General features: G+C 35.2%; 1 protein-coding gene across 1 annotated transcript; it reads right to left on the bottom strand.

The window, feature by feature from the left end:
- Nucleotides 1-11461: 11461 nt before the first annotated feature.
- On the bottom strand, nt 11462-50665 carry LOC148830630 (relaxin receptor 2-like). The gene is made up of 18 exons (XM_088921084.1): nt 50289-50665; nt 39976-40122; nt 38880-38957; nt 37195-37300; nt 36679-36750; nt 33572-33643; nt 28565-28636; nt 27159-27230; nt 25042-25116; nt 22298-22369; nt 20596-20667; nt 20058-20129; nt 19356-19427; nt 18776-18847; nt 17962-18191; nt 16448-16858; nt 14943-15161; nt 11462-12396 (listed from the first exon to the last, which is right to left on the bottom strand). Exons 1-18 carry the CDS (start codon nt 50392-50394, stop codon nt 12131-12133), a joined length of 2286 nt encoding a protein of 761 aa, XP_088777210.1. The 5' UTR covers nt 50395-50665; the 3' UTR covers nt 11462-12130.
- Between the last annotated feature and the right edge of the window lie 11287 nt (nt 50666-61952).

The raw sequence follows: 61952 nt of genomic DNA, 5'->3' as shown, positions 1-61952 counted from the left end.
GCACAGTGCGGCCTATGAAAATTTAACAAGGTTCTTATGTTACTTATCTGTGTTTGTGTTGCTCACATTTTGTGCCCAAAACTAAGTGGAGCAGAATGGCTGTTTCTATCACATTAGAGAAAATAAACTAGGCTTCCACACTTCACAAGGTAGGCAGCCTACTACACAGAGGAGGCCAACATCTAACTCTCCAAGCAGAGAAAAAATCAGCAAGCTGTTGCCATGGTAAAGATCAGTATGTCGGTTAACACAGGCAGAGCTAAGACTGCTGAATAATTGACAAGTTTCTAATATTAGGGAAGCTCATTTAAAGTTAATTTGACACCATCATCATACAGTCCATATTTTACGTATTTAATGTTTTAAAATGACAGACAAAAAAGCAGAGAAGATTAGAAAGATGTGGGGTTTCACATCTATATTCATGGGCAGAAAAGCTATGTATGACAAGTACAAAGTGGAGTAAATGACTTGAGTTACAGTAGTTTTCCACATCAGTTTTTTTTAACTCCGGTTTTACTGTGTTCACAGCTGTTACAAACGCGTCATATCTTTCCCACTACGGCCCAGAAAAACACTGTAAATGAAGTAAACCGTATGAATGAAAGACAAATTACAGCAAACATACTAAAAAATAAATAGCAGTAATTGCAGGCAATGGTAAACAGTTCGCTTGTACGGTTTTTGGTTCAGCAGTGTTTCTGGTCCCACTCCAGACATACTGTAATTAAAGTCCTTATCGAGTCGTTCAACAAGAATGGCCTTTCACTTCTTCCACTTGAGGCAAACCGCAGCTGCTGACAAGCTGAGCTCCAGGAACCCACCTACCATATGGGCACTTCCCTTCAACTCTCCCCGCTGAGCCATCTGCTCAATGCGAATAAATCTGACCTTCATCAGGACATGACAGCATCATTTCGGCAGGGAGCATCCAACAACGCGTTTGACAGAAACACAGCACTGCAAATGTGTACAAAAACAATTACAAAAAAAGGACATTGTGCCAAAAATGCGTGGGCAAACGTAGTCTAGGTCTTTACATTATCACAAGTGGTGAAACTCATGCAATCTAAACTCTACCCTGAGAGTCATTCTGAAGGCCAAAGAAATATGAAGCAGCCTTTTTTTCCCCAAAACAGCTGAAATAAGCTTGACATTGTAATTGATGCATTTTTTACAGAATACACTTAATCAGAAACACTTTCCCTGGTAATGAAATTAATTTACCAGCTGCCGGAATACATGGTAGCTTTGTTGTTTGCATTTTACAATTTTAAAGATGCACAAACTCCTGCACGTAAATGTAAATAAGACAGAGCTTTTAATATTGTTCTCTGAACACTAACACCCTTTCTTCTGGAGTATCTTAAATAAGTTTATTATACCTTCTAAAGTATATTAATTATCCAAAATGATGCACAAGCTACTTCTTTCTTAATGAAACCAATCTTTTGTTTTTTAGAAAAAGCTGACTTTGGAAAAATCTGATTTTTGTAATGGGTTTTATTAGATTTAACTGGATCCCCATAGCTCAAACAGCAAAAGTAACACAAAGAAAAAATTAACACAAAGTGTCGCATGAATGAATGAATAATGTACTGTAATGATAGTAAATTAAATTTTACACAACATATATAAATAAGATTTGTTAGCCCCAGCAGAGAGAGGCTTGATACAGTACATGTGCTAAGGTCTCTGAATAATGTTTCTCTGGCAGTTGTTCATAGCAAAGTCTTTAATTGCCCAATGTCCTCAGTGCAGCTCTAAAACAGCATCAGCCTCCCAAATCACCTTACCAGCACAAAAGAGAAACAAATGTGGTTAATGTAAATGTGCCTCACTGAGCACCGGTCCATTCCACTAGTGATGTTGCATCAGACATATTAAATTACAGAAAAGCCATTATGCTCTCTAATATAATAAGAGCATTGAACTTAAATATCGTGTGCATTATCTAAGAGTTTCAAAAGGAGCAGTCTAATAACAAAGGATACAGTCTAGGTGTTGGCTGTATCAAGTAACACAAAATGACCAATTATTATCCTAATGAGTAAACGGAAGAATACTGTATTCTTCTATGTGAGGCGTGGTATCTGAAACTCAGGTAAAGCCAGTTGTTGTTTTCAGCATTGCCTGAAGTAGAATAAAAAAATAGAGAACTTTCTTCAAAATCCTCTGCTGATAGCGTGAAGGTCTTCGGACAATTTCCCATCTCTTTATATACCCGAGTCTAACTTAAGTATATGGCATTGTGAGTAAAAAATAAGAGCAATAAAGAAAGATAAATTGATCAACACATAAACATACATTTAGCAAGTTATAGAAAAGCATATTTAACTGCAGCTAGGCACAGCTTTTTTTCAGATTGTTGATTCAGCCAATTGCAGTAACACCAACAATTTCAAGTCTGCTATCAGACACAGAAGTACTGCATTGTTTTATTTACAGTAAATACAAACCCACAAAAATAAAAACATATTGATATAAACATAAGATAACTTCATTTTAAATGAAAAAGTTTGCTGTGATTTGCTATCAGCTTTTACAGTAAATCTGTACATTGGAAATGCACTCCCAGCTTGTGATATTGTTTTAAAAAGCAGTTACTGTATGTCATATTGCCTAACTGTTGTAGTGGGATGTGTTGCCATAGAAACCAAAAAGGAGTGGTCCTTGTAACACAGCAAAGAGCTAAAAGAAAGTGTGATAAAAATGACTTACTTTTTTCTGTTTGCCAACTACCATTAAGAAATGGGTTTTACGAAACATGGCAATGACCATCTACAACATCTGCAAACAAATAAGTATAGTACAGGCCAATTCCAATTCCTACTAAAAAGTGAAAAACAAAGAGTAAAACATAACATATCTGCTGCAGAGCCTTATTTGTGTGATTGTAGGAGAGAAAGCAGGAATATGAGAAAAAGAGGTGGGTTGGAGAAAACAAAGAAACAAGAAAGATCTGTGAGATCTGGGTTGGCGGTAGACAAAAAAAACAGGATAAAGAGATGGAATTCTGGAGAGCTATATCTATGTACCACTGGAAGGTGTATGACTAAAACATAATACAGCTGGAGAACATACAGTATGAATGACATGCCACCTGTGTGAAGAGGCCACCAGTCCATTGTTCTCAGAAAAAAGATATTTCAGTTGCAGCCAGCATTCGTAGCACAATTTAGAAAACTACAGCATTTTTAGGAACATTTTTAGGAACAAGTAAAGGTTTATTCCATGCTGAAAGGAGAACAAAAGAAACACAACGTTTCGGCTGTGGAGCCTTCTTTGGGAGTGTGACCTGAAAAGGGCTCCACAGCCAAAACGTTGTGATTGTTTTCTTCTTTTTACAGCTGGGAATAAACCTTTACTTTTTCCTTTGCAGCCTACGCAATGCTGAAACAGCTACTGTACCTACTGTACGTGAACTACTGTACAACAGCATTTTTATACACAGAAGCAAAATAAAATGTTACCACTGGATTGTCTAAGATTCTCTAGACCTGCAACCTGCAAGTCAATTTATGACGCTTGTAACACTTTTACTTACTGAATAAAAAACACAATCTCTGAAAGTTTTATGACAAAGAACATAACTTTTAAATGTTTCTGATTGTTCACAGCAGACCATCCAATCTAGCATCTTTCTACAACATTACATTTATGTCTATAAAATAAAAAAAGTCTGTCAATGGACTGATATTTTAATCTTAATGGACACTCGTGTTACTAGAAACATGGCACATGATACGGACCTTCTGGTGCAGGTCATAAAATATTTAGTTGTGAGCCTTATAAATTGCCTTTTTTTGCTGATGTCAAAAGTCAGACATGCAGACAGTACAGCATACAGATAAAGGTGGGCCACCTGCTGTAGACGTTACCTTAGCATTCAGTAACTCATCAGAAGGGAAGGAACAATACTTAATAGTCAATAATTAGCACATTTTCCCATTTTTTAAAAATAAATGTAAAATATTGCTGTAGACCACAACAGTTGACAGGAGTATCATATTCTTTACACGTGACATCTACAGCTGAAGTCACGAAATAACAACTTCTCTTTTTGCCAATTTCATTCTTTAACATTTATCTAGAAATGTACTGGTTTACCACACTGCCTCTTTACAGTATTTGTAAATTTTGTTTACGGTACTAACAATTATTAGTGCCCTTGGGAGTATTTTTATAAACAACTGCCACAAGTTTGTCTCATTAACAAATACTGGTACAAATTTGAGGCTTCAAATGATTCATTGTTCACAAAGACAAATTACAAAAGCATGGATATACAGTATACTGTATACTGTACAATTTGTAAGTACTGTATAGTGTTTTAAAATACAAACAAATGCTATTGTTATGGCTTTTGCTTATATTTTAAAACAATATACTGAGTCAATAACAAATGTGTTTAGATTTTCTGTAGTTGAGCCTATGAAAATACTGCCCATTGTTTATTCACAGGTTACACATACTGGTACATTATCAACACATACTGTACATACAGTACTGTAGGACAGAATAAGATTGATACTTTGACTGTACATCTGTCTATGACGCCATGCGATTTGTACTGTATATCATATGGAAATAATACTGATTTAGAGTGTCTCCAAAGTTTACCAATAATAACTTTTCACGTTTATATTAAAATCAGTACCTTGTCTTAATTAACAAAACAATGAATTGCTTTACCGTGATCAAAGGTAAACAGGTGTGTTAAACAGGCTGTAAAAAAAAGCTGTAGTCTAGAAGTCTACAGTGTATATATAGTACGTTTCCTTAAGAGCACTAGCAGATTTTACAAGCCCAAAATAACACCCACGCAAATTTTTAGCCTTTTTTCAAAAGAGAAACATAAATTGACTTTAGTATGATAATGAATTTTCGTCTTGGTGTAATACATCAGCGCACAATTCATTCCTGTGACTGATTAAAGCTACACTGGTAGTACCAGACAAAGAATCCACCTCATTCCACGCCGAATAAAGCATCGGGTAAAATAATAATCATGCGTGGTTTTGTTTCTTCGTTAAACTGTGGATCCAGTGACCGTTTGTGTGAGTAACAGATCTGGATTATTTTGGTTCAATAAAAATGTGCTAGAGAAAAAAGAAACACGTCAATCATTCGCTGATACAAAAGCATCGCGTTTCGACTCGTTTTTCTCGAAAACCAACTCGCTTTGTGATGACTACCATTCAAATAGTGTGAATACATCTAACTGCACGCATAAAAGATGTAAATATATCTAATTTCAGATACATAAACGTGTGATATTGTCTAGCTCTTCAATTTGGTATAAATACAGTATGTTAAGAGCTAATCTGCGTAATTATGGCATACGTATTGCCGGTGACAGACTGACACACAGTACCTCTTGAAATGCAGCACATTGTTCAATACGCAAAAGGGGTATATTACCGTATATATTCTGAATTCCTTCCTAATTCTCCATCTCGTCTCAAAACATTTCTTCGAAAAGGCGTTTTTAAACAGCTCCTTTTTGTACTTGCTTTGACAAGCGGCTTTTTTTCTACAGTAAGCCTGGAGGACTCAAATCCCACCCCTAGCAACGAATCAAAAGCAGTCCACTGTAAGAAAGAGGACATATCGTTTTTCCATTCGCCAGTATCCACACCAATCACTGGAAACTAAACATCTCAGTTCAGTTTGAACACCTGATGTAAGATGCAAAACCTATTATATACTGTATAGTAAGTTCTTTAAAAAAAAGTTTTCATTATTCCAAATGTCTGTTGAGGCGCGAATTAACAAATACAAAACAAATTCTTGGCAGATTTTTGGCAACTAGCAAAATTCAATCCAGGCTCTTGGGGCCTGACACTAGTTATGCGATTTTGAACTTCACCTACAGGTGAAAACAAGCTCACAAGCAATTGACAAAATATGCAAAAACGTTATTTTTATCTCCTGGATAAATATTTAGTTCAATTAAGCAACGAAAGCATGAAAAGTAAAGATGCCGTTGCCCATAATTGACTGCGTTTCCAGTCGTATTAATAACACTTCACTGCAACCTGCGAAACACTGAGATGCATCCACGCCACATTAATACTATACTGTACGTATTTCCTGCACTTTTCACGACTAGATGATGATAAATTTATAAAAACACTTCGTGGAAATTCATGACAGGAGTTCAATCTTAAAATGAGCAGTATGTCTTATTGCAGAACATCATAGAAAAATGTTGAATTCGTCTCCCGTACAACTGTGATTTTAAATATTTAATGTAGGGTGTCCGAGCAACCAGAGCAGGGAGAGCTGTAAATATAATATCTAGAGCCGTCGTTACTATCAATTTATCCTTCGAATAGAGACCTCTATTGATTTTCTATATAAGAGAACTTTAGAACATTAAGTCGTGAGACCAATTATGTTACTACTAGTAGTACTACTGTACTGTATTTACACATTCAGAATGCGGAATTCATCAAGCAACAAGCTGGATGGCTACGCTTTCTAGTATTACGATACCACCAGCAGCCAAAAACCTTAACGTCTTTGATTATTGAGACACATGGCACAGTTCAAGTACTGTATGTCCGATTGCATTTTCTCCGTGACAGCACAAACAGCAATCTCTGTTTTTCTTCATGGTATACTTTTAGAATATTTTACTCGATTGGGATGATTTAACATTGCTGTAAAGTTTGTAAACAAAAAAATGTCCAGTTTGTCGTATTAGTTCGGAAGATCTAGAACACTATACTTTTAGCAATGGTGAACAAAAACTGGTTTTCACTCTCCTCTGTTAATGAGATGTGCCCGTGTCGCATTTTTGGCCACATTCAGAATACACGAGCGAGCATTTTCAAAGCCTCTGTGTCACTAATTCTACAGGACATGTGCTCCCTTCGAATAATGAACATAAGTTTTAAGAAATGTGAGAGGCTTTTAACACAAATCACATTATATATTATATTACGTTTGTCAGAACATTATTACAGTATATAGCAGTAAAATGCAAGAGTAAACGAAGGATTTGATGCATATTCACATAAAATTCAATTGTATTCTCAATTAAGCTAACCGAGATTCCTAATTAACAAGGACATATGGTTTACTTGTAATCATTTTTAACTTTTGCGTTTTCTTTGCTATGATTAATTGTTGGTTGTACTGTACGTAGCATCTGTCTGTTAAGTACTTGGTTTCTTACGGGAATTCCGTACAAGCGATCCGAAACACCCGAATAAAGAAGTCAAGAGGAAGTAGCCGAGATAAAGCCCCTCAAAGCTGACGCAGAAAACTGACGAGGGCGTAGGAGACTAGATGATCCGTATTGAGTCGCAGGAGACTCTAAAACCAGGGATCGACTTCAAAAATGATGTTCATTCAGTGGAACAGGTGCACAGCTACAGTACTGTATGGCGATGGCCGAATTTTGACAAAGGTCTTTTCTTACAAGAGGACACTAGTGGAAAAAAAAGCTTATTTAAAAAGTTTTCGTATTCTGGAATTCCATGTTTACGGTTCTGGAAGTTTCATCACTTATGTTTTTTTTAATGCGGAGGACGTTCCTCGGTAGAGCATTCCGTGTTTACGAAGCAGGTGCGGGGAAAGAAATGGCAGGTGCCATCGATGTTAGTACTACTAATAGTAGTGGCGTCCCACTCACACTACGCTAAAGCATAGAAGGGAGAGGGCTCAATGCCAGTGACTGGTTTTCGATAGTCTGTTAAATTAACTCTTGGTTCTGGGAATGTGCCTCTAAGAAGTAATGTACAGTATGATGAATGCATAGATAACTGTAACTAGTGACTAGTAATCTATAGCACAGATTACTGTAACAAGTGACGCTTTAAAAATATGTTCCACAAGTTGGAAGTTGTGGTACTGTATAATAATTTACCTTTTAAAAGTAACAGTCAGCGTCACCGGATATAAAACAGAGGTTTGTTATATAAATAAGGGCAGCATGGTTATATCAAAGCGCAAAACAAACAGAATATTTTGGAAACAAACACGCAAATAAAATAGTTTGAAATCACAAAGGCCCAGAAGTGCATAACGCAAGAAAAGAGTGCTCTTCTGGAAATATACAGAAGGTGGTTTTTACCATAGATGTAATTTCGGAATGTAAACGCCTGAGGGCGTAACACGCTCAGTAATGATTATGACAAGGAAAATCCTATAGGTGCTCCAATAAACACCGGATTAAATGGAAAAAAAAATCAAATTTAAAACAATCTAAATCCGTCTGATGTTGCCCAATTTTAATAGCTTTTCTTTAGAGTCGCAAGCCTTCAGAGAAATCCATGTGTTAACTGTTGGAATACTGCGATAAAAAAACATCACTGGCTAACAACTGTGGTAAACAGAACCCTTGACTCCACAGGTGGGCTTGATCAAGAGCGATAATTTAACAGTAATTCGTGGTTGGCAGTCACCAGAGGGTTAATGGACTCTAATCTCCCAGAGAGATAATACATGATGTCTTCACACGTGCTAATTCCCTATTCAAATTCCAATATCTTTTTTTTCCACGATGATGCTGCATCTGCTACAGTTATTTACCATCTTGAGAAAAATACACAGTATTGAACTAGTAGTGAACAGCAAAGCACTTATTTACTTTGCAATTTTATATGAATGCTCTAAAGCATCTCCACTGTGAATCATTAATACATATAATTAACAGAAATTGATCATGGCAGACATGTACATAACCACTTGCATTTATTCTACTTCAGTCCCAACTTAGTTTAGGTCTGCCTAAATCACTGGCTTTTTAAAGATTAGGAACACTTGAAAGTTATTGTTCAATTAAGTAAGAAATGTGTTCAATTAAGGGAACTGGTTCTTAAGAGCTGAGGGCTATCAGATTTGTGTTCTAAATGATGTCTAAATTATTTTATTTAAGCAATCAACCCTTAAATTTAGCATAATTTAAATGGCCAATATAGATCTTCAGAAATTGAGGTTACCCATAAAACCTACTGGACCAGGGCTAGAGACCTAGTCCTTTGATTTTTAAGTCAATGTTAAGGATAAATAATGAAAGACAGATAATTATTTGTATGGACAGATTTCAAAGTTCTAAAACTGAATGCACAAAGCCACGTCTTTGAGAAAACAAGACCTCAGTTCTTAAAATTTTAATTACTTGCAGTAACTGGTCACATTAACCATCTGCTGCAGATGCCCATCAGGTGACAGATTAAAGAGACCCATAAAAAAATTCTAGTCCTCCAGGACCAGATTTCTGGCAATTCCGCAGGATTAATACATTGCATTTCCAACCCATCCAATCCACCTGTTTTCTAACCAATTCAGGGTTACAGGGAAGCTGGAGCCTGTCTTGGCAAGCAAGGGGAGCAAGGCAGGGTATACCCTGGATGGGTCATCAGCCCATTGCAGGACAGACACATATATGTACAGTACACATTCACACCAGGGCCAGTTTTCTCAAAAGACAATTCACCCATCAGTATGTTTTTGGACCATGGGAGGATGTCTATGTGAACATGGAAGAACATACAAACTCCACGCAGATAGTGCCTCAGATCTGTAACTCTGGTCCTGGAATAATTTGCTTAATAATCAAAAGTGTCAGAAGGAGATTTGTGTGAGGAATGCTGTAATTGTGCTTCTTCAAAGGAACTGAAGATTTTCTACTTCATTCTGGATTTTTTCTGAGATTTCCTTTGCCAGCAACTGCTGTCACATTATTCAAGAGACCCTGGTTCAGAGGAAATAAAAAAAGCTCATATTCATATTTCACAGATATCACTAATTCCTTCCAAATCAACACTTTCTTAGAGAGGGGTTCTTCAGATGATATGCAGCTTGTGCTTGATGGCAGACCCTCATATTAGAACGAACTGTTACCAAAAAGCACTTTAGGGCACATAAAAAAGTCTCAGTTTTGACCTTAAGAAGAGATTAAAGACATGGTGTGTTCTCTTTCATGACACAATGTTCAACATTTTCATGATGTGCTGCAAAAAATGTGGAGCTTTTTTACAGGCTCCACAATGGATTTTTCATTTAGTTAATCAATAACCAGATCAATGTGAATCAATAGTAAATTATGGATTAAATATATATTTTTTAAGCAGTGAAAGATTGTCACTTTGTAGCGTGGGTGAAATAATGCAATCGAATACAATCATTTAGAGATTAGTTTTATGAATTTTCTATGAAGATCTTAACAAGAAGGCTAGTGTTCAATTTTTATGATGATATTTTTCACAGTGTTATTTTACATTTAATTATTTAGCTTTCAATGTTCATATTGGTGTTTCAGTTAGAGTTTGTAGAAGTCTCCTGCTTTCTAAAAATAGTATGAACTAATAGAAAACAATGACAAAATGGGAAAAAAAGAAAGGGTTGCAGAATACTGTAATTATAGATCACATCAAAGAATATTTTAAAAATATATTAACTCTTAGGAACACAAGTGTTCTTTCTGGAATCTGAGGTACCAGGAGCTCTAAGGAGTGGACTGCATTTAGGTCAATTTTATCATTTATTCTGAGAACACTGTAAATTCATGTTTGGAGATTTCTGTTCAGTTTATTGTAAATTTTTAATCTCTCCAACTCTAAAGAGCTGTCTGATTTTTCATTAGATAATTAATGATATAGAAAGAACATTTTGTATGATAAAAATTGTTCACATACAAAATGTAACATTTAATGTTCTGTAACATTAAATTGCATAGGTGCAAAATATATTAGACTATAATCTGCACTTGGTTTTGAGAAACAATATGTAAGTGGAAGAGGTGGAAGAGGGTACTGAAAGCATTTCCTCAGGAACTCCTTCAATGGATTACAATGCACTATACTAACAGTCTTTCACTATGGACAGAGAAAGGTGTTTATAATGAAACTTTATGAGAGAGACAGATCCCAGCTAGAGCCAATCACTGGTTCGCTAGGGGGTCTCAAATAAGTATGGGACTTTCCATCCCAGCATTCCATGCGCAGACACACCTCCACCAACCCAATGAAGGCTGCGATACGTTGCCTATTTTCTAGGGAGTTTGGGACTATCATCCTTCAAGCCAAGACTCAAGGTTAAAGCACAAATACATCTGCAAATGCCTTTTTTTCTTTTTCTCTCAGTTAGGTACTGTACATTGATTGGGGTTTCTCTAAAACTCCTGAGCTGTCGGCTGCATTTTTTAAACCCAATTACAACAAAAACTGGTCACTATTAATTCTTATTTTTTGTCATTCATTTTATAAAACAGGTTACCCGTAGGTAAATCTTCATTGTAAAAGCCTTGAAAAAAGAGAACTGTGAACTATTAATCAAAGTAAAAGAACAATGTAAACAAGAAAACACACAAAAAAAAACCTGCGTTGGGAAAATACTATTTTCATGGAAAAGCAAATATTTTGGGAGATTTTTTCAATGCTGGTGGATTGGCATGACCTAAGTTATTAGGAATTCCACTGGTAAAGGATTCCAACAAACTGCAGAATAGGCAAAGAATTTATAATTAATTTAAAAAACAAACAGAAACAACTCGGAGCCTAAATAATTCACACTTGTAAAGATGACAAGTATATCCGTCTCAGGCAATTGTTGGGCTTTCAAAACCACAGTTTGAGTCACACGACATGTTTGCTTGTACAAATGAAGCACTTTGTCTTTTATTTACATTCGTCTAGATACTGTACACATTCTAAAATGTAAAATGTTTTCAGACTGTACACATTCTGAAATAGAACAAGTTTTGGTTTTTAGATGAGAGTCCCTCACATGTGAAGAACGCTCAAGATTTTCCTTCACGGGAACACCCCCCCTTTTAAAAAACAACAACAATTCATACAAAACCTTGCTTGTAAACAATACAGTCATTAGTCTGTTGTTGAGTCTCAGAAGCACTGAAAATGAAACAATGAAATGCACCTCCTCTCCACAATTATATACATTTTCCGCACTCAGGTAATGTCTGCCTGGAGTGGACGGTATCAAATTATAATGGGAAAGGTCTTCAGCATCGATGAAATTCACACACAGAGTGTCGGGGGTGCCAGTTGAAAAGTGAGCCTGCTGTCTGTATAATTCTGCAGGCATGCAAGGAAAAGTAATCCTTGGAAAACAATATTGTTGGTTCATTCTTAAGGACTATAATTATACTCCTTACTCATAATCCATACTTGGCATTCATCTCCCCAATAGAGATCTGCTGTAGGAGTCCTTGGTGGTAGTAGGGTTGTTTGCAGGGATCCATGTATATGACAGAGGTGGTCAGGCTCTTCCTGTCCTTTTTGTGTTCGGCATTTCTCTGCCACCTGCAGAGCAACACTTCCACTTGCTCTCTGAAGAAGCTGGTGGTGAGTGTGTAGAGGATGGGATTCAGGGCGCTGTTGATGGGCAGAATGAATATCACCACCCACGAGGTTATGGTTCCTGTGAGAACACATACATAGAACTGTCACAGATAATTTATGGAAACCCAGGGCTGACATCCAATGAAATAAAAATAAAACACGCCATGATGTCACTTTAATATACAATAATTAATACCATAATGTATCTGTAATATACTGCGTCAATGCAAAGCACTAGCTATTACGTGAACTGTAGAAAGCTTTTTTTGTTTGTGTGTGAGAGGAGAAAGCTGCAGAATCATTTTAAAAGCCCTTCGAGACTGATTCTCCACTAAATAATCCTGAAACCCTTAGCCCCACAACTCGTAAATAAGCGCATTTTGCAGTATTCTCACAATGGCACCGCAGAACGAATTCAAACATTTACTGTACACTCCTACCTTCAAATGTCACATAGTTGTGGCTACAACTAGCTTGGAGAATATTGGTGTATGCTGTTGGGAATATACTGTACTGTATATAACATAAATATACGGTAGATATTAAATATACAGTAAATATAAGGTACTGTACCTTGCTTGATCAGTTAAAAAATCTAAAATTGTCTTTCATTTTGACAACTTAAATCGCTCAAAAAACATTTACAGGAGGACAAATAGTACAAAATAACTTTTCTTCCACGTTATTTTTTCCCAATTTAAATGAATTAAAACATCCTGTCATGTGGCCAGTTTTTCTTGACAGGCTAGTCTTTTTTCTAGTATTGCGCATCCTGTAATCAAACTCCAAAACAGATGTTCCATTGTGGGAAAATATCTACCAAAAAATGTGGGAATGATGTCAGGCGTCTACCAGAGGTTTTTTGTGTTTGTTTCCTAATAAATAATGGGATTAGGGAGGACATGTTCATTTTCCTTCAAGCTGAAAGAAATGTGCAAAGATGTACTATAAATGGTCTGGAAAAAATGTAAATCTTTCCACCCTCTTCTTATCTTTCTAGCTTCTTCCTGGTCTTTGAAATTGTGGGGAGCTTTCTTGTGGAACAGAAAGACCCAGTTGTCAACAGGAAGAGAAAGAGCTTTAAGCCCTGCAAGGCTTTCATCTGGAAAGGCCTGACACCAAATCGCTGTCTCTAAGAATTCCTTATATTTCAAACTGTGTGATGCTTCACATAAATCACTGCTGAGATGGGATTTTTTAACAATGGCATGATTTTAAAAATCTGCATTGATTTAGTTGTTGTTTTTCAGATAAACACTGGAGATTCTGTCTCACTATATTACATTTCAGGTGGTTCAAAATTTAAAGACAAAGTCCTGTGTGAGAAAGGATCATCTCATAAAAGATAATATAGGTGACAGGTACTGTATATACTGTACTGTAGATTTATGGTTTGTTTGTAGAGAAATTTCTTACAGAAAATGTGTTGGGGGAAAATTGTTGGACACTTTTTATACCATTTTCATGAAGCTTTGCATTACGGTGTTACTCAAAAGTGACTTTTGGGTGTAAACGGGCCAGTCCGGTTAATTTAGCAAACTGCCAGTTCAGCCTTAACGCTGGTACAGTATATGTGAAGCAGTAACTTGAATGTGTGGTATCTTAGGACAATGTCACTGTTTGCTGTTGGAAATAAAATAATGCTCTGTTTGATCAGTTCAGAAAACCTAAAATAGTCTTCCTTTCTGTCAACTTATAATCTTATAAACAATTATAGGAAATGGTTGTACATTTGTCAAGGTGAAAAAATGCAATTTAATAATTTATTTACACTACTTTGTGTACAAATTCCCAATGAGGAAAGGCTGTTGCTAGTGGGAGTCTGCTTGTACTGATACAAAGAATTGAGTACATTAATCAAACGCTTGCTATGTGATTACTAGGATTACACTTTCCCTGAGGGCATTAAGAATGACTGCTTTTAATTCACAATAATTCAGCCTTTTGACTGAATAATGGCTGCTTTCCTATACGCACTTAACTCTTTTCCAATGCTTTTGAAATCCATTATATTTAATTGAGCTGGATTCGACATGAGAAATATTATTGTGTTGACATATTTCAGGAAGACGCAGGCATTTGTACTGCACGTGCACAAGTATTTTTTTTTTGCGGCTGCTTTTTAGCATGAAGATGTAAATCACCCAATGGTACTTTATTCAGCCACATTACTCATGCTGCATACTCAGCTATATAACACATTCATGAATCCTAAGGCAAGACAAAGTGTATTGGACTCCATATTTCATAGGTCATACTGCCATATGTTTTCATTTCCTCTCAGGTACTACATTTATCACATTACTTAAGTATTAAAAAAACATTTTCTTTGGAATAACTGCCTCCCATAAAATGACTTAATTGTTTCCTAAATAGCAGAAAATTAAATGTCAGTTGTAACAGATTGAGAATATAACTAGATTCGTGTAGCTATTATACACCTAAAATGAAATAGATGGTTCTTCCTGTGAATAAATAGCACTGCATTTTATTGCTCTCTATATCAGAGCACTTCAGGCCACACTTGTGGTGAGAAATACTGCGAGCGGTTTGATTAATCGGCCAGGTTTCATCTGTACCACCTCAGAGCGCACTCTCTGAAGGAGCAGAAGGAGTTTTACTGACCTGGAATCTCCACCTTCAACAGAGACAGGAGTTTCACTAGGAAAATAGGAATCCAACAGAGGGCGTCAGAGAAAACAATGAAAAAAAATCTGTTGGCAACCGCTACGTCCTTGTGGAGGCGACTCCGTGTGTCTGTGGTGTTCAGGCCCGTCGTGTAGATGGAGTAGAACATGCTTGTGTAGGAGAAGACTATGATGAGGAAGGCAACCAGGTTGAGCCCTAAATAGACAGGAGGAAGAGCAACATGAGGTCCCTGCTGGTCTTGACTGACTTTTACTCTCTGGTTTTAAAGGAATGCAGGAACCATATATTTTACACAAAGCTCCATGTACAAAAATGAACAACAAAATTCAAACTGTTTACCCTGGTGATGGTCACAAAGTACACAAAAATACCAAAGTGCAAAATAGGACTGAAAGTTTCAAAGAAAAAAAGCAAGGCAAAGATTTTTTAACACCTGTTTATCTAACTATCAAGCTAGCTATCATATTTCTTTACATATGAAATGTCTTCATTTTAGGGCTTCATTTATTGCTTTATTCCAGCACAATGGAATTACCACATGCTGTACAGTTTCATTCAGAAAATGAAATAATAGAGGCTTTTAGTCCCAATCTGTTTTCCAGTTAAAAAGACTTCAGTAAATTAATCCTTCTGATGGCTGTTATTGACTTCTTTTTCCCCATTATACCACCCAGCAAGCAGGTAGACTATTGTTCAGTTTTGAAAATTTTCTATCATTAATATGAAAGGCAGTGTTAGGTGGTAGAAATCAACTTTAAAGACAGCTTTTGGTTTTTAATTTCTATTCTAATCAAATTGAAAAAGTTTTAAGTTCTACTTTCACCATAAAATGATTTTTTTTCTCATTTATACAGTATTCAGTATATCAAGTTTATATTATTAATTACTGTCTTTCATCTGCCCATGCACAGTCCATGCAATTTGCTTCAAACTGCAGCAGTGCTATTGTAAGTAGAATTACTTCGAATTCCATGTAAATACAGGCAAGGAAAACAATCGATTCTTTATGTAAATTAAATTAAATATACAATACTGCCCGTGACTTGGACCTGATTTCACAACACCATATTTTGCATTACTGAAAGAAAATCTGTTCAAGGACTAATTTTATTTGGGCCAGTACTTTTAATGTTGTGACACAATTGTCAGACCATACAAATCCTAGCTAGTGTTCTGCAAAAAGTATAAAACAGTACTGAAAGTTTTTGCAGTGTTTTTGCAAAATATGGTCAGAAAAAGGTGGAATTTTAAAAACGTAGTAATTTGGTTTGGTGATTCCACACATAATGCTGGTGTATTCTTTTGGCACTCATGGTGCCTGTGGGGCAAACACTTTCATTATATCATCAAAGCAATTGTAGTTAAGAACCACGAAGTCACTTTACACAACACAAAGAAACTGTGGTAGGTAAAGCACATTTAAAATATTTTTACCTGCTTCAGCTGACTTTATTTATTCACGTGTTTAGGATCATACTCACCCAGGAATATTCCTGTAGAATACCCTTTGGCTGTAGGCTTTTCCAGACTGTCTAAATGAAGAGGGAAACAGACCCCATTCCGACCATAATAGTTGCCAAACAGATCCTCATTCAGCAGAGGGACTGCAGCAATGAAAAACCCAATGAGCCATATGGATGCCAGCATGATCAGAGTCTGGCATTTTCCCGGGCGAGTGTTGTTGAAAGGGAAGACAATGACTAAGTACTTCTCCAGCGTCAGGTACGTTAGGAGCATCACAGACACCTCAGAGGAGAGCATAGCCAAAAATCCTATTGTGCGACACTCAAGGCTTTCCATCCACTGCTCAGCATTTCGATTGTACTCTCCCCTGAATTTCACGTCGAATACCCCAACAAAGAATAGATATACTCCCATCAAGCAGTCAGCACCTGCAAGTCAGTTTAAAACAATTCAGTATTTTGCTGTATGAAAAGCTAATCCAATAATATGTATTAGAAGAAGACTGTATATTGTAAGAGCTGCAAAGTATTATTTCAATTAATGTTTTTAGTATGCTCTTTTTTCTTCAATGTTCCTAACATCACTGCATACCGATTTATCAAAGAGCTGTGCAGCATTTTTTTTAGAAAGAATTTGCCAAAGAATTGTTTATATCACCAGAGAGTGGTAGCAAGTCCTATTGTCCGACGCTTATTTCCAAAATTTGTAAAGAAAATGAATCTTGAAAATAATGTGGAACTTGCAATGAGCCATTTCCTGGCTGCAATGTCAGCTGCTACGTACTTATCAGTGACCCTTAGAAATGGCAAAGAGAGAACTGTTTTTGCACAGGGTTTGCATATTAGTTATCCAATATATTCCAGCAGTGCTAGGTAATAAGCTACCGCTCACACTTTAAAAAACATTTTCTTTTCAAAGAGGTATGTTTATAGGCAACTAGTGTCACAGTTGTTTCTAATATTACTCTTGCTCACATATTAATACTTGCTTGTTTGTCTCCCTGCATGTTTTCTAGTTCCCCTTCTTCATTCTAGGTTTACTACTGCTGTCTGTCTCCCTGGTTCATTCCTTGCGAAGGGGGTTGTGACAGTGCTGATCTTCAACCAACACTGTCATTTTCTCAGCCAGATGAGTTAATGCCAATGAATTAAGTACGCCATCCTTTATATTCATCAGTTTATTTCTTCATTATTAGAATTTTACCAAACTACTTGAAATAGGTTCAGGTGGGTAGCTGCGTCAGCATGTGTAGGCTGCAAAGGAACAAGTAATAGGTTTATTCCATGCTGAAAAGAGAAGAAAGAAAACACAACGTTTCGGCCATGGAGCCTTCTTCAGGTGAGGGTGCTCACACCTGAAGAAGGCTCCACGGCTGAAATGTTGTGTTTTCTTTCTTCTCTTTTCAGCTTGGAATAAACCTATTACTTGTTACTTGAAAGAATGTTGTGCTTTGTGTATTTCATTTATTTAATTCAATTTATAGGAGTGGAACAGAAGAGACACATTTTCTATAGTAATGACCAGTACTTACAGCACAAAACCTTGATGCACATGGCATGGAGGTTGTTCTCAGCTCTTATCAGGGTCCTCATGCAGATGACAAAGACATTGCCAAAGCAGGTGATGAAAGCGATGACCCAGACAGAAACTCTGAGGATAATATTTGCTAGAAGGTCCTCAAAGGAAGAAATCCCATCAGAATTGGGCTTGCACATCCGTACATGAGGAGCTCTGGAGCAGTACTGAAACTCCTTAAAATATCTGAAACGCATATAATAATGAGAAGCAACGTAACCCTTAACTGAACTAGAAATAAATGAAGAACAATTAAAGGTGAGGTTTGTCGTTCATTCTAGCAATGTTCTTTTAGGTTAAAAACCTGACTATGTATCAGATGCAATCTGTGCCAAATAAGCTTTTATCAGGATAAATGCACAGGCTTTACTGAAAGGTAATTTTTGTTTTGGGCTCTGTTCCCTAATACCTCCACTTCAATGCATTAAACACTCTTCTGTGTATTCACAAACACAGATTTAAAGATTTTTATATTTAAGCTGCTCCTGGAGCTTTCTCAAACATATAATCTCATACTGTATATTTCTATTTAAACTGCTACTGGAGCTTTCTCAAACATATAATCTCATATATTTCGCTTAACTTGTCTGGTTAATATTTTACACTATACCTACACTGTAAAAAACCTCTGAGAAAAAAATTCTGTTTAAGGGGAACCAATTTTTAAATCTAACTATCCACTGAAATCACACTTTTAATCAATGAATTAAAAGCAACTCTCCTCATGGTCTGACATTTTCTAAAGCCCTCAGGAAGATGTCAGTACATACATGTGAGACAGGTTCCTCATGGGCTGGAACATTCTGCTGTGTATGTTTGGGATTTCTATGCCCTCCATTACTCTGAGGAATAAGCACAATTTAAAATTAATTACTTGCCATTGCATGATGGAAATTCATCACCTCCCTGCTAAGTAGTGCAATGCCTTATTGGGCACAACCGTTCTTTGCAAAAGTAAAAAAATGCAAGGACATCTTTACTCCTCTTATAAAATGTAACTTGTTTTGCTTGCAAGCAGATCTGTTGCTTTCTCCAAAAGAAAATTACATGCTACATCACATTGAATAAACACATTACACTGGAGCCTCTAGCACTTACATCACATTAACTGCTGAGACAGCCTCCAGGTTTGCTACATCATTTCTACAGATTTAAAAAAAATACGCTAATAGCATAAAATGCGCAGCTACAGCATTAAATTTTTGTTTCTTAATATACAGTACAACATAACAGTTGCATTTTGGCACCTACTGGTTATTAGTAACACCTACTGTACATTTTGTCTGAAACAAAAAATAATTACTGTCAGTAAATATGAACATATAAAGATAATGTAATTTTTTTACTTACAAGGATTTGAGCTGGTAAAGATGATCAAACTGACCAAGATGTATGTGATTGAGTGGATTATGCGACATATTTCTGTAATGTAAAAAAAATTCTTTGGGTTTTACTGCTATTACCATATTTTGCCCTTGGTTTAGAAAAAAAGACTAAGAAGCATTCCTGTTTAAAAAAAACACTAAAGCAAAAATAATTTGTAGAATAATTTGTTCAGTTATGAGGAAGTATGTAGATGTCTTTCCTGAATTCCACTAAAATTCTTTGGGCTGGTCACATAGGAGGCACCGTGTAAGGAATACTGATATGGTATTGCTTCACTGCCAAAACTGAATGGAAACTGAATTTTGCTAAGCAGATATTTTCATTGTGATAAAGATCAACATGCTGTGTTTCGCAAAACTAGTGTTGAAAAATTTGGATGAACACCTATACTTACATATTACATTTTATTCCTCTCTCTGTTAATGTTAGATGGCAATCCCCAAAAACTGGCAGTTGATTTCATTTTATTTTTGGTGTACCAACCTAAATAATGCTAATGCTAATTTGTACTGTACTTACATTGAATAAAAAGACTTAAAGAAGGTAGTTTGCTTTCTCTTTGAATATACCACACATACAGTTTATATACAGTATACACTACACACATTTCCAATTCATAAATATGTATGTAATACACAGACCTGAGTCATAGCTTATGAAACTTACAGTTTCTGTAGGGATTTTAAGTCCTTATAGATATCGTATGGTAGTTCTGTAATCCTATTGCTTGATATATCTCTGGATAATAAAGGAAAGGAGATAAACAGGAACAGCATGAGAAACACATAACAAAAAAACAAAACAAATCCTTTATGGAAGTTTCAAACACCTTTTTGGGGATTTGCAAGGGACTATTTCAAAAGTAAACGCATATTTGCTAGTTTTCCACTTCACCTGTCCAGTAAGTTTAGATGAATTGGTAGCTCTCAGAATTATTAAGTTCTGTCTAAAAGCATATGCAGTTCTGTTATGCTGATTGTTATATTATACAGTATAAGAAGAATACGAATTAAACAGAATAAACAATAACTATATATATCTCATTGAATAATAAGATAAACCTATTCCTGATTTTCTGATATAAAATAAAACAAAACAACAATTTTCAAGAATGGCAGCAGTCAAAAAACATCTTCCGTCAACAGCAGATTTTCATTCTAATACAACAGCTTTCCAATGCATTATTGAAAAAGTGAGTATTTACAGTTCTTCGAGTCTTCTGAGTGGCTGGAATGTATTTTCTTGAAGAAATTCTATTTTATTGCCATGTAGCGATCTGTAAAATAAAATCACATGAATTTGATTAATTTGACTTAGTACAGTAGTTAGTAGAAATTACATTAGGTACTAATGCTGCTTTTCAGTAAATCTTACAGAAATATTACAAACTGAAAACTTAGAAAAGTTAGTGTTTCCCAAACACTTTCAGTGCTTTCAGAAGTCATCAGGATTTTCAGAGAACCAGTAAAGAAAAAAATAAAATGGATCAGGCAATTAATTTGAGATGTCGTGAGAAACTACCGTTTCATCATACAATATTTGTTTTTTTAAGTTTATCGCATGCACATTACTGTACAGAATTTCTGCACTGTGAACTTATTTGACAGTTAACCAGCAAAGAGAAACAAACAAGACACTTGATAACCATTATACAAACAGAAAAATAGGAAAATGTTTCCTTTCATGCTTCGAAATACAAACATGTTTCAACGCTGATGCTCTGATTGACGTGTTTGAATTAGTAATGACACTATCTGTGAGGCTCATGTATTTTGGTTAATTATCTGCTTTGCTGGTAGTGGTTCAGAAAGACTGAAGTGGAACTAACATAAAACTTCTCTCCAGTCTAGTAACTCACAGGCAGCATCTGATTAATGGCAACCTACAGAAGTTCAGTGTGTTATACAGGAAAGTTTAACCTTTTAACCCCTGTTGTTTTAAAATACAGATATTTAAGTGCATTTTCACAGTACACTGAGTTGACATTCCAAAATACACTGCAGACTAGAATGAATTGCTAACCTGGTATAAAAGAAAAACTATAGCATCTGGCCTCATTTGGAAACATGATCCATCATTTAACCTCATTTCAAAACATTGCTGTTGGAAATGCTCTGTAAGTATTTTCCAAAAATATTTTTTCCTGTCATGTTACTGTACATGAAGGACACAGGGAAGAATGTGGAACAGACTAGACACTGTGAAGATTTAGTCTTTTATCACACCTCAAGTGGAGAGCTTAACTGAATCTTGTTTATAAAGTATTAACAACAATAAGACAAAATGTAGCTTTGAAGATTTTAGAAATGTGCAAAGCACAGTTTACCTAAGAGGACAGTCAAAGGGTACAGGTACTCAATTCTACAACAGCTTGCGAAGATAAATATTTTAACATTGTTATCTCCACAAGAGATCCTGGGTATCTTTTTCTGAAACTTAAAGTAACAAACTCCACATTATAAAAGCTGCCTAAAAAAATCTTAGTTTGCAGTTTGGCAAATTTTCTTCTTTTTAAAAAGATTACAACCCACCCCCTTTTTTAACTGACTGAATTCTTATTTTAAATTCATATTATGTTCAAAATAAAACATAATACCACTGGATTTAGCTTCGAGTGGGTTGAAAAAGGTTTAAGAAGAGTTGTATTTCAATATCATTTTTAAGCTGCTTAGTTAATTTTAATCTTAGTCGATCTAATTTTAAAACTGAAGGTGAAACACAGCACCATAACAGAATTGTTTTCTAAAAAAACAAAAGAACCTATACAGTACCTGTTTTAAGGTGAATTACAAACATTTCCAATACGACGCCTATAAACAGGGTATAATCTCAGTGTCTGTCCTGATACTGTATACAGTATACAGTAGATATATTTTTATTTATGGTAAGAACAGATGTCTACTCACAAAACAGTAAGTTCATTGCACATCATGAGCGTGGAAAAATTGATCGTTTTGACATTGTTCCCCGAAAAGTCCCTAGAATACAAAGAATAGCAGAGATAAGAACTTAAAAGATGTGGCAAACCAGCACAGATACTATTTTGAAATATTACCAGAACAAAATGAAGCCAAGGTGCATGAATGTGAGTGCCAGATTGTGCCGAGACTGAATTAAGGTCTCATTCAATCCCCCCAGTCCTTCAGTTCCTTCAGTCTTTCTTTGGGAGATGCTGCAGCACCTAAGAGCTCGCTTTCAAACAAGCCCAACAATGGGCCAGTGCCAACGTGTCTGCACAACCTGTTCTTGAAGAACACAATCGAGACAATAATAAGGGTGGCAGGGCTGCGTTTTCAAAGAGCTCCTGTCCTGAGAGGTTTGAGTGACATGTTCTTCCTTCCTCAGTTGCTAGCTGAACAAGAAATGTCTGTTCCTGTACGAACACACATTAATATGAAAAGACTAGTGTAGCAAAGACAAGTCATTGGTAACATTTCAGAACATGAGGTACCTGGAAGGCATGTATTACTGTGTAAGATTTCCCTACACAATTTGTAGGGCCTACGAAGGAGGTAAACACTAGTAACGAACGAAAAACGAGCTGAAACAACATGCTTGCGATCGACTCTAGGTATGTATATTCATGTATACACGAGGCTTACTAGGGGTGGCATAGCATAATTCTTTGGCCTCCTGACTAACAGGCTGTGGGTTTGGGGACTGCAGACACTGCTGTTGTACAGTATTTTCCCCCAGTTGTCCCAGTCCATCCAGCTGTATAAGTAAGGACCAGCATTGCTGGGGGGTGATTCCTGTGACAGACTGGTGTCCCATCCAGTGGGGAATAGGGAAGGGGTTGAGGGAGTCACATGCTCCAGGAAACGGAATGGAAACTGGGATGAGCTCTGACCCAATGAGCTGCGCCTCTGGTATTGACTCTACTTCTTTATACAGAAGAATTATACCATGTCTGCTAATATGTAGGAAAACTTTTCAATTGGAATATTACAACTTCTTTAAAATGTTCATTAGCCATCAAATATAACTTAATACGAATTAATACTATATGCCTTTTGATTTTATTTTGTTCTTACCAGAGGAAAATTATTCAATTGTTACCTTATTAATAGAGTCAAAAGTCTCTTTTTACAGTTGGAATATCATATAATTTTTTGAGTCATTGAGGAATTTGGATCCTTAAATCAAGCTTTATTCTTTGGGTGGTTATAGTTCCCGCCTCACTTTTCCTTACTGGTTGGCCTTATAATAGCAGTATTACTTTAAAATGAGTGCTATCCTTCTCATTTGGTCATAAACACACATGTGGCATTTACAATAAGGAGGTACACTTTATAATGTAAGTGAATTGATGCAGTTTCATTGGACTACATTTTATGATTCAATTTAATTGGCAGAGACATACAGTATACTGTATGCCTGGGAAGGCTGCCTGAATCAATACACATACTGTATATCTAAAGTACTCTTAAAACTCTCACCTGTTTTATTGCAGATGGTTGACATGATTTTTTGGAACTTTGGGAAAACATAACACAGCTAAGAAACTATAAAACACATTGCTTATATCAAAGCTGTTTCACTTCATTATGTTACAAATCACTTCTGCCCTGGGGCTGAAATTGTGCCAGGTAGATGACAGCACATGTTGTTATCAAATACCAGCATTACTACAGCATTTTAAAGTGTGCTGCCCATTTGTATGTAGATCACATTAAATTATCAATATCTTTGTGCACTTTTTTGTTTCTCTCTTTATTCAAGAAAAAATGCTTCCCATAATGTAGACACCAGTTATAATTAAATTTAGTGAGTAGTCAATACCATCCTGGATTTTGTTTTGGCTATTTCTGATTTTCTGTCTTCCTGGTGTATTATGGGTGTCCTGCATTATAATTCTTGACAGATGTTTCTGGAAAGATTGTTATTTGCAGTGAACACAAGCTGACAGTGCAAAAATAAAACAACAAAAAAGATTAATCAAATGTCAAGGAAGGGAAAAGATCCAGTATGATGATTATCACAGTGGTACAGGTCTGAGTGTGTAGTTCCTGGCATTCCGGCACTGGGAAGTACTTTCAGAAATTATGCTTGTTGTAATAATTCATTTACAGTACATTTGCAAACAGCCAAAACAGAAAAAAAACATACCTGCTCATTCTCCCTATTTAGAGCAGGTTTGAATTATTCTGTGTGCTTCACCCCAAATTCTACTTATATTGTGACACTATGTTTATTTGTGAACCTCGACATTGAAGTTGTATGCCTTTAACTTCTCAATAGGTATTCTTACCTTCTCATAAATTGAAAGAGACTTAAGTTTAAAAACCTTAAGTGAAAACAAAGACTACTTACTGACATTGCTAAGTGACACCCCTTATTTAAAAAGGATATAGCTGATGTGAAATGTTAAAAATGTATAGCAACGTCAAAAGATAAGGAAAATGCATAACATTTCAAGTGCTGCTCTTAAATGTCAGTTCATAAAGGCCCCTCCAAGTGAAAAGCTGTCTTTTCTAACTGTATTGTGACACCTAGAATTCTGGAACTGGCAACATCTGCCTCGGTAGTTAATCCACATGTCAGGGTTCTCAGCTGTAATGAATTGCAAAATGCTATATAACTCAAAAAGCTAAAAAAAACATTCAAGCTAATTAGCTACACAGCAGCCAATATTGTACAGTATACTTACAGCCAGTTAAGAAGCATCATCTCTGAGCACAGTTTTGCTTTGGGAAGCTGCTCCAGTGAGTTATTTACCATGGACCTGCAAAACCGGGAGAACCCATTTAAATCTGCTTAATCCCTGAATATAGAACGAAGAAAAAAAGGCAGCCTGCCTGCTCCCTGCTGTGTTTTAGCAACTGTGACAGATGCAGTTCCATCCCTGCCAGGATTCGATCACAGTTACCTGCGGACTAATAGCATACTGTACAAACGGCCAGATCTCCTGCTGAGCGAATTCTACACTATGTAGATTTCAAGGGGGTGACGCCATCTTCTGTAACAGGCTCTTGTGCACTGAGCCCTATTATAGAAGTGCGCCTGTAATAGTGAATTTTCCCAACATAAAACAGATTACAAAGCACGGCCAGAGCAATTTATGCGCTTGCGAGCAACAAGGTGGCAAGTGTGTATGAGTCTGAACATGTGTTTAAAACTCCTGCTGAGGCACAGCATCTCCTATTCCATTGCTTAAGCTACCATGTCATGCATGTACTGTAGCTGCCACAGAATATTATATAATTCTGCTTACTAAGTGTTAAAGAACAAACACAGCACTTTCAGAACCAATAAAACAGTCCTGGAAAACTTCACGTCTACAAATGAGACAGTTACTAATTGCAGAAGTAAGTGGCTGAAGCTTTGCTCACTGTGTGGAAGGAGCAGAAATCAAACTAGTTTTAAGTCTGCCAGTACCATCAATGTAGAGAAGAGAGATAACACCATGGTTTTGTGGTACACAGAAGAATATGAATGCTAATGATTGGCTTAAAGGTATGGTTGTGTGCAACATTACTTGTGGTCAGAGTATTAAAGGTTATTATTTCTTATGAGATTTCTTATGCTAAACCTTGTAATTCTGCGCAAACTTGCTTGTATTAATCTTTGAATGGTTGGTTAAGTAACCAGATAGATAAAAGTAAATGCAGACAGGAGAATGAGATGATAATTTTCCATACAGTGTATATTATACTTACAATATATGTGTATAACTAAAAAAGGAATAGTTTCCATTCAGAAAGACTAACAATGTTCTTCAAACATTCCTTGTCATTTTAATAATACATAGAATTAGCAGCAGTAGTTTAAAATACAGTAATAAGGTACTTCTCTGATACATCAATTAGCAGGCTCTGATATACAGTACAGGACAAAAACACATTATAGACTCCCCAACTAAGGCAGCTACTAAAATGATCCAGCAATTGAGTCACAAAGATATGGGCACATCACCCCTAAAAGAATATCTTGGAAAAATTAGGCACTGTTGTTTATTTATAAATATATGTTTGGCTTCAGTGCATAATTTCATCTGTTTTGCTACAGAGCTACAGAAGACAATCTGGGTAATTTTTAAAGCAATACTAAATAACAAAAAAGATTATTTTTTTTTAAAAGCTAATAATTGGAAAAGGGCAAATGTGGTACGTTTTATTCTGAACTGTAACGAACCTTTGAGAAGGAACAAAAGTGGGAGATGTGTGTGATTCTAAAGGTTAAGATAAATAACATATTAAAGAGCTGCCTTCCTCATATTCATTGACAGACACTTCTGAGGTCTCTAAAGACTTGTGCAGTTGGATACAATAGTAGACAGCACTCAGTACAAACATCAGCAGAAATTACAGATAACCACATGACGGATTAACGACGTAAAACAGACAAAAGGAGTATATACTGTATAGTAAAGCAAAATTGAATCTAGAAAAACAAGAAAAAACAGGAAAGAATGCCCATAGTGAAAGAAAGACAAGAGCTTCTACAATACGTATGTACAGAAAGACAAGAAACATGCAAAGAACAATGCAGATACAGTTCCAAGAACAAAGGTGCAATGGCTTTTTGCTTTGTTTTTATTCCCTCAATAAGAGATCATAAATATGTTCTAGTTACAGAGTTTTTAGATGAATAACTGTAATGAAATACTTCTTTTGAGGTAATCAAGATGATGAATGGAGATATTCCTGAATACACTATAACAAGCGCAGACATATTCATAAAACTTTCAGAACCACAGTACGCATATATTTTTCACAATAAGAAAGGTAGACAATTGAGCTGGAAAGTGCCAAGCATAATACTTACAAGAAAAATAAGGACTTTAACCCAGCAAATGTTTGCTGACTAATGCTCTTTATTGGATTATCATCAAGGATTCTGGGTTCAAAAGAAGAAAAATAGATTAATGATTATGTCAATAAAGTGCATGGTGAACTCCAGTTCGTCACACTTTGCAAAGTGGAAAATAAGTTCACAAAAAATAATAATTCAGTATAGACCAAACTCTTTCTTAAAATTTACTTTTACCGTGCATCAGCTGAGTCTCATTAGTTATATCTCTTACAAATCCTTTGTCTGACTAGTACAAATTGTATGTGACTAGATTTATTGTATGGGACTAGATTTATCATGACAATTTTGGATCTGCATAATGTGCACTTAATGCATATTCTTAATTTTAAAACATGCTTTAATAATGTACAATAATAATACTGACAAACAGACTTCAAGCATAGTTTTAAACTACACAGGACAAAGAATATAAAAACACTATGTTAATATTTAAAATAAATGCATACAGTATACACAAAAGTGTAAATGATTGGTGTTTTGAATTTCTACACTTTCATAGGAAGATGCACATACTGTATCCTGCTATTCTGAACAATGCCCAAGTTAAAAAAAATGGAGATACTATTTCTCGCTTTGTTTTAAATCAAAGCTTAAATTATTCTAGTTTTACCCTAATTATGTATCTGACAGTTAAAATGTCTAGGCCTTTCCTTCCATTAGGTAAAGCCTTTATGTGATACATTGGCACAGTCAAACACTATGTAAGATGAAACTGCTGTTGATACTAAACAAACAAAGAATATCAGTTAGTTCAATAGAGAGATTAAATTTTTTCCACACCCGTACAGGTACACTGCTGAATTGAAGAGTGACCGAAATCAGGCATCTCATACTCAATGTAAGAAACAAATTAGAGACAGATATGACCTGTTTAGTGCACACAGCGCTACAGGACCATTTTGACACACAGACACTGCTGTTGTTAAGCATGCAGTGATAGTGACAGTGAGAAAGCTGGGTCATGGGATGGCTTCCACTTGAGATACACACTGTGTTCTCATACCAACCTTACTGGAAATACACATTCATTTTAGCATCACAGAAGAGAAAATAACAAAATCCAACCTTAAATACCAAGGCTATTAACTACCGCATTCTAAAAGCTAACACTCCCACGCAAGAGCTTATACAGTATCTTTCCTTAAGCTTTATGTACTGCCCTTACAAAAGAAAAGATAAACATATTTATAAGGAGGACTATTAATCAAGCACTGAATTGTTAAAGAGAAAAGTTTTCGGCTTTTATAGTTGCAGTAATTATTACGGTTTAAACATTGCTGCCAAAACAGTCTCTCGTTAAAAGGTTGCAAATATGTCATTTAATATAATATGCTCCAGTTTCTGTTCATCATACTTACAGCCATTGTAATTTAGGCAGATCACTGAAAACTCCAGGCTTCAATGATGTGATGCAGTTTTGACTGAGAGACCTATAAAATAAACAGTTTTTGTGTCACCAATGAATGAGCATTAAATCTTCCAAACAATGGATTAATGATCATTTGTCAGCCATGAGCCTTCTGAAATAATAAGTAGTGATCCTGTGGGAAACGCTAGTGTAGCTTGAGAAAGCTTTGGGAGTTATTCATTTAATAGAAAACACCATGACAGTTTTCTACTTTATTAATAGACCCACTTTCGGGTAAAACGCAGATAATTACTGGCATGTCAAAGCAACTAGTAGAAGCCAACATGCAAAATAAGAGTCAACGCTTTGAGGAGTTCAAATTAGCAAGACAGAAGATTTAAGAAAACCGAAAGTCTTATTCTAAGAGAGGAAATTGTGCAAAAGACATATATCTGTGATGTGTTCATAAAAGAGAGAGCAGTTGATCAGTGCTGAGGGGTTCACAATTAGCCATCTTCACAAGGTTTTGGAAAAAAATGGATTGACATCAATTCATAATTATCCTTTTTCATTGTAAGGACAAATAACAATTTTTGCTAGGGCTAAGTGATTTTTTTGAATTATTGATAATCAAGATCTAAATCTAATCTAAAAACCTGTGGAAGGTTGCAGACAAAGGAGGTCATTTAGCTCCTGCAGCTTGTTTGATTGCAAGGACCTAATTGATCTATGGGGTTCATTCAGGCAGTTCTTGAAATAAGCCACATTATCAGCTTCAACAGCATGGTTGTTTCTGTGCAAAGCTTGCTGTGCATAAACATAAGCCTTTGTGTAAAAAAGTGCTTAAAGATTCTCAGAGCAGAAATGAAAAATGTAAACATAGTTTCTTATTCCATGAAAAAATAAAAGAGTTACAGACACATGGCTGTTTTATAGGAACATTTCAGGAAGCATTTTTGAAAGGACAGAAGCTACATCTGGAGGTAAATAGAGGGGACATGCTCATCCATACACATTGGGAATCACTGAATCTGAAATGGAAGATGCAGTATAAACTAGGCAACAAAATGGGTAATCAATTACAAAAAATAATAAAAATGTGATTTTCAAAACCATAATACTTGAGGTCATAAAGAATGCCTTCTCAGGTAGCCATTATAAGCAATGAAATAATATAGAAAGGACCGAATCTTTCTGAAAGACTTTGAAACTGTACTGTCAATAGCTACTATTTAAAAGCAGCACAAAGTATTTTATGTAAACATTAACAATGGGCTCCAATATTCAGCTAGAAGCACTGAACAGTTCGTCCAAAGAGAAATGAAATGAATGATTAGAAAGCAGATGCATAAATGGCTTTATAATTAAATAAAATAAAAAAATAAAGGGAAAAAGAGAGCACTTTCTAAAAAAAAAAGCACGGGCTCTGATGAAAGAAAAAGAATCTATTAAACTGCAAGCACAAGCAAAGAGGGATATTGGAATTTCCAAGAGACAGGAAAAAATACAAAAAAGGCTAAAATATATAATACAAGATTTCTTAGTATCGTAACAGGAAAATAACAGTTCCCTAGGTACAACAACATCGAGAACTAAATGCTGTGTGAATATTTGGTGAGATAGGTTTGGCTTAACCCACTTGGTTAATGGGTAGCCTCCTGCCCATTGGACTAGCAGGCTCGAACCCAATTCAAAGCAGACTGAACCAGAGGGAAGCAGTGAGGTGGAGATGGGGTGGAGGAGGAAAGCTGAGGAGATGAATGCAAAGGGTTTGTGTTTAATAAACAGTGTATAGAGCTAATTTCTGTAATGATGGTGATTAGGAACAGCTGTTTGAGATTGACTTGATGTTGCTGTCGCCCCAAACTTCAATTAATAACTTCCATTAAACGGATTGTCAAACATAAAAAACTTGATTTTTTGAAGACAACAAGAAACTTTTGGAAGTATTAAGTTAATATCTTGCTCAGACATTCATCAAGAAATACATCAACACAATGCTTAAGATTGTGGAAGTTAGACACTGGCATACAGTAGAAGAGGTGGAATTGTTAAAAAGATGTAAGACAAAGTTCCAGGAGCTCCAGTGACCACAAAGGAAATCTAAAAAGATTTAGAAGACTTAAATTCACAACCTAATTTAAGGTGAACTAATAAACAGTTGGGTGGTGATATTTAATGTACACGTGCAAAATGTTACATGAAAGATATGTATAAGATAAGATACGTATAGATATGTAAGATGTGTATAAATATAAAATGACAATACTGTACGTACAGTAGGTGTAATGTGATACACTCCCAAGGAACTATTGTATACAGTGCGATTCTGCAAACTCTGTAACTGTACAATTCCATGAGGATCTCTTTTTTTCTCCGTTCAGCTGATAATAAAGATTTTAAAGCTATTCCATCTGTTTAGCTGAAGCCTTTGTCTTATATTATGATCAAAAACAGAGGAACAACGACTTTGTTCTGTAGTTTAAAATCTGACAAAATTAAGATAAAATATTTGATAAATCCCCTTGAAAAGAACCTTAACTTGATTGTCAACTTGAAAGTTGATTTGTACGTACTGTACTATTACTCACAGAAATAAAATTTAATTCCAAATGTCACTACAGTGCTTTGCTGACACAACATTAAATTACTGTACCATTGATAAACTAAAATGTCCTGAAAGACACAAAAATATAAATTTTAGCCACCTAGGTAGAACAGATAGAAAGTTTTATGAATAACACCCACAGCATAAACATCATCAGGTGAAACAATGTACTAAATTGCTGAACTATAAATAATAAAATACTGAATTTTAGTAAGTCACTAAATGTCAGAAATATATCAATTAAATCATGTATATAATTCAAAGTTCAACCATAGGGAAAGTGTGGTGATAAATAAATAGAACAGATTATTTCTACAGTGCACCTCTGCATGTTCTATACTGTACATACAAACATTGTGAAGACAAAACAGATAAGCAAACAGAAAAACAGATTTAATAGAAATACTGTAGGTTTTAAGTAGGTAGGTTGCAGTGTACAAATAAAAAGCCAAGTCCTTCTGCAGTTTAGAAATACATTCAACAGTACAGCAGCAAACATGTACCAACAATAACAAGGTTACTGCAATCAGTTTATATTTATTAGATATTTTCCAGAAAATGTAAAGCAGAACTTTTGCTTGAAATGTCAAGAAACAACCATTTAAACCTACTCAATTAAACAACAGGAAAAACTACAGTATTTCCATTTTCAGAGATATACAAAAGAGATAGAAGCTTCCTTTCCAATTTAATTTGATTTCTTCCACATCTGTCAGGAAATCATAACTTGGAAAATATGTGTTTTGTGGATGAGGAGGTTTGGACTTTCTTTTAAAGTATTATGATAATGGCTGGTTTACTTCAGTTGTTGATATCAGTTCAACTTTTTAATCATCCAGCTAACTTCTCAGTTTTTAACACTGGGCTTTTCCAAATTCAGTATTATTTACCAGATGCTATGACCACTTTATTACACCTATAAAGAATAGTTGCAGTTAAATAACTTTTCTATTTTGCACCAAGATATTTCAGGGATAAAAATGTTACTATACAAAAGAAAAAAAGAAAAATGTGTGTACTGAAAGACTAAGTATTTTCTTTTTTGGGAGACACATCAATATTAAAATGAAAAAAAACAACGAGATACTGTACAGTTTTGGGTGACAATTACGCTCTTATATATTGCAAAATAAATTATACTGATAACCTTTCTTTTCCAATTGTTTCTGAATTTTCTGAAAAATGTAAGGCAAGAAAGGAATTTGTTTTTTAGTTTCTTACAATGACAGAAATCAGAAAAGAAAACATGTTTTGGTATTTCATTGTTCAAAATTAAAAAATGCAGAAAAACTCTATTCTTAGTTTTTAACTAAATTATAGAAACAAATAATCCTAACAGTTTGGTAAGACTATTTAAAATATTCAGACATAAATGTGAAGCATCTTTCCAAAATGTTGCAAACAGATTTAAAAATATTGTATCTTTATCATCACAAAACACAAAAGTGACAGTTATACTATTCCTGTATTTGTGTAATTTGATTATTAATAGGTTATACATTGTGTAAGATTCTAAAAATTATTTCTCTAAATTTATTTGGGTTTCAGTTTGGTTTAAAAAGGTTTTAGTTTAATAGTTGAACCTTTAAGAATCATTTAATTTTATACACGTTTCCCAAACATAAACATTAGGAAATGTACATTAATACATATTTTATTGTCCATATTTAGCTTTAAAACATATTTTTTTAAATTGCATATATCGGTAAATTGTATTTTTATTGAATAAAATATTTATTAGGTAATCAAACAAACTTTTTCTTTCCTTGGGTAATAGATAATAATTTATCTTCTTCCTTTTTAAAGACTGTAAGATTATTCCACATTAAGTATTTTTTTTGTGAAATTTAATGCACACAAGATAATGTTCACTTAGTACTTGAGGATACATTTAATAGAATGTTATTTGAAGCTTCTCAAGGGCAAAGTTACAAATTAATAGGAATGTTATATCTTCTAATTTATTAAACATAAATGTAGGTATAATATAACTAAATGGTACTACTGGGTGAATGAGGTGTTTATAAACACTTATTTTTCAACATGCTTCTTTGATGTCTTCTTTTGCTGGTTAAAATAATTAACTCTCCTGAGGTTTAGTTTCCAGACTAAATTACATGTACATTAAAAAATGCAGATATGATTAATAGCTTTGTGGGAAATAATATCAGGTACTTCTCGAGAAATCCCTTCTCTTTAGGAAGTACAATCATTTCAAAACTTGATACATATCTTTGCAATTCTATATCTATACAGTGTAAGACCTACAAGGGCATTTGGTACAATTTGTTACAAATCAATAATTCCTTGCATTTGGAGAGAAATGCATAGCAAAATGCTTTTTAGTCCGCAAACATACTACCATTACTCATTTTTGGAGGAAAAGTATTAAACTGAAGCTTCACTCACAGTTTTCGAAGCTTATACAGCCCACTGAATGCTCTGCTTGATACTGATCTGATGCAGTTATTTTGAAGGAATCTGTTCAAAGGGAAAAACATCATGATTAGAGCCAGTAATTAATCTAATGCTATTCATTGCATGCAGATATTAATTAATCACACTCTAATTTTTATATGTTCCACAATATTTGTCTAGATTTAATTGCATTGTTCCTTCAGCTAATCTACAGCTTTGTTAAAATTTGAGTTAAACTGTTCAACTGACTTTCTTCTCCAGAGAATTGAAGTTGCTATGATGAAAAAAAGTTTTAAAGAATTAATAAGAGGCACTCCTAACGTGATGTCTGCATAAATTAAGTGTTAATATTGTTGCCATGCTCTGTACCAATATCTGCTTAACAAATCACCATTTTTCTTCTATTTTCGTTAAACCTGTTTCTAATTATAACCTAACTAGAGATGTACAGCAAGTGTGAATCTAGGACAGACTTACATTGAATATTGAAAGGACTCAATCTGGGTAACACAACACAGACCATAGCTACTGTAATTTGCTCAACGATTCAAGATGGTAGACCACACCTGAGAAAACTACAGGAAGCACAATAAAATACACTTCTGCAGGTGGTAACAGTTTTCAGGTGACTAGTCTGAGATTCACTTTTAGATTACAATCACAAGTTATTTTTTAATATGCCAGCTCTTCACAGAAGGCACCCAATCTAGAAACAAACACAGGTCAAGAAGCTGTGAGACAGCAACTCTATGACTACAATTGCACCGTGTCACTATGCAGTTTGTAACATAAACATCATGAGGCATGAGGTATACTGTATAACTACAATAATGTATGGAAAATATGTATCACACATTTACACTCTTGTATTATTCAGATTTACATGTTTGTTCTACACAGGATAAAATAAAAAAAGTAATTAGCTATATTGCCATTGACATTTTCCAGTGTCATTGTATTGCACTGAAATAAAATGTTAACGAACACAATTATCTTGTTTTGCATATGAAGAAAAGGCCAAGCCTGTTCAGTTTTTTTTCTCCCAACAGAAAGTATATTCAGAATTCTGTAGCAAAGAAATACTTGATCCAAACAACATTAATGTACATAAACAGCTCTTTAAATAGCATATGAGGTTTATTTGATCTAAAGCTTTGACAATAAAAATGTTTGCTTTTCATTTATATTTTAAAATAAGGTCGAAATGCAAGACAAACCATTCTTTTTAACTCCCCAAGGTGAGCACAACCAAGTGGGCATTTTGATAATAATACAAAATTATATGAGTTGAACTCACAGCCAAAAAAAGAATGTCATCAAGGGAGTGTTAAAAATGAGACTGGATAATTCTTACATTTCTCAGTGACATACTGTACAGTAAGTAGGACATACTGTAACAAAAGGAATAAAAAAGCAAGGATTTTGATGTTTCAGCCACACAAAACCTCTGATACAGGCCATTTATTTGTGAAAATAGGCTGACTTCTCTTGCCCCGATTTTTAATGCAGACTACTCAGGTAACGTTTACAATACTGAGCAAGTAATGCACAAACGTTTTCGATTTGGGAGAAACAACTATTTGGTTTGCACTAATGAGAATTGAGAAATAAATTGTTATTCTAGTTTATAGAAATGTAAATTAACCTAAACAATGAGCACACAATGGCACCGCAGTATAATGTAGCAATAAGATAGAGCTTATCAAACCCATGCTTGCTTTGTGCATTTTTCCATCATGAATTACTTTCCTAGTCTGTAATGTACTCTCCAAAAGTGATTAACTGTTCCACAGATATTCCCATAGAGAAACAAAGCTTTTCTTTTGCAAGCATGTTTTTGGCTTATGTTTTTTTTAAGGGGTATCTCCATGGAGTTGTGAAATAGGCTGCTTTCCATTTCTACAGTTCAGGATCCTGAAGATGGTCCCTAAAGGAGGAACTCAACCATGTGGATACTTTTTTAATGGTTTGCTAGAAAAGGCAAAAGCACTCACAGTTGTGCTTACCATTGCACAATTAAAACAAAACAGAGTTGTACTGTATAATACATCATGTACTGCATGCTAATGCATACTAATACTGCTAAATAGTTAAGAAACAATATTGGTTTCATTTTATACACAGCCTCTGGCATTTTACCAGAACAGATGAATGTTAAAAGAAAATGTGATGTAATTTTTGCTCTCACAGTTTATAAGGCTATTGACATTTACTGTACTACTGTACATGCACCAGTCATGGTCCCACAAATAGTGTGAAACTTAAAAAACCATGCAGCTCCTCCAGTATAATTTTACAGTTAGTTTCCCAGTAAAGTATGTGATAAAGCACTCTTCTGAAATGACAGTATGCTTGTTCTTCACAAGAGATCTATTCCTACTTTATATCAGTGACAATAAAGCACACTATACAGCTGTATATGATCAGATACTGTAAGACCTCACAAAATAACTCACTGTCTTCTCATAGTTTTTCTATCCATGGAGGACTTTTCTATCAACTGTAGTAACCTACTCTTCTCTCACACTCTAGATGTTGGAACTCGCACACAATGATATGGTGCTGCAGCAGGAAATACACGTGTTACAGCAAAAAAGACAGAGTAGCACTTGTCTCTGTGCCAGTGTGCAAACAAAGAAAATGGTAAAGTTCCATACAGTACCCTAGAGGTACTACCTCGAGCTAGGATAAGTACTTTACTCAAGTTTCTTCAGGTGTGGGTTCACTTCAGGTGGAGCCAACTATGAGTTGGGAGCTCCATTTTGGGTGGATATCCCTGTGCTGAACTTGCGCCTTCTTCTCTCAATTCACTTTACTACAGTATAAGCAGGATGGGCTCTGGCCTGATGAGTCACTGTGCTCTGGTATGATCTTTACCTTTTCCTTTATACTATACTCCCTCACAGACAACATCCCATGAGTATCATCCCAAACACATACAGTAAAGTAGAAATTCAGGAAATGAATCAAATGAAGCTCTTACACAGAATTATTCAAGAGAATTTTAAAAAGGCACAAATCATATACTGTACAATTGAAAGTATACGGATAACATGCTTCTACTCTCAATCTTGCTTCTTCACTGTAATGATACTCACAGTTTCTGTAGCTCTGAGTACTTTGAAAAAACATCTTCAGGAAGCTTTTCTATTTCATTGCCATTAAGGGACCTGTTTAAAAATAACATAACAGACCAAAGGTCAAGTTACAGCATATTGTATCAATTCAGAAAGGATTCACTGCTTAATGCTTCAAACATAGCAATGTTTTGTCAATGCTAGAATTTCACTGCAATTATGTAAATTTGTTACATGTGGGTGGTGATCTTATCAGAGATCATGGTGCCTGCTTCAACGTACAAAAAGCACATGTAAACGAGGCCACCTTTTTTCAATTTAGAATTGTTTCTCTTACTTTGCACCAAATAAAAAAGTGACGAATTTCTGAATTTCTCTGAAGTCCTTCCAAGGCCAAATCTAATAAAAACCATTCAAAATCACATTGTATTGGATGTTTGGTCTGAAGAGAGTTATTTGTCTGGTACAGATGAGGGAGAAAATACTTAAAATCTATCAAAAAATAATTATAAAATGAAAATAATCTACAGTACTTACAGAACAGTCACATTTGTTGAAACCAGTGGCACAGAATTTAAATTTACTTGCACGCATTTCACCTCTGTTTCTATGCATTCACAGCAATCAGGATATTCTTGTAGAACTGAAAAAAAAGGTTTGTTACAAAGATAAAAATGACTACGCACACAAAATTTATACTTAAACAGAACAGTGGTTTGATACACAAAAGTGTTAAACTTCCTAGAACTGCCAGTTTCAGCAGTCTTTCAGTCTGCATGTTTTCAACACCCAAAACACCCCCTCTGACATAAAGCTCTGTGCATTGTAAAATTTATGGCAATGATTGCTTTCACAGGGATAACATTAAAAGCATTGAAACATAGCTTTGGCACAAAGCTAAACAAGCTAAGTTTGTGAAAACTTTGAATACTTACCCAAAAATATAAAGCAAAGAAAAACAAGGTCTACACAACTAGACTCACAAAATGGAAAAAAAGGTTGTTAGTAATACCCTATATTATTCAGTAATGTCACTGAACTCTTTTGCCAAATTTCAGGATTGGCAAAGTTTTACTTCATATGAGCTGTCTACACTATAATATTCCATATGTGTGCAAGTATGAGAGCTGGATTGTCATGCAGAACATATTTCTTATTGACATCAAAAGGAATACTTTAGAACTTAATGGATGTCTTGTGCCTATTATTGTGTTCTAAAAAATAAATAGACTGTCATAACAAGACACATAGGGAAAGAGGATTTTGGATGCTATCTCCACAATGTCTTGTGTGTAACTAAGAAACATCAACAACAAAGTTAGATAACCACATAGTCATCTTTGGTTAAGACCGTCACCACCATCAACTCTAAAGCTAAACCAGTGGCAGATACAGAGATGCCAGTCTTCTGGTTTTCTGCACAGAATTTTTCCTTTCAGGTGGCCTTTTTATATGAACTCTATGAGCATATATTTGAAAATTTGAAATTTTGCTATATGAAAATACCCCCCCTACCCATCTGAATGAAAATTAAATTATTTAAATATATAGTTTAGTCTTCAGGCTCCTCCCATGAGAGAACTAATAAATGATCTATTATTTGTTGACAGAAGGCAGGGATCCTCAATCCTGGTCCTAGAGAACCTCACAATCTAGTTCGTTTTATAGGCCACCCGTTTTTAAAGATTAACCACACCTGTAAACTGTCGATAAATCTAGTAATCTGTTCAATTAAGATAATTAAGAGGATTCTGTTTTAATCCTTAATGATCTCTAAATTACTTAACAAAGTCACCTGTGTAACTGATTACAAATCCCACCTACAAACCTAAAAGTTTAGTTACTGTACTTTAAAATACAGCACTTACTGCAAGTTGGATCTCAGTACAGGATCATCATAGTTTTTGATAATGATGGAAAAACATTTGAATGGAAAGATTTGAGTGTAAAAGGTCACAGGGTTTGGCAGAGCTGTGTACCTGTGTATATGTACAAACACAAAAGCTACACATTCATGTTTTATTACCAAAAAGCTACAGTATATGTGTGAATGAAGTTAAAATGTAATCCAATTTCTGAGGATTTGTTTAACATCTACTAAAGGTATACTGTACATTAGAGAAGTTAATGATTGGAAGGTGTCACTCCTGTATCTTTGCATGTAATCTAAAATTTCGTCCTAACACAAACCAACAAAGATGCTTGAATTCCTGTCCACTTACAGCAGTGCTTGGGCTGGCTTTGCTGATGTAACGTTCCGACAGTACGGTCAAAAAGGTCGGCCCACCCACTGTTATCTCCTGCAGAGAGACAACAGGACATTTCACAGTATGGGTTTTACTTGTGATATTTAACTCAAGAAAGCTGTTCTGAAAAATATAAGGATCTGACATTTTTTATAAACACGTTCTAAGGATGCCCCAGTACAGTGAAAATTTTTAATCACACTTATGGATGAAAGAATTTCACAATAAGATCAGAGGAGTGCAGGAAGTCACATTTTGTGACAAACAAGTCTTTAAATGTAGGGAAATGGCTTGAATCTACTACAGTTAGTAAGATGGCTCAGGAGAAACTGTTAAGATTAACCTGTAAAACTATTTAAAAAAATAAAATCTTGCATAAAACAACTGTTTGTTGAAGAACAAGAATGAGAACTGGGAAGCATGAATAGGGTTAATACTATGAGAAGCTGCCATTTGCGTTGTGCAAGAAAAGCACATTGCACTAACAGAAACAACAGTCTTGGTCTCTCTGGGGTCATATCCTAGAATTGGTATAACATCTGTACAAGGGTGTCCCAGAAACTGGGTTAACCATAACACATTTTGCAGTGATTAATCACGATAGCCCACACATGCTCACTGGGGATTGTGCCAAGTGCCAGGTGACTAGCCTGGTCACAGCAGGGTGCTGAGCAGGATGCCCAGATTTTTTCTCCATCAGAGCTTTGCACTTCTAATGAAATTCTAACACCTTGGAACCTGACAATGAATACCATCTGCTTTTTGTTAAACACCCAAAAATAGCCTTTTAGTCCTGGCAATGTGTCCCAGTCATGTATCTACTTATAGATTAACACACATTACCTTATTCTTAAATCAAAAATATAACTCCCTCTAAAGACACACAAAAACAGTTTTATTCTCTCATGAAAGGAAAATGTACAAACTGTTATGTCAAGGGTATATTTATCCTATACCATGTGCTCTTACCAGCACATAATCTTCTTAGATAAACCCATCCTTCTCTTGGTATTACCCTGAACCCCTAAGAATTGATTGTGTGGTGCATTTAATGAAAGTTGTCTTCCCTTACCACAGTTCTCTTCGTCGGCACCATTTTCACACTCTTTAATGCCATTGCAGTGCAACTTCTGAGGCAAACAATCTGTGAGATTTCCACAGGGAAAATGGCCAATGGGACAGTCAGCAATGACTGGGCTGCTTGCCACCATTGTAGCTACTGGAAGAAGAAAAGTGTAGTTAAGATAGCAGTTCTACATGAAGCAGTGCATCCATTTCTAAAAACAGTTATCAAATTAAGAGTAAAGATGAATAAAATGGAGATGGTGAAGAAGAGACTTGAAGGACGATGCTTTTGCCCAAATAATGACATTTATAGTTCAGACTCTGTTGATTGATAGTGTACTACCAAGCACATGCCTGAGCCAAACACTTGCTCAGAGAAGATAACGCGTTTTCACAAGACAAATACTTCTGGTTCAATGTGAATGTAATTTTAATCGTTTTTTAACAAAAGTCACCTGTGGAATTTCTGTGTTCAGAAATAAATGTGAATAGTTCCTCCAGGAGCCTTTCATTATTCAGGGGGTGAAACCATCACCGAAGATGGAAAAACATTCAAAGGCAAATGCGATTCAAGAATAATATGACCCTCATAGATGGACAATAAATACTTTATTTTTAATGACTTCTAAATAGCACCAGTCATCTGCAGATAGACAATAAAATCCCTCTTGGGAAAGAACAACTGGAAATTTACACTACGCCAGTGCCAGAATTTTAACATACCTCATGTATCACAAAACTGGCAAAAAGCTAAATAATTACTTGAAGTCATTAAATTGCATCCAAAGGTTTTTTAGGGCATTTGTTTGAGCTTTTATTTCTCACTGGATAATTTTATAAGCATCAGATATCATTTTATTGTATCCTGGAACACAGAATCTTGCCCTTAAAAAAAGCTGTTTTCAACTACACAGTGCTATAAATCTGATTGCACTGTCTCTAACAATACGGAAATGACATGATGGAAAAAAATATTTAGGACATAGCTATAGCATTCTCTAATCAGCGCTCACTGACCGAACATTTCTAACAATTCATCAGAGTATTAGGCTATATACTGTACACAGATGGCATTTCTGAAAAATCAAATCACCTGAGGCCACTTAAAAGATATATTTCAATGCCTGTGCCCCAGCTCTAAGTTATTGTTTATATTTAGCAGTGTTCATGCACTTTATCACACTTAGGAGCCAAAGAAACAACTGCTGGATTAGGCATGTTATGTAAGTAAAAGAGTAACATTTCTGTTACTCTATAAACCAATGAAAACTGAGCAGCAGAGCACAGTACAGTGAAAAAGTGATATGGGCCATGACAAATTAAGGGGGAAGTGGGATAAATGTTTTTACTATATCCTTATGTGTTAAAGTTACAGAAGAATTTAATGTATTTAGCGGCAGTAAAAGCTATAACCTAACCATTAAGCTAACAGTAGCATATCTATAAATACAGTATAAAAAATGATGTCCTTCACCATTAAATATCATGTAAATATCATCTTAATCACCTTTAATATTAAATTCCGTATAAAATTGTAAGGAAAAATATTGTGAAATTTCATACATCAAAACGTGGCAGAATGTTATTTGCTTAAAAAGGCTTTGTAATTTATGATACACAATTTATGAATTTATGTTGTTTATACATAATCAGATGCTTATATCCATCCTGTACCAGGTTAGACCACTGCAGCACATCCTGAAACGTGATTATCATGGATTTGGATTACGGCTGGAAAAATGGTTCTGGATGAATAGTGGTTTAGTGTGTTAGGGCTCAAACTGAAACCAAGATTTGTTGACTCCGTGTGACTGGATCTCTTTCTACTGTATACAGTATATTCTTTCCTCTGCCTATTCTCTGCACATCTTTGCTCGTTTTTTAAACTTTTATTTTATTTGTTTTCTTTTTTTGACATACAAAAACTACCAAGAACAAAGCTGCCAGTAATTGTAAAACATCAAGTATTATATGTACAGATACAGTAAGTATAAAATCTGCTATTTTATTCTTTTTGAGTTTTTTTACTTGTATTTTTTAAAATATTTTATTACTGTACTTACTGCTCCTGTCTCCTTACCCCCATCCCCACTTACAATGGCTTTTCGTTCCCAGACCTTTTGTGTTCTTTTCCTGTGCCATCTTTCAGACACACTTCACAGTATCACTGAATTTTAGATATTCTGTACCATATCTCAAGGACATTTGCTACATGTTATCACATTTCTGGGGTTTTGAATCTTTTATTTAAGTGCAAAATGATGCAAATATTTTCAAAGAAATGTGATAGCTCCCCCTACTTTTACAATGTTTAATTTCAGTGTACATTGTTGTGCCCTACGTACAAAATCCATTTATCATTTTTAAACAATGTATCATTTTATACTCACTGAACTCCCTCTGGTTTCTTTATGTCTCAATGTCTGTACTGCCAAAGGGAAATGAGGATAGGCAGACATGGCTCTCTAACCTGCACCACCCACTGCACTGCACTGAAACAGCCTAGCTCCACAGCATCATACAGGAGAGTTAGCTGCAACTGGAGGACTGGGTTTCACAAGCCTCAGTGATGTCACTGCAAGACAGCAGGAAGTGAAGTCACACGAGCTGCTCCTTTGCTAAGAGTTGAGAGGGCCCTATTTGAATAATCCCAGTCCCACTTTAATGGGGCTCTGCCACTGCTTGTAGAATTTCCTGTCACTGTAAGATAGTGACATGACTCAAGATCTAATTGTGTGGTTGACACTTATTACTGAAAACTTTCAACCTCTAATGAAGAGTACATACTGTCAAGAAAATGATTAGTTTTTATTTTTTTCTCATAGCAACGATTGCCAGGATGAGATCTCTCCTAGCTGAGGAATATCTTGAAGGTTAACTATAGTAAAGGCTGTCATAGAATTTCAATGGAAAAAAAAACAAAAGCTCAGAGTCTGAAACCTGATTTATGCATATTACTCAACATGCACAGGTGCAGGAATCAAGTTGTGTGGAAGTCAGGGATCTCCAGTGATTAATTAATCTGTTCCTCGGTGCCCTAATTTCATATATATGAGAAGCATACCACATGTCCACATACACATACATACAGTACACAGTATACAGTGATTCTAATTAAATATGTACTATGTTAGTCGATCTGTTGATAATGCTTAAAAAACAGACATCAAAGGAATTTAAAGCCATGCTTTAAAAACAGAATGGTAATTGATTCTCTCACTTCTAACATCCAAAGTAGTGTGTCAACAGCAGACATACCATAGATAAAGAAAGACAAATTGAGACATGATGCTGCTGATTTAAAAAAAAAACATATAATTTAAAATGAAAGATTCCCTTTTTCCTTGACTCAACTGAGAATCCACAAAGCAAAACACTGACATTTAAACAGAGAGTATTTAATAATGTTTACTGGATTTCTGTGCTCATTAAAAAATAAACTCTAAAAGAAATAAGGCTTAATGTAAAGTATACAGTATATATTTTAACACTGTAAAGATTTTTTGAAAATTCACTCACAGAAGGAAGTCTGGACATTTGGCTTGGCTTGCATGTTTTTCTCCTTTCTAATGATATCATTAAAACACAGTTTTTTAAAAAAAACATTAATTTAAAACTGAAAGATTTCTACATTTCTAATTCAGAACCAATAAGGTTAAATTAGACTCTTCAAAATAATTTTCTTATTTTTCACTTCTTTTCAGATGTTACATTTTTTAACAAAGCACAGTGCAGGGCTGTCTAATGCTGATTCCGGAGAGCCAGCGTGTATGCTCTTTAAAGCTGCAGTCCTTGAAGAGCTGGGAGAAGGTGTTAAACTGTTCCAGTTAAACCAGTAAGTAGAATGAAATTCTGCAGACAAACCAGCCCTTCAGGACAATGATGTGACAACCTTCCTTTTGTGGGTAAACTTAAGACTAAGGGGAAGCTTGAAATGCAGACTGAGAAAATACACTACTCCAAAAACGTGCAGGCAGGAAGCACAAAAGCACAAAGATTATTTGTAGTAATTTTCAACTCTAGAGAAATTTGCAAGTCTGTGCTTTAAATCCCTCAATAGGGATTATAAATGTAAATAAAATGCAGAGTTACCATCATTTGTACTTCAAAGTTCAGCGACATGCACCTGGTGACCTTTAATAAGTTAATCTACTGTAGGAGCAAAAAACAAAATCAACAAAAAATTGTCAAGTCAGCATACAATAAAGCTCAACTAGGTCCCTTTCTAGTAACTTTTTAGGTCTTGTCGCTTGGTTTCCAGGATGCCAGCCAAGGAAAGAGAAGAGACCAATCGTTTTCTCTGCAGGGGTGTCCCTAGAGTCTACAGTCACCCTTCAACCTTTTGTTTCACGTCATGTAAAACCATCAAGACACAGTCTACAATGGTGAACAGAACAGGCTCATCCCCCCTCTTATTTTCTCACACTCTTTTACTCTGGGGTAAAAATACAACTGATGTAAAATGAGTAATCCCTACATGCTATGCTACTGCATCACGGGTCACTTTCTCTGTATCTGGAAAAAATCTAGCTGTCATAGTATCCTTGTGATTTTCAATTTAATGCTGCAGAAGGGAATTTACATGCTGCTCAGCTCACATCAGTGCTCAAGCTGTTGTATTCTACTTTGTGCCTCGTGAGAACATTATCAGAGCTCTCACGTTCCCCACTCCCAGTTCAATAACTGAAGGTGGACAAACACCTGGTGTTTTAGTCATAAATGAAGTCAGGACCTGATACGGCTATCAGAGTGTAATTTTCTCATTTAAAAGCAGTCTCACACTCTTGTTTGCTAGGCTAAACCAGTAATAAAAGTCTCATTCCATCACGAATGCTATGTTATTTAGCCTACTGTGCTTTTTTTCATATGAAAGTTATAATCCTTGACTCATCAACTGCAAGCTCATAAGCAAATGGCAAATTACTTTAATCGATGTTGTGGCCAATGTTTCAAACCGCCAATCTTTAAGAAAGTTGGAAAAACAAGGAAAACAATGTGGTACAGAAGCACAATGAGGAATCATGTCCACCAAAAGAATACCATCCCATTTCAACATCAATGACCATGACATACAAGAATTACTGTACTTTCCTGAAAAAAATGGAAAGGACAAAAAATTGAACAGGGCTTGGAGTTTCAATACATTTCAATACAGCTACAATTTGTAGCTTAGCTCTCATTTTCAGACCCCTCTCTACAGTTTTCGCTTGTTCCCTTTTAAGATAGACCATTTGAATTAATCCAAATAATAAAGCTTTCCTTAAAGTATTCATGAAGAATTTTGTATTGAAATGGCACAAATGTCCTTTTGCAGTTACATACAATGATGTTGAGTAATACATTTGGGGATTCATCCACCCATTTTCTAAACACTTCATTCAATTCAGGGACTTGGCAGAGCTGGGGCCTATCCCAGCAAGCAATGAGTGGAAGGCAGGGTACGCCCTGGATGGAATGCCAGTCCATTGTAGAATTTATGGATCTTACAGTTATTGCTCAAAGTAAATCAGACATTTTCAAGTACATAACTGAAAGTGTTATCATTATTAACTTCCCCATATTATTATGCTAGTCATGAGAAGTTATATGCTAGTACATAAAAAATGAATAAAATGGAAGCTAATGTTCAGATTAGGCAACCATTGGCACCCTTACTTTGGATACAAACAAGATTTATGTCATATGAAGAATGTTTCTACTGTATATACAAATTAACTAACCACAAAAAAGTGATTCATTAACTTGGGTTGAAGTGTTTTTGCAAGTTGTGGCACTAGTAGAAATTTTTCAGCTTTTAACAGATACATACCCTGTATACAGTTTCAGGCTTCTTAATACAAGGAGGAAAAAGGATTATACAGCAACAACAAAAGAGATATTGGGGTCAAACTCAAAAAATGAGAACTGTATTCTAATCACAGTCAGACCTGTTTAAACCGTGACCGGCGTAAAGCAAACAAATGTTATAATGATATTCATTTTGTCGATTTTGATCTATCACTTTCTGCTACAGATAGCTATATCTTTGAAGAATGACCACCATTGGGCACACACAACCTTTCAAGAAGTTTATCTTCAGTTTCAATGAGATTGTGAAACTCTAAACAAGGTTTTCTGCTATTTCAAAATTAAACTTTTATCATACAGTACCTGTGATCCAGAATGAAGTGCGATAATGTCGCAAGACAAAATTATCTCAAGCTCTCCAATATTTTACAATACGTGTTAACTGAGAAAAACTACTCTGCTAAACAAAAAAACGTAAAACACCTTGTATAAGCAGCCAATATAAAGCAAGAATATTAAGTGGCCACCTTCAACCAAACCTGCCACTTTTCTAAGTAAAAGGATTGCTAAGTTAAGAATCTGATGAAAGGGCCTGTCTGTTTCAACAGTTTAACATTTGACCAAGGCACAATCAGAAAGAAATTTACAAAAGCAGGAAAGAAAAATTATTTCACTGGTGCAAGTCTGTTTCTATAGGAAACTATAATTACAGTAGGTCTGCATATTCCATTTAACACCTTACTTGCCAAAAGTTCAAGTGTCAATGGAGAAGAGCTAGAAAGTAATCCACACCCTTTAATGCTTCTGTTTGTGTGCTATTAACGTCAATATGTTGTTGATAGCATAGGAGCCAATTTTACTTACCTGGCTACCATATAGAGGTATACAGTAACTTGTTTTAGGATGATGGTGTGGAAGTTACAGTTAGGGAAAGGTTTAGGTTTAAAGTTAGGGAGCACAGCAATTGAAAAGATACCAACAACACCAACATCATTAATATAGTAGTTTAAAATACATTGCATAATGTGCCCACATCTAGAAATTGTACTGTATATGTGGTGGTGGTGGTTTGTTTTAGAATGTTCCTTAGTTTAGTTTTAGCTTTCATAATATGAGGCACTATTCATATTATGAATAGTGCCTCACACCTGAAGAAGGCTCCACGGCCGAAACGTTGTGTTCTCTTTCTTCTTTTTTTCAGCATGGAATAAACCTATTACTTGTTCCTTTGCAGCCTACGCATGCTGACGCAGCTACCCACCTGAACTACTATTCACATGAAGTCTGATGCTTGTGGACAGACTTACAAAGGGTTACAAAGTTTCAAAAATTACTCCTCTCCATGGGTTCAAGTCCAAATGTTACCTCCCTTCTAAAATACATTCCGTTCACATTGTGTGGAATGTACTGATTTGTGAATAATGCTATCTGCTTGCCAGTTTTTAATTAATTCCAATACAGTTGAAAAGCCCGCAGGCAATGTGGCAGGTGAAATCCGAGAGAAAAAGACTGTCTAACATTTGACATTCTTCACAGCTTCTGTTTTACTAACACAACCTCACCATAATCTTTTGTTTGCCAAAATGGAATTAAAAATATAAAGATATAATATATATATATACTGTATGTTTTCTCCAATAAATTTGACCATTTCCCCTTTCAAACAAAATAAGAAAAATATACAGCCATACTATCATGAGGTAATTGCACTGATATTTTACCTTATGTGGCAACGTCCTGGTACTCTTTGGGGAGTTCTTGGTTACTCAGCGCAAACTGGAGTGATGCTCGGGGATTGTGTTTGAGTAATTTGCTCCATGGAGCTGTCTGGGGTGCTGAATCACGTGGACTTTAAAAAAGCCCGAACCACTGTTGTATAAAATGAAGCGCTATCCATACTATTGACGGGAACCATCAATATGCCTAAGACCTCCAGCTTAGGCACAGCCTCACTCTCTCACTCACAGCTGTTGTGATGGCAAGATACACCCAAGCAATTACTCTTCAGCTCGCTATGCCTGTCCCTGAGGCAGTTTGGGTCAGGTTTCATTGCTTGCCAGTACTTGCACCTTATCATTCTATTGTTGGTTAAAGGTACACATGATGCCTGAGGGGGAAAAATAGTGAAGCAGTACCCACTACAGCAACATAAAAAGAGCATATGCACCCTTCTTGACAATAAAAGCTTAGACAAATAGAGTGACAAGAAGTTTCTATAAGATCCAATTTGTAAGTCATTGCTTCTCCTGGTGTCTGCAACAATAGTCTTTCCGGGTTTGAGTCCAGCTGAGCTTTCCATTAAACTAGCAATTTGCTTAATCGATCCTTTTCAATTGATTTAATATCCCCCCAAAAACACTGAGTATTTTGAGAAAGCTAAACAAAATTGACAAAGTACTGACAATCAGAAACTTTTTAAGAGCCGTAAAAAGCTTAAACATTTCTAATTAACATGCTACAGCTCAAATATGCTTTCAATAACATAATTGAGAGATACAACGAAAAAAATAAAACAGATGATACTAATCCACCAATCCAAATGAAAGAAAATGATGTGACATCAGGATGATTAACCGAACAGCCAATATTTCATAATTTAGGTCCAATACTACTGTAGGAGCACAAAACTCCAATGCCAAACCAATGCACAAAACTCCTGTATCATTCCATTAGACAATTGTAATGGATATTTGGAACAAAAGTTTTATAAATATCAAATATCTAACAAGCAACAACCATGTGTTACACATATCTGCTAATTGTAAATGTGAAACTCTCACACTGTATACAGTATATTTTGCTTATGAGGTATTGTAAAAAGTGACCAAAATTGTGACCTAAGCTTACTTTTTGCTTTTGTTGCATTACCTCAAGCTATTGGGAGCTTCCTGCATTTTTCACCACTTAATTCCTAAATTAATAAAGTATTTATTTTAGTTTAAACTTGATATTTATATATTTTTTTCCATTTTGGCACAACTTTGTAAAGCACTTTCAGATGTTTCTTTACCCCAGAAAATAATTTAGAGAAATAAGCACCATTAATTAGGACTGTATTTAAGCAGATTTCCTGTATGCTGTTTACAATGTCCTAGTATAGTTGCACTGGGTGCCCGATGGTTGTTTTAATTGTTATACAATATATTATTCTGTGTAGTGGGGCAGCTGGCGCATAATTCCTGCCACTCTGTGTTTTTAGTGTGTTTAGTACAGTAGGTACAGTTCCTGAAATAGTACCTTCATAACAGATGTAGAGACTTTATTTTGACATGTGCAGCCTTATGTTATGTATATGCTATCAAGATATACTGTACCGTCTCAAAATCAACGGATCACGAATCACCTAATAACCACTTTTAATGCTTCATCCTTGAAACCCGTCTGTTCGTGACACTGCTATTGCTTTCCGCATCATACTGGACATGAGCGTCCATCTACAGTATAGCGACACACCGTTCACCAGTCCTTCTTTGTCTGTTTTATATTAACAAACAATCTTCGCTTAAAATGTCAGTTCAGTTCTCTGCGCAAAAATTTACATTTATCAGGGATAGATTAGCATTCTATGTTAAATTTCATTATATATTTACATTTTACATTGGAAAGATGTTTAGTTTGCTTTGTCAAAAAGTAGTGGAAATTATTTTTACTTTAAATCAAGCATTTGATAGTCAAATACTTGATCAGGTAAGTTCTGGAAAAGACAGTAATCGGGAGTTCACAAGCGCTGTGGATAAAGCGTCAGATATCAAATAAGTAACCAATCTTATAAATCATGTTTAGCTTTGTTAAAATTTAAACTACTTTTATCTCTTTTGTTATTTGAACCTAGGAATGACTTTTTTCATGGCAAAAATATTTAAGAAGTTTGTACTGTTTCCAATAATTCCTTGCAAGTAGTAGTTTCTTTTATACCATGAAAAGTAATGTGCCCATAAAAAGTCAAAATTACAGTTACAGTTTTTCTCATGGCTCCCGAAAGTTATTCAAAAGATACATATAAAAAAATTGTTGAAACGCTGAAGGCTACTAATGTTTGGTTTCCACGGTAAACAGAATTAACTTAAATTAGCTGACATTAAAATCACTCTGGTAGTCTTTGTTCTTAATACTCCTTTTAAGAAAGTTTTATTTATTAAAAATTATGCTACTACATACTCTGCTTGAATAAAGTATTTTAAATTGAATTGAATACTTTGTCGTGCATTTTATGTTGTGTAGAATAATAGTTAATGTTGTTTACAATGTATTCTTCTGTTTGAATTATCCCTGAACTGCTATTAGCAAGGAGTACACTCCGGGACATTAAAATCATCTATAACATTACATAATGTATTATTATCATGACTTAGAAAGTAAAGAGTTGGCAACAAGTAGTAAGTACTGTATTGTACTGTAGTAAGATCATTTGAACTTCAAAGAACATCCACTCTAACCGGACTGGAACCATGCATACAGGATTTGCCATAATACAACTTTTCCTCTGTCCGAGCATAACGTGATTAATGCAGTAATAGATATTACAGTTCTTACCTTTGATCAAGGCAAAAATCAAGTGATGAAACACCAGAATCGCAGATGAGTCCAAGCTGAAGTGTAACAGTCCGAATGTAGTGCGTCCCATTGTCCGTTTCTTCATCTTCTAATTGCTGTGCGACAGAGTGAATGCGCTACCCATTACTGGGAACGGCCACACAGCGCATACTTCTTCAGTTTCACCTAAAATTAAAACGGGGAATTACACAAAAAAAAGCCGAAAAAATCTTATACACGCGAAGTCATCTGACTAATTATTTACTGCGTCAGCCAGAAATGGCCAAGAGTCGTAGTAAACAAGAGGAAAACTTAAGTTATCAACCGGAGCTCCTTCAATGAAACGCAAAGCACACCGCGGTTTGGTCTTATGTATTAGTGATTTTGTCACCGCCGTTCACTCGCTACTGTGAAGAACCTGAATACAGGTAGCTAGAGGTCGTTGTTTTCTTAAAATAAGAGACAGTGTAGTTAGCACAGCATATATCTCCTAGCTCGGAAACAATAAATGAATGCACATTCATATTTCATGAATTATGTTATACCAAGTATTTAAAAACGGAATATGGGAAAAGGCATGACGGTAACAAGAATCAAGTGCCATTTTTCGTTCTGAGTGAAAACTGCCATTAAAACCGGATTTTAAAATTTCATCTCAAATATGCTCAAATATGTGCTTGTGTACTTTCTACAACCAGATCATTTTTTTCGGTGGGCTACTAATTATTTTAGTTTCGCTTTTATTGTTTTTTGGAATTATTTTAGTTTTATAGAGAAGAAAAAAAGCAATTAGTTCTATTTTATTTTCACCTTTTTGCTTGATTTCATATTATCGAAAGAATATTGGGGAAAAAAAACGGGCCACCAGGGGACACCAGAGGTAGCCTTTATAAATGAACGTATAATTTACAGATTTCAAGATTTATCTATGATGTTTACACAGAGAGTTAATGGATTAAAATAGACTCGTTGTCATCTGACAACTTTAGTTTGATTAATAACAGTACATTTAAAATAAGAACAGGATCTGTTTAATTCGCGGTTAGAGGTGCTTAGGGTTTATATCGTTAGACTGAGATTTACCATTATAAAACATGGGATTCTAAGATTTTACTTGTATTTGTTTTATAAAGCACTGCCTGGAGACTGGAAATTAATCCAGTTTGTGCCAGATCTGAATTCCACTAGGCAGCTCTCCTACAGTTAGTCTGATCAATAGCAGCTCGACACGTTTTTAAATCCTTGTAGTGCACACGTGTTATATTAATTTGGTAATTCAGTTTTTAATACAAATTTAATTCCTATAACCGTATCATACGTGCACATGCTAATGGCAATTCCAGTTTCTTATTGTCAGACGCACCCCTCCTATTTTTCAGTTCAGTTTAATCAGAGGCAGGGACGGTGTTTGAAGTCAGGGAATAGATATAATAATAGAAACGCTTTCATTCCTTCACTTACATTGCTTATACTGTAAATACACAAACAAAACTAAACTGTAACATACAGTAACAACAAAAATAAAATAAGGTTAAAGAGATGATAGATTTTCATAAAAAACATATAAAATTCGTGCTAGCATTGTACTATTAGTAACAATTAAGGTATGCATAATAAATAGACAACTGACAACATTAAAGGGACACAGTTTAAATAAAACAACAGCAATTAATTACATGTGTTAGTAGAAATGTTTTGATAGCACCATTACCATCTTGCTGGCAGTTCTTGAGCACTCAGAAGCTAAGGCTGTTCCTAGTCAGTCCTGGAAGATCAAGTTGCTGTTGTCCCCCTAATTGGTGATTTTTCACTTCTCTACCTGATCTGCTGGATATTGAGGCTGGTGGAGCATAATGGCAGCTGCACATCACCCACAGTAGATGGAGGCTGCAGTTGAGGATGAAGTGGGTCTATTCCTATGTAATGGATTGTGTCCCTTTTTATGTAAATGATTTGGGATCTGTTGGGATGAAAAATGCAATAGAAATGCAAGATATTATTATTATGGAACAGTAATACTTGTTCTCAAAGCTGAGGTAATGAAAGACACCGGTGTCACTCTCTTTGCTGTTATTGCCATTAATTTAGTTTCAACATCCAACACCAGGTATAGCCCTCACTGCTGAAAAGTTGGTTGAAAAGTACACAAAATTACAGCAGGGATAATTTAGGGTAGCTAATCTCTAATTACCACATTTTCAGAAGGAATCTCTATTTAAATTGAAAATCTACAGAAAAAACACATTTTAAGGGAGGAATATTCAAAATTTCTTTCAAAGTAGCCTTCCCACTTTTAAACTTCTTGTTTGCCTTCCCTGGAGGGATGGATAACGGAGAACTTTTTTTCTTTTCCAGTTGTGTTGTGAATTGGGAGCATGTGAGGGGGAGATATCAGTTTACATGAGACCTTTCTGATTTATACGTCGCTGGCATATAATGTTGCCAAATATGTTTATTTGGTGCAGATGGATACCAAAGAGTCTACAAAAGCCCATATTTTAGTAGCGCTAGTTGTACATCACCTAGTACTAAGTTAAACATAACCCTAAAATATACTGAGTAAGGATTATAAATGCTACAATGAGTATTGAAATGTATAGCATTTATTGCATGTATACTTTCACAGTTTAAATTAAACTGTTAGTGTTTAAATACAATTAACAAGGGCAAGAGTTTAAAAAATGAGTGACACACGTCTCTTTTGTTTTCATTGTGCAGCCCATCTATATTGTTGTTTAAAGAACACAAAGAAACATTAGTCTTTAGACTTTTAACTCAGTAACCCTGTGATCAAAATCATGTCACTTTGAACTAAAATTATGTTCCGTAATGAAAGTGCCATGTTAAACATCAAACCAAGAAGATATGTTAATCTTGAAGATTTAAAATAATTATATTTTAAAGTCTGATATGTGTTGCTGTTATAAGATCAAATTTACAGGCAGCTGGTGCTACACCAAAGGAGACCACAGATCAGAAGAGCAGAGAACTACATGCAGAGTGAAATAACAACATAAGAATACTAGAAAAGAGATACAGATAGAGAGATTAGCTGCCATCTGGACATCATAGTAGGTACTGCAAGCAATTATAAAACCCTTTTCTCTCTATTATTGTCTTTTATGAATTTTTATCTTTAGTTGTTAAACTCTTTGTATCTTACTATTAAATACTTAACTGCTGTTATTACTTTAATGAGGATTTTCGAACTGCTGCCTGGGGTACTTTTGTTTAGGACAGCAGAACTTGACAGTCATAAAATTATCTTGTGACTGAAAACAGCTTTCTTTTATTCATTTACTGTATATTTTATTTGAAAATTGTTCAACAGTTCCCTTCCTCACATTTTTTGATATAATATTCTAAATTCTCTTAATCAAGTAGATCGATGTTCAGTAAATGTTTATTTTTTTAAAGCATTTTTAGTTATGCTTTCCATAACTAACATCCCCCCGAAGTAATTGGCTGAAGATTAAATCTGTTTCAGATGATATTGGGATAACAGCAGCTAAGGACTCAGAAAAAACAAATACGAAGGTAAGTGCTAAAAAAAGTTCAGATACCGAAGTGTAACCACTCATCATTTGGATCACAGTTAAAGAGATATCACCCAGATAAGATTCAATTCTACATGTTACTGTAGGAGATTAACAGGGCTTTGAGTCATAGATTCAATTTATGTCCCTGTGTGTTTCAATATACTGTATATTTTACTACATATTTTTCTTCAGGGACAGCGACAACCTAATGCGAGTTGTTCAACCCTCAGAACTGGACAGTCACCGTCCAGCAGATTACTCCAAACTGTCAATCTATAAAGACAATGAATATCAGATCGTTTAAGCAATCAAAGTTTAACTTAAACAACACCTGCTTAAAACTGTGGTCTGAGACTTACCAAGATGTGAAGTTTTTATCTTGAATGATCTAGAGATGACTTTGATGACCAGTCTACTCGCTATAGTGGTCCAAATTGAATTTTTCCAAGTGTTAAGAACCGGAAAGCAGAACCAAACTGACCAAGCCTGGTTGTTGTCTAAACTGTAGGCATGTTGACTACGCTGATGTAGTCTCTATATTAAATACAACTGTCCTGCCCCTAGGTGTTTTGTATGAAACTGACATTATCGATTTCATGTTAGTCGTGTGATTTAACAAAGTTAAAATACGTCTTTTTTTACTGTGGATTTGTGATATTTATCAAAAATGAAAAAGTGAAAAGGGTTCAACACTACAACTGAAGCTACCTTTGTAGCCACGTATACTGTATATTTTCTAAATTCAAGAAAAATTATAGCTGGTGGGATATCCATGCAGCAGTTAGAGAAATCTTTTATTCATTCAAACAAATAACATCTTTATCCAGATATTTTTGCTTATGTTTTTTTTTTTTTATTGGAGAAAAGAAAAGAGACTGTGCATCTGAAAGCATTTTACCCTTCTGGCCTGGAAATCACTTTTGGATATCAGAAGGCACTGAATAAACAGCATTTTTATTTTTTTTTATTCTAGTGGTGTATTTCCTCACAATAAAGGGAAGTCTTGCCTACAGCCTAAAATGCTGGCACTGTCTAATGTCCTTTCTTTTCCTAATGACAGAGAAAGTAACTCAGATACTGAGTTATTTGTTACATAAATATTATATATATATTTTAATATATATTTATTCACTTTTTCTCCTTCGGGGAAGAGCTGGAAGAAGCATATTAAGACAGGCATGACTGTAATTTAAAATATATCCTTTAGTAGAGGATGTAGTACATACGTTGTTGAAAAATATAATAATAATAACATTCTAATTATACTGGAGTGAAGTGGATCAAAATAGTAATGTATGAAGTAGTTCTCTCTTGGGTTAAAATTACTACTTCTTTTGTTACTATTTCTTACTTTATTTCACAGTTCTCTTGATAAATATAACTGCAAGTTTTCAAAGTGAAATGACATGTGCATCTTAGTTACATTAAGATAAAGAAAAATCTTTTAAATAGAAAAAAAAACATTTTCTCTGTCTGTGTTATGCAGCAGTCCCAACATGAAAAAACCTTTTTATCATAATGGATTCCCTGCACACAGGAATATTACATTATGGCATACTGTACATGAACATATGGTAGAAAATTAACGCATATTACAATGAACATCTTCATCAGATAGTAGAATCCATTGGTTCTTGTAGAAGCTGTAGATGGGGAAATTACACAAAGCTCTTTTAAAGGAAGTTAATACTAAATACATGGAATGGAGTAGTTACGGGACTAAGAAACTTTGAAGACAGAAGTCAGAGTGATAAACACAGGTGAGGGAAAAACAACTAGTGACATGTTCATTTCCTACATGTCAGAACAAATATTCTATTAACTCAAATAACTATCTAAATTCTAAAAATCCATCTTCTCTGTGTCTGCAATATCTTATTTTTTTACTCCAAACTCTCAGGACTTTTGGCTCTCAGGAATATTTCTCAATCCCAAGAAGCCATGTTAACCTGATCTAACACTTTGACACCACACAACAATATCTTACTGACTTACTGTAAGGTAGCATTTTCCGGCTCAGATGTCTGTTCATTTCAGATAAAACAAATGACCTCTTCACACAGCGTTCTCCGTCAAATCCATCATTTTATTTAATTCCGTGAGCTGTGAGGTTCTTTTTGTCTTAGCTTTAGGCTAATACAGATTTCAAACTCGTCCAATCTACAGTATGGCAAGTTAAGTGCCTTGTAATTATAGACACTCTCACCTGAAAAGAGCATATGAATGAACATAAATCACCAGCAAATTACTGATGGAAATCCTCAAAGTACTGAATAAATAAAAGTAGATTCGGTATGAAGTGAAAAATATGTAACACAGCAGGCACGATTAGCAGCATGAACACGTTGACAAGATTTCAATCTCATGGACTCGAGCCTTGAAGCAAGGAAATTAAAAAAAACAGTGAATGTCAATAATTGTTTACAGCTATAACAGTGAGGTAGAAATCTGTCCACATTATCTGGTCAAAATGTACACTGTTTTAAAAGACAGCATGGAGGCACATATGGTTAGATGCTTGGTTGCTGTTTTTAATTGAACCTTTCTGGTTTGTTCTAACTGTTCCCTTTTGCAGTGACGATTTATCAGGTTAACATAATGCAGTACATAACGTACAATATGTATTTACTGGACATACACATACTGCTACAATTGGTAGCTTTTACTGCAAACTGTCAGGTACCACTTTTAAATAGCTGTTATGCAAAAACATCAAAAATCTATAGGAGCACATCTGAAGTATTTGGTGTTTTAGAAGGCTTATATAATTAGCACTGCATTCAAAACAGGGTAAATTAACTTTAATTCTGGATCAAAACCCTACCATCTGTAATGGATTATGCATGCATAATTGTATTCACCAACAGGCAGATGGAGAAGCACACTAATTGGAGCTAAAGACTGTAAAGAATGAAACAAAGATAATACAGTGCTCTGTATGCAAGCTCACACAATAGGACATTGGTAGGAAGAAGGAAAGAAATATATGCAAAAGAAGAAATTGAATTTGCAAAAGAAAGGAATAATAATACAAATAATATTGTTTCAGTAAGAGTGTCTCTGAAGTTCCTGAAGGGTGCTCACTATCTAAAACTGTGTTGCGCATCCCCCATGTTTGTAATGGCAAAGAGATTTATTATCACTTAAAGGACCCATGAAATTCTACTTTAAAATGACTAAGAGTAGCAAATAAAAGCTCTTGGACATCAATGGCAGGGAAGTCCAGATAACCATACTGAACTATGCTTAAGGTGTCTAAGGGGACACTAAAATAACAGGTCACTTTAGAAAATAAAGTGAGGTGAAGTAAAGAAAGTAAAACATAATAAGAATAGTTTCTTTGTTATTCTACCTTTAGCTATTGCTCTGGAAAAACCGATTATTACATTCACGGACCAAAAATCAACATGAACACTCTTGTTCAGATGTTTTTAACCCTGTTAGTCATTGAAGTGTCTCTCTTTCCAGCTTTTAAAGTTACCAACAGTGCCTTAGAAACACACCAGCAATCAAGTAGCACAACTGTCAGACAAGTGATTTGTTCTTTAGAAGTTGCATAGTATTGAGTTGTCACTGAAAGAAGCTATTTCACAAATATACAACAGAACAAAGTGTGTTAAGTTTATAGCTAGGAACTAATTAAAGGAGTATAATGTAGCATCTGTCAAACTGTTGTTTATGTGATGTCTATCTTATTGTCTATGTTGTGAATAAATCTCTATACTGTAGTTGTTATGCAAAGATTGTTGTTTCTTATAAAAGCCAACTGTCTCATCACCTTCAAAAGATATGGGTACGTTTATCACTGCTGCACAGATTAATTCTTGCTCCTAGTTTTTAGTATAGTGCACCTGATATAACAATTTGATATCACATATTTGTTAATCAGACTGTCAGAAGCTACCAAATAGGTAGCATATGATCTCATCTGAACAAAAGCATCAACATGTGTCTTTCCATGTGACAATGACAAGCAAGATAATTTTGTTCACACTTATTAGTGAGATTCCCCCAACATTTCAGGGTACTAGAGCCTTCTGCCCCTTCAAAACTGTGATCTTAGCCCAGGAAAGCAAACGTTTTTCAACAGTACACCAGCTGTCCACAACTATTTCTTTGGATGTGCAAGTCTTGTTGTACAAAGGAGCATTTTATCACTGAGACTCTGAGAATCTTAAGAAAATGGTCCTGGTTCCCCAAATGAAGAACATTAAGATGCAGGTTATGTATAGCAAAGGGCTACAGTGAAGAAGACGTTCTATGGGTAAACGTCTGATTCTCTCTCCCTGTCTGAACTTCAGGTGACCTTCAGTAAAGAAACATGATGTGAGGCTTTGCTTTTCTCAGTGCCCAAGTCCTGGAAACAAAGGACCAGTTGGAGAGGAGGAGAGAGAAGAATACAGTACATTGTTAATAAGTCAGTTCTGCTCAAAGTGCAGGTGGATTCAATAACCTTGCTTCGCGTCCACTTTCTGAAAGTTGAATTCATATTTACTGGACTCTTATGGACTTGAAATAAAAAGGACCACTGGATTTCTGTATTCAGTTGTTGCCTGCCAGCCTCATATTTTGCAGCTATTTGTTAGAAACTCTTGTCCCTTTCACTGAAATAATTCCTTGCATTTTTATAGCTCTTTTCATGTCCAAGAATATCAAAAATCTTAACATTTTGAAGGGGAAAAACATCATCCACCTAGCAGGGTGACACATGACAGCCATTCTGTGGCTGAAAAGCTGATCAACACATTTGTGTTCTCTCGAATTGACTACTGTAATGCTCTACTTGCTGGGGTATCTAAATCTACTTTGAACAAACTGCAGTATGTCCAACATTCAGCAGCCAGAATCCTGACCAGGTTTAGTGCAAATGATCACATTACTCCTAACCTGGAGTCCTTGCACTGGCTTCTGGTCAAATTCCATGTAGACTTTAAAATCCTCATGCTCACCTATAAGGCTCTGCATGGCTTGGCACCTCAGTACCTGTCCGAACTATTATCGCCCTACTCCCCACCTCGCAACCGTCGCTCTTCTAATTCTGGTCTCCTTACTGTCCCCCAAGCCCGTCTACATTGTATGGGTGACAGGGCCTTCTCCTGTTATGCCCCCAAGCTCTGGAACTCTCTCCCCAAGGATATCAGAGAGTCACTTTCTCTAAACTCCTTCAAATCCAGACTCAAAACCCTCTACTTTAGAAAAGCCTTTACTGAACTGGTTCCATTCTTCACCCCTCTGCTTTTCTTAGTACCACCATCCACAGTCTCCTCTGTATATTGTAGTTGTGTTTTATCTTGTGTATTCTTTTTATTTATTGTTGTTGTCATTCTGTAAAGTGCTTTGAGAAGCCACCTTTAAAGGCGCTATATAAAATAAAGTGTATTATTATTATTATTATTATTATTATTATTATCATTATTCTGCACCAGCAGCCCCACTGCACAACAGGTCAGGAAGAGAACTAAAAAAATGATTCACCCACTGAACTTTAAGAAGAGCAGACTACGCAAGACCAGACTGTAATTTACCCACACACATCACTTAAGCACATGGCATACTGCTTCATAAGCAACAGAAAATGTCATGCAAACTAATGCTCATAATTTATATCACTAACTGGACAATATTAGCTTACCAACTGTACAGAAAATATTCTGGTCCACAATACTAGATCCATGATAGCTCAAGATGTGACAAAAAAGGAGTGTTTTGGAAACCATGCTGATTAAAAAATTTCAAAAGTCTGTGCAGATGTCTTCCACAGTGTAACCATTTCTCTTGGCAAGGCTTGATGAAGAAATAGTGTTTCAGATATATCAACACAGCAGCAACTCCTGTACTCTTCTAATCAGCCTAGAAAACTAGTAACTTGAAAAGGGAATTTGTAGAAATACACAAACATAAAATTATGATGAAAGAATTTCTAAGCAATGAAGAAATATCGTGATGCAAGCACACTGATAAATGCAAATTTAAATGCAAAGTAATAAACTTTAGCTGATGGGAAAGTGGAAAGCAGTCTGCTAATGACATTTTATAGCATAAGCCGTTCAAAATTGTAGACTAACATGAAAAGCAGTATACACAGCATAAGATATTACATAAAGAGTAGAAACCGAACCATACAGTACAGTATATTAACTTTTTCATTTACACCTTTTATTATTTGGTATTTAAGAACACAATCATATTTACACAATACTTTTTAAAGTCAAATGATTACTGAAGGCCAATTTAATGCCTCATTATTTTCTTGGTCTAGGAGAGCTTATTTTTTTAATAGTAACAGCTTTGATTTAATTAGCTCTTTTTAGTATTAAAAGGTATTAATCATAATGTTAAATCTGCCTTGAATCGTCTTATTTATTCCATCTCAGAGAGAGATGCAATTTGTAATCTTTTGATATGTTTTGTTATAGTTGTATAAAAGGAAACTGATTATTAAATAATTGTCAGTGTGGAGTATACTGTATTTAATATTAAGAATCCCAGTACACCTCTGGTATGCTGTATATTCTGAGTGTCCTAGTTAGTTGTTAATAACTGAATTAAGTTGGGGACTAAAAAACAAAAATTAACAAAACCAAAGCAGCATTTAAATTGCAGTATTTTGTGTATTCTAAAACATAAAAACACAAATTTAAAAGGAATATACACATAATAAACTATATGCTGTATTTTGGATGTAGGTCTTTTCAGTACAAGATGCTTGGCTAACAGGAGGAATCAGCTATCCAGTGATTTAACCAATCAGGCACAATACATTAACAATAATAATTTTCTTTTGAATTCATCTGATGGAATTTAATTGGATTGTCTGCTATGGTTCTACATTAGGGTTTACACAAGGTTTTGCTGGTATCTAACAACTCAGCTGTTAAATCTTAAATGTAATGATGTTGTATGGGTTTTAAATAAGCCTCTGCTACTTATGTACCTGTACGTGTCAAATCTAATAAAAATTAACTTTAGCATATTATACTTTGTAGCTGGTTTGAAAATAGAGCTGATGATTTTCAAATCCATTTGGAAATAAAAACTCATGATCCTTAAATTTCTGTACATCTTCTCAGGAGCGTCTTTTAATCAAAACATAGCAGTTACCGTAACTGCTTAAAACACAAATAATGGCAGAAACCTCATTCTAATTTACACAAACCATCAGGAAGTTACTGATGAACTGAATGTAAAATGTAAGAAATAAAATAAGGATGTAAATGGCTCCATTAAAAGAAGTTGATCCCAAATAGTTTCTTGTACTGTAGGTCACATTGTGCTGATTTACACATACAGTATACACATACTGTATCACATTTTAGGAAAACCTAATGAGAAATGCAACATCTGCTTTGACAGATTGATTTAAAAATACTGCAGCATCCCATTAATCATTGGATTTCACAGGAGAGGGGAAAAAGCTTGTAAATGTGCTTTGTTATCACTGAAAAGCTTCCATTTCACATATTCGAAGAGATCAGCAAGAAAATAGCGGGGAAGTTTCATACCACTGCAGTGCTTCTGAAAAGCGTCACCAAGCACAAATGACCTTGGCTTAATGTTATGTATCAAGCTACTGTAAAGATGATATCCTGAAAAAGCACATAGTCGTACAGTATGTACTGTAAATGCAATGTAAATGTACCTTCATACTGTGTGTGTATCAGAAATGGGTAACTTCAGGTAATGAGGGTCCACATTCTGCATATTTTGCAGGTACTGTAGTAACCAGCTAAGTCAGGTAATGTGAGTTCTTACAACATTACACCAACTAAAATTACACATACTGTATGTTATTACTATAAGAAGTAGGATGAACAAAAGGGTAAAAGAAGTAATTATTTCCGCTATTACTATCTTTGTAGGAATTTAATGTGATATAGCTAAAAAATGTTCTCAAAGATGTGGCAAGATGACAAGTATTTCTGAAACATCTGTAAGGATGCTATTAGAGTAATCTAACCATTACCTGACTGTAAAGCTAGCCACAGACAGCTGAAATAGCTTGGTCTTCACCATTATGAGCTACCATACTGAGTTAATGGATAAGCTGCAGTATGAGTCCACCCAGATTTCACAGTTTTGAACTAAAGGTTTTAAATTACATTAGTATGCTATAGCCATTCTGGCT

Source organism: Atractosteus spatula, chromosome 7 (genome assembly GCF_055471065.1).
Source record: "Atractosteus spatula isolate fAtrSpa1 chromosome 7, fAtrSpa1.hap1, whole genome shotgun sequence".
Classification (NCBI taxonomy): Eukaryota; Metazoa; Chordata; class Actinopteri; order Semionotiformes; family Lepisosteidae; genus Atractosteus; species Atractosteus spatula.
The sequence above is the reverse complement of the archived record's forward strand: the minus strand, read 5'-3'. Positions and strand labels throughout refer to the sequence as shown.

Coding starts and splice junctions, on each gene's coding strand:
- LOC148830630 (XM_088921084.1), bottom strand. CDS start 50,394: ATGAAGAAACGGACAATGGGACGCACTACATTCGGACTGTTACACTTC. Junction 25,117..27,158: donor TTAAAGTCCTTATTTTTCTT/GTAAGTATTATG, acceptor CCGGTTTTGCAG/GTCCATGGTAAATAACTCAC. Junction 18,192..18,775: donor ATGAGGAACCTGTCTCACAT/GTATGTACTGAC, acceptor TATGCGTTTCAG/ATATTTTAAGGAGTTTCAGT.